Source organism: Mauremys reevesii, linkage group 11, assembly GCF_016161935.1.
Source record: "Mauremys reevesii isolate NIE-2019 linkage group 11, ASM1616193v1, whole genome shotgun sequence".
Lineage (NCBI taxonomy): Eukaryota > Metazoa > Chordata > Testudines > Geoemydidae > Mauremys > Mauremys reevesii.
In genome coordinates, this window is record NC_052633.1 from 74,942,563 (window position 1) to 75,009,851 (window position 67,289).

Consider the following 67,289-nt stretch of genomic DNA (forward strand, 5'->3'; position numbering starts at 1 on the left):
CCAACCCCTGAGTCCTCCAAGCTTTCCCTGTAGTGTCCAGACCCTCATCCCCTGAACACTCATGAATCTACCAGGCCTGCTCAATACACATCACAGCTTATTAGTCATGCCTTAGAACACAGCTCAGCATTTAGATATATTACAAGTGGAAACACACGTTTATTATCAAATAACAGAGATTCAAGTGCTAATGTGTAAGATTATTGGAAACAAACTGTCCCATATTAAACAAAATCTTAACACAACTAAATTTAAACGCCCAAGGTCTCCTGTGGGCCAAAGAAGCTTGTCTCACTCACAGAAGTTTCCTCCAGCATTTTCAGCCAAGCCTGGTTTCAATTTCTTTTTCATGAAGGACTCACTGGTCATTCATTTCCTAGGTCAGGGATGCCAAGGTGCCTTGAATATACCAGCACAGACCTTTGATGTGCACCTCAAGATTGCTCCCCATCCACCACCCCCGACCTGCTGTTCACCTCTTCCTCCTGGTACTTTCCTCTCTTTGAAGCTTTCACACCCCTCAATTAGCATTGGCTCAGACATCTTCCTTAGTGGAATCCCCTTCCTTAGAGGTGTTTAAGGTCAGGCTTGACAAAGCCCTGGCTGGGATGATTTAGTTGGGATTGGTCCTGCTTTGAGCAGGGGGTTGGACTAGATCCCTCCTGAGGTCCCTTCCAACCCAAGTGGCATTTTGCTCATTAAGATCCCCCCTTTCGACAGCTGGTGTCAGAAAGTAAAAGGGAGGCAGGTGTCCCCGTAGCACTGATAGAATCCAGGGACTGCGATAATCTGACCCTGATGTCGCCCACTGCCCTGGAGCCCACTAGCCTTCCCTTGGAGACCAGCTGGTGGACAGCTGTCCGTACAGCCCGAGGATGCGCTGCCAAGGCCACTGCCCGGCCTGCTGACCAGTCCTGTCTCCATTTCCTTGTGCACCCCTGTGAAGTGGGAATTCCTGGTAACGTTTTTCTGAAGCTGGTGTGTGCCTCAGTTTCCCTCTCTACTTTGCATGGCTACCCAGGATTCCATCGCTCTCAGGGCAGACTAAGTGACATGGCGGGTGGGGGTGGGGTGTCACCTCCTGGCCTGGGTGGACGGAATAAAGTCGATAAGGGACCGGTTGAGACCGACCCAGATCAACAACTGATCCAGCAAGACCATGCAAGCGCCAGGGACTCCTGAATTCACACTAGGCTGAGCACAGACTCCAGCTCGAGCCCAAAGAACAGAGACAGGGAATGACGGGGGGGTTCGGGTCTGAGGGAGGAAGTCCAAGGGAGACGGAGCCTGGAAGTGGAGTCACTGCAGCGTGGCTGGCGAATTACGCTGGGCTGAGCCGAACGGATCATGCTTTAACCTTCCTCTCTCGGGGTGACCTCAGCGCTTCCCAAGCTGCGTTCCAGCTGACTCATAAATCCTCTGTCTTCAAGCTGCTGCTCAGCTATTGCTGCTGGGCTGCATTAGTCGCTGAGGAGTGGACTGGTCTCTGAGTCTGGCTCTGCTGGTCTTGCAGGGCAGAGCTCACGGGGTGACTCAGGGGGGCTGGAGGCCAGGAGCTCAGGTAGCAGGCCGTGAGCCCTGGAGGAAGAGTGGGACCCCTTTGGGGTCTGGCCCACTGCAGGGTTCCTCCCAGAGAGCTGGGTCATAGCAGCCACCGCTGTCTTTATCCTTCGCCTCTTGTCTTACCCAGAGATTGGAATCTCTTTGTGCCGTGTTTGCACAATAAATAATTAGCCCCTCCCCCCAGCCGGGTCAGTGGGAAACTGAGGCACGGAGCAGGGCAGTGACTCACCGACAGATGCTTGGCACAGATGGGGAGGAGGTGCCAGGCAGGTGGGAGAACTGGCTGGAAGCAGAGAAGTGGGTTTGTTCCTGCCACTGGCCTGGCAGCTCTGGGCCCACCAGGTGGCACTGCGACACAGCGGCTGCGTCTGGCTGGAACGGACAGCGCTCAGAGGGTCGTGCGTGGAAGGGCCTGGGCCGCTTCCCGAGAGAGCCCACCTGAGCAGCCTCCTCCCTAGGTGGCATTGAGGGACCAAGCCGGCAGGGCCGGCCGAGGCAGGGGCAAAGTCTGGGGTCCCTCCTTGCACACGACACCCCTCATGTGAAGGTGGGAAAACGGTGCCCACTCACCCCTGGCTCCACGACTGTTCTCTCCCTGGCAGGACAGGCAGCACGTGGCCCTCAGCCCTGGGGCCCAGTGCAGACCCTGAGCCAGGCAGAAGGGGTCAGGCTGGGGAGGGACGCAGGTGGGGGCAGGAGGGGCTGCCCAGGTGCTGCTGCTCAGGATATGAGTGAGGTGGGTCTGAGGCTGGGCACCGCTTGTGATGGCAGGTGGGAGTCGCAGAATGAGCCCCAGGGCTGCAGATCATCACGTCAGGCCCGAATCCGAGTCCAGAAGTTATGCTCTGCACAGAGGTCAAAGCTGGGCCAAGGGCAGCCTCCCATTCAAAAGCTGGGGAAACTGAGGCACGGCACTTCACCCAAGGTCATACAGCCGAGCCACAAGTAGAGCCCACAACTCCTGACTCACTGCCCGCCCAAATCCAAGACAAGAACCCAGGAGTCCTGATCCCCAAGCCACTAAACCCCACTGTCCTCCCAGCACCAGGAAAAGAACCCAGGAGTCCTGATCCCCCAGCCCCTAGCTGGGAATAGAACCCAGGCGTTCTGGCTCCTAGTCCCCATGGCCGACCCTCCTGTCAGAGAGCAGAGGAGAGGAGAGGAGAGTCCTTCCTCCAACGCCTCTCTGCTCTAACCACTAGATGGAGCTGCCTCACTGAAGACAATAACATCAAGACAGGACAAAGGCCAGGGGAGAGGGAAGGGGACACATAGGAGCAGACGCCTGCTCCCTTCAGAGTCGAGCGCAACCCCCGCATGGATTCCAGTGAGCTCAGGATCGGGCCCTCAGGTGCAGCACGAGGAGGAGGGGGCCGATCGGCCGTAGCTTCCCCTTCTGCAGCCACCGCGGCTGAACGTTGCAGATGCAGGGCCCGATCCTGCAAGGTGTCTCCCTGCCTCCCTAAATGCCTTTGCCATACCGACCTCAGCCAGCCTGGGAACCGTTCCAAGGGGGCGGCAGATTCGGAGCAGCCCCTTGGCTTAATCAGTGAGACGTGCGTTACTGGACCAATATAACCCTCCGGCTCCCCCCGGGGGCTGCTCCCAGCAACGGAGGAGCCTGCTGTGTACCGCTGCTGGAGCTGGGCAGTGCGGGGCCGTGCTTAGAGCTGGGGGATTCTTGTGGGTCCACACTGCTGGCCTGGGGATCCGTGACCCCTTGGAGTCACACGGCCCTGGCCATTCGCAGGAGAGTTTTCGGGTCTGTGGGTATCACGTGTTCTTTGGGTGCGGGAGGCCCCGCTTTCTAGATCTCGGGGGTGGGGGTGGGGGCTGCGTTTCTGCCCCGAAAGGCCTGCTGGCGCTGACGGGCAGGGGCATGCGGCGCCACGCGGCACGGGCAGCGAGAGCAGAGAGGGCAGCTGCAGGATGAGTCACCGGGGCTGGAGCTGGGGCGGGGCCTGGGAACAAGGGAAGCGGCTGGGGCTGCGTGGGGGGTCTGTGCGGGGCTGGCCGCAGCCAGCCAGTGCTGATAACGAGCTGGGGGGGCTGGTGACTCAGCTGGCACCGCAGACAGCACTCGGGGGATGGGCTGGGGAGTTCCCAGAGGAAGTGGCTGACGTGCCTGGGCAATGACACATCTCCAGTGAGCGCAGAGACACCGGGCCTGGCCGCTGAGTGGCCTCGCTCCGGACGGCCCCTCTCTCTGGCCTGGCAGCAGGAGCACACTCACCGGCATGGTCCAGCCACTAGAGGGTGACAGCCAGCCCTGGGATCCATCACCCCAAGCGCTCGCCTCCTCCTTTGCCCGTCTCGCACACGTGCCCATCCCCACGGCGTCGGGCTCCGGAGGAGTCTCCTGGGAACCGGTTCCGGCTTCTGTACGGGGGCCAGGACAGCCGCGTTTGTACCACGCTGCAGCTGGTTTCCTGTCAGAGGCAAAGGTACCAGCGGCCGGGGCAGCTGAGCTGGACAGAGTGGGTGGTTCCAAGATGAAAGGAGGTGACGGAGCATCCTCCACAAGGAACCTGGGCTGAGGCGTCTGCTGGCCCGGGAGCTACGCAGCCTCCTGGGTACCGGAGCTCGCGGTGTCACAACAACCAAGGGCCCAGGAATGGGCCCTGGGTTCGGCAGCCTCCAGCACAGGGAGCTGGGAGTCCTGTGGCAACTCGGTGAGGTGTAACACCGCCCCCCTGTGCCGGGCATCGCCAGTGGGGATCGAACCTGCGACCTGCCAGCCCAAACTCACAAGCCTCTAAGGCCTGAGTTAGCGCAATGGCTGCAACAGACTCACAAGCCAAGAGTGGCTGGGCCACTAGAGGGGGACAGAGCGTCACCCTGAGCGCACAGGTGGCATGGGAAGGAAGGGGTTAACAAGGGAGGTGCCCCAACGGGGCCGGGTTATGGATCACACGGAGTTTATTCCACCCCAGTTTCCGTTTCACAGCGCCCCTGATTTTTGTGCTGGCAGCGCACAGCAGCCTTGTCGGGGCGGGTGGGGGAGAAGCCGGGCAGCTGGGTAGGGGGCAGTTGAGGCTTCGGAGCCTGGGGGTTGGGTCGGGTTGGATCTACCTGCCCCCAGGATCAGCAAAGGGACAGTTACCAATGGGGACACTGACAGGGTCACCTTTAGGCTGCGGCGCTATCGCCCCTTGCAGATGAATGGCTATCGTGCCAGCCCTGTGCAGACTCAGGCAGCGATCCCTGTGCCGGTTACACTCCGGTCTCGGTGATCGTCACAACAACAAGGGTGTATGGCTTCAGGTCTGGGAGCCAGCCTTCTGCCCAGGATTGTGTAGCAAACTGAATGGCCAGCATAGCTAGGGCCGTGCTCGGAAAGCACATGTTGGTGAGTTAACAAACCGAGGGAGTGAATTGTACTGAGCAGGAGAATTAAAAGCTACCGGGGGTGTGGGAGGGGAAGGCTGGGGATCCCCAAGGTGCTCTGACTACGGCATCACGGCCGGCAGCTTCTCTGGAGACAGAGAACAAGGAGTAAGGAGGGCCACCGGCTCCAGCCCAGGAGAGGCTGGAATCCGAGATTAAAACCCACCCGAGACTGGAAACAGAAAAGGGATGAGGCAGCAGCAGGGCTAGTCACAGCTCTCGGAGGCTGCAGGGGAAAGGAGGAGCAGGGGCCATGACAGGACACTGGGGACGGCGTGCTAGGGACAAGCAGCCCCCCGGCGAATTAGGAAGAGAATGGAATTAACGAGGACTTAAAAATGGGCCAGATCCTGTACTCAGGCCCCATACAGCCAGCCCCTGTGCCACGCCCTCTGCTTCCTCGCCCCTGGCACCTCCCAACTCTCCCAGCACCAAAGGCTTCAGAGGATGGTGCTCGACAACCACTTAACTGGCCAGCACAGTGCACCCTTATGCCACGGGGGCTGGGATTTCTTCCTGACCCCAGCTGCGGATCACTTCATACCCTGAAGCATGAAGGTTGGTAAACCTGATTCTCCTCTCGCCTACAGTAGGTCTACCCCGGTGGAATTCCCTTGGCTTCAGGTGTCCCTCCTGATTCATAGTGGTGTGAATCAGTGAGACAAGCTCACGTTTTCACTCGTGAATGTGATTGCAGCTGCTCCTTCTATTCCAGGCAGGGTCCAGATAATAGTATTTATAAAAACCATGTGAAAAGAAGATAATTAAGCTTGCAAAGTCGAGCACTTGTGAGCTAGGGAATGCCAGAATGAAGGTTGCCTGGGCCGTGTCGATCTGGCGCCCTCGGGTGTATGCATTAGGAGACAGCCTGTCATTACAGGTTCACATAGTGTTTTCTGCACAGGACCCCGGCCTCATTCAGTGCAGGGAGGGCCGTGCTCGCTAAATGAGCAGCGCCCCGTGCATGGCCCTGTGACCTAGTCACGGCACGCTAGTCAAACCCTGCTCTGAGGACAGAACGATTTTTTCTCTGGCGCGTTATCGCTGTTGTCTCAGAGAGCTTCACACACACTGATTAATTTACTTCCACAACACCCCTGGGAAAGGAGGGGGTGGCGTCACCTCCGGTTTACGTCGTGAGCCGAAACGCAGAGAGATGAAGGTGAAAAGCTCCCACTCATTTTCGGGGCCCAGCTGGAGACCCCCAGGCCCTGATTTTTCAGAGCCCTCAGCGTTCCCCAGCTCGCACTGGCTTCAGCTGTCACGGGGGATGCTCAGCGTTTCCGCTGGGCAGCCGGAAAACGAGGTGCACGCAGTGAAAAGCTGGTGTGAGAGACTTGCCCAGGAACTTTGTGGCAGAGGCAGGGCTGGAATCCAGTTCTCCTGGGCAGCAGCCAACTGCCTTAACCACGAGACCATCTTGTCTCCTCCTGCAGAGCCCTGCCTCATTCACCACACACCTGCCAGCTTCTGCAGCAAATGAGGCAGGGCCCCTACCAGGAGCCGCCACCTTCACTGCACGGCCCTGATTCATCCCAGAGCAGGTGCGTGAGGCAGGGTCCCCTGGAAAGAACAGAATGTGATTCTGTAATTAACAACTGTGTCATTATGTAAAACTGGAAACTCTAGTAGGTGGCATCGTACTGGCAACCAGGAGGTAGGAACCCTTCGATTCACCACACAGGCCTCTGCCACTTGAGCTAACGGAGTAACTGACAGCAGTAGTAGGTTGTTATCCTCTGTATGGACCAGCCTGAGACGGGGTGGAGACACACACTTTGGCAGCAGGTTTTTCAGGTGTCTGCTGACAGCAGAGGAATGGTGAGACTCACGAATCCTGGGGTCCAGGCCAGGCTCTGGAAGGGAATGTGCTCTATGGGGCACGGACCCTTCTGCCCATCCCTCCAAGCTTCACCCCTTCTGCCCCATCCCCTCCAGCCTGCCCTGGCCCACACCTGGCTCCTTGCCCTGCCTGCCCTAGTTCTTCCTTCTTGGCTGGCTACCCCAGACCCAGTTCCCCCCATCTCCTTGGCTCTCCCCCCACTCCCCACGCCCAGTCCTCGTTCTGCCCCCCAGCCCAGCTTCTCCAATGGGTCTGTCCTCTCCCCTGTGCCCCCCCCTGCACTGGTTCCTAGGCAGAACAGGAGCCACTCTAGTTCCAACTGGAATGAAGTCAGGGTGGCCCTGTGCCATGCAGGGGATCAGACCAGATGTTCACCATGGTCCCTTCTGGTCCTGGAATCTATGAATCGACTGGTCCAGGCTCCCCCGATACCCCCCGGTTCCTGATCTGATCTCCATGGTCCCCCATCCCTAGCCAACTGGCTCCCAGTCCCCCCATCTCCCTCCTCTCCCAGTCCCAGCCTCCCCCTGGTTCACAGTCCCAGAGTCCTTGCCCAGCCAGCCTCAGTTTCCCTTCCCTTTCCAGCCCCCGTCCCAGCAGACTCCTTGTCCCAGTCTACCCCTTTCTCTCCCCGGGGTGGCTCTGGGGAGCCTCCACATTAGAATCGGGTGCCCTCCTCCTCCCCGCCGCGTGGGCCCTGGCGGGACTGGCTCCCTGCTCTCCTGCCCGGGATGGCAAACGCTGCCGTTCTGCTCTGGTTCACTCTCACTTTGCAGGAGTGCAACGGGGCCCAGGGGGAAGCCAGGCCCCAGGGAATTCAGCCCGCCCGTCATCACAGGGTGGCGCAGGCAGAATCCCAGCCCAGAGCCATCTTCCTCTCGAGCGGCACTTCAAGGGGCTGCGGAGTTATTCTAAATCGAGTAGCAGAGACTGCCAGCTCCTAATCTTGGCGGCTCTGCTCCCAGCCAGGCCTCCTCCCTGACCCCCTGCCCCAGAGACGAGCCCTTCGCCAGGAAGACGCAAGTCAGCTCCCCAGAAGGCTACCCCCGAGCTGGGGGCAGGTGGGGGCCGGCGGCAGGGAAAGCTCCTGGGGCAGACCCCTGGGGTTCCTCTCTCGGTTCCGAACATCCAAGGGGGGAAAGAAGAGAGGGAGGGAGGCCTTAGCCTTAGCCAGCCCCATGGCGTCCCTGCCTCGGCTGCACATGGCTGTTTACCGTCAGCCCAAAGCAAACCAGATTTTATCTCCCCACTCCAGGCGGAGTTGGCTGCCGTCCTTTGCAGATGCCTCCTACGCAGACGGGGCGCGTGATGCACAGCCGCGGCCCCGGGGAGACAGAGCGAGCCGTTTGTACGCCCGCCTGCATGAGCTCATGTTCACGGCCCTTCCGGGGGCCGCGGCCGCCCCCCACCATGGCAAACGGCTCCTGGCTTTTCTGTGCGATAACAGCCCTGTCCCTGACATCCCGCCCTGCCTGCTGGGGACCAAGAACGCCCAGTACCTCTCTCCCGGTGCCCTCAAAGTGCTTCCCACGGGGTGTCATTAGCCCGGTGATACAGCTGGGGAAACTGAGGCATGAGACAGGACAGGGTTTGCCCCAGGGCACACAGGGAGCCAGGCACAGATCTGAGATCACCTGCCTCCCGGTGCTGCACGCTGGGCCATGCGGCTTCCCTTCACTCCTGCTGGCTTCTCCCTAGGAAGCTACTGAGATCCAGCATTTTGTGAGCAGCACAGACAAGGGCCGCAGGGGAAACTCATCTGAGCAGCCCTGGGACTTGGGAGACCTGGTTCAAGTCTGTGCCAGACTCCCTGTGTGACCACGGATTAGCCTGTCTGTGCCTCAGTTTCCCCTCTGTACAAAGGGGGTGACAGCCCTGTCCTGCCTCCCAGGGATACTGTGGGGATGGAGACATTGTGAGGTGCCCAGATACTTGGGTGAGGGGGGCCAGAGCCGCACTGTAGGTAGACCCCCCTGAGATGGCACAAAGGGGCGTGTTTTCAGGGGTCACTGAGATGTTTTGCATTTTGGGACAAAAGGACAATTTTCCAGCCCTGCTGTTTGTGAAGCTGAACCCAAACCTGGGATCCCAATCCAACCTGACCCCCATCTCTGTAATGGGTGGAACCAAAACCCCAGATTCAGATCCACCCCCCCATCTCTGTAATGGGCCGAACCAAAACCCCAGATCCAGATCCACCCCCCCATCTCTGTAATGGGCTGAACCAAAACCCCAGATCCAGATCCACCCCCCCATCTCTTTAATGGGCCGAACCAAAACCCCAGATCCAGATCCACCCCCCATCTCTGTAATGGGCCGAACCAAAACCCCAGATCCAGATCCACACCCCCCCATCTCTTTATTGGGCCGAACCAAAACCCCAGATCCATATCCACCCCCCCCCCAGCTCTGTAATGGGCCGAACCAAAACCCCAGATCCAGATCCACCCCCCCCCCGCTCGGTAATGGGCCGAACCAAAACCCCAGATCCAGACCTACTCCCCTCTCCCATCTCTGTAATGGACCAAACCAAAACCCTGGATCCAGATCAACCCCCTCACCCTCCGCTCCACAATCCTTTGACATCCTAGATTGGAACCCATTTGCTGTGGGGCTTTGAGGCCTGCACCTGAGCCCCACCTGCCCCAGCCCTCGGGTGTCTGGAGCTGGGCCCAACCTGTAACCGGTGGGACCCGAGGTCAGATCTGGAGCTAGGGATTTGCATCAGCCCCATCTCCGTTAGTTTGTCTTTATTCCAAACTAGTTCGATCTCCCCAGGGAGCCACATCGGCTTCGTGGGGGTCCGGTGGGATGCAAGGAGCCGAAGCCCCAGTCACTGCCCCTCCCTGGGGCCTCTGTCGGGCATGTGCCCCCCAGGAGATGACCTGGCTCGCTGCGTGGTGGGAACTAACTCCCAAGGTCAGCAAGCAGCAGGCCGGCTCCCCAGCTGGTATAAACCGCAGTTGATGGAGCTGCACCATTGATGCCTGCTGGGGATCTGGCCTGACAGAGCTGTCTAGGCCAGTGACACTCAGACCTAGGTGGTTTAGGAGCCAAATGAGCCATCAGCATTGCCCAAAGGGCCACAGCGGTGTGAATTCGTTGCTTCATTGACGACAGCACGAGTTGCTTTTACACAGCACGGCGGGAAACATTTCGTTTATTTCTCTCTAATTATTCTCACGGCAATTATAAGTTAATAACTTTGTGCAAAGTGATGACTTAATTGGTTAATTACACCCTAAAGCATCCGGATTGGTTAATAAGGTAGATTGGCTCGTCGTTTTACTGCAGGTGACACACCGAAGAGCCGGGGTGGCTGGTGAGCCGCAGTCGATCACCGCGCCAGGCAAAGGGGGGCCCGTGGGCTGTGGCTGGGGTAGAGGGAGCCGCCCCGGGGCGCTGGGGCTGGGAATGGCAGCAGGGTCCCCCCGGCAGCGGCTGGGTGAGGGGCAGGAGTTGGAGGGGGATGGGGCGGAGCAGGCTCGGGTCCCGCTGGGGAAAGGCAGGGGGCACACAGGTATTTAATGGGGGGTTAAATCACCCCTGCACTGTCCGTCTCTCAGCACAGCGCCCCCTGCAGCCGCTCACTCAGCCTCCGGCCTGGGGCATGGCTTGTGGGTGGAGGAGACACAAAGCCCTTTGCAAGCAGAGCTCAGCTGGAGCGCCCGGGGCCGGGGGTCCTATCCAGGGTCCCGTCTCCAGCCCTGGCAGCTGGCCACACGGCAGCTTCGTTCAGGTGCCAGCGGGAGAACGGCCGCGTGGCTCAATTCGGGAGGGGTGGGAGGGCTGAAGGCGGGTGGGCTGGGGGTTGTGCAGGGCTGTGTGAGCGGTGGGGAGAGTTTGATGGGGAATGTGTGGGGCTGGGTGATGGGCAGTGTGTGTGAGAGTGTAATGAGGGGGGTGTATGTCCAGAGAGCCAGGCCGGGTGTGCACAGGTGAACGGGTGGGTGTATAGAGCTGTGCATGGGGCGGCTGTGGCGTGTCTGTGTGCAGCAGTGGGGCTGTGTGGTTGTAGGGTGTCTGTGGGGGGCTGCGTGTGGTGGTTGTGGGGTGTCTGTGCCTGGCAGTGGGGCTGTGTGTGGTGGTTGTGGGGTGTCTGTGTGGGGCTGCGTGTGGGATCTCTGTGTGGGGCTGCATGTGGCGGTTGTGAGGTGTCTGTGTGGGGCTGCGTGTGGCGGTTGTGGGATCTCTGTGTGGGGCTGCATGTGGTGGTTGTGAGGTGTCTGTGTGGGGCTGCGTGTGGCGGTTGTGGGATCTCTGTGTGGGGCTGCGTGTGGCGGTTGTGGGGTGTCTGTGTGGGGCAGTGGGGCTGCGTGTGGGGGTTGTGGGGTGTCTGTGTGGGGCTGCATGTGCGGGGGTGTGTGGTGTCTGTCTGGGGCAGTGGGGCTGCATGTGGGGGTTGTGGGGTGTCTGTGTGGGGCTGCATGTGGCGGTTGTGGGATCTCTGTGTGGGGCTGCGTGTGGCGGTTGTGGGATCTCTGTGTGGGGCTGCGTGTGGGGGTTGTGGGATCTCTGTGTGGGGCTGCGTGTGGGGTGTGGTGTCTGTGTGGCAGTGGGGTTGCATGTGGTTGTGGGGTGTCTGTGTGGGGCTGCATGTGGGATCTCTGTGTGGGGCTGCGTGTGGGGTTGCATGTGGGATCTCTGTGTGGGGCTGCGTGTGGCGGTTGTGGGGTGTCTGTGTGCTGCAGTGGGGCTGCATGTGGGGGTTATGGGGTGTCTGTGTGGGGCTGCGTGTGGGGTTGTGGGGTGTCTGTGTGGGGCTGCATGTGGGATCTCTGTGTGGGGCTGCGTGTGGCGGTTGTGGGGTGTCTGTGTGCTGCAGTGGGGCTGTGTGTGGGGGTTGTGGGGTGTCTGTGTGGGGCTGCGTGTGGTGGATGTGAGGTGTCTGTGTGGGGCTGCATGTGGGACCTCTGTGTGGGGCTGCGTGTGGCGGTTGTGGGATCTCTGTGTGGGGCTGCGTGTGGTGGTTGTGGGATCTCTGTGTGGGGCTGCGTGTGGCGGTTGTGGGGTGTCTGTGTGGGGCTGCGTGTGGGGGTTGTGGGATCTCTGTGTGGGGCTGCGTGTGGCGGTTGTGGGGTGTCTGTGTGGGGCTGCGTGTGGGATCTCTGTGTGGGGCTGCGTGTGGGGGGGTGCGGTGTCTGTGTGGGGCTGCGTGTGGGGGTTGTGGGATCTCTGTGTGGGGCTGCGTGTGGGGGGTGTGCGGTGTCTGCGTGGGGCTGCGTGTGGGAACTCTGTGTGGGGCTGCGTGTGGGGGTTGTGGGGTGTCTGTGTGGGGCTGCGTGTGGGATCTCTGTGTGGGGCTGCGTGTGGGGGTTGTGGGGTGTCTGTGTGGGGCTGCGTGTGGGATCTCTGTGTGGGGCTGCGTGGGGGGGTTGTGGGGTGTGGGTGAGGGGCGCGGGAGGGGCCTGGACACACAGGCTAGGGACACGCCTGGTCTAATTCCGGAGGCCTCCCCGTCAGCGCTGGGCGGCCGCAGTGATCTGGAGCCAGGCCCTTGTCTCCTGGATTGAGTCGCCTCCCCCCAAGAGCCCCACGCACCTGGCCCCAAACGGGTGGGCTCTGGCCCCCGAGAAGCCCAGCTGCAGACACCCGCGGTGCCCTGGGGAGAGAGGAGACGCCGTCCGGCCCTCGCCGCTCTGTGCTGATCCCTGGGCTGGGGGGAGCCCTGCTGCCTGGCCCCATCCCCCTCCCCATGGAGCAAATGACCCAGCCAACGGTGCCAGCCCTGCCTTGTTCCTGAGCTCCGCCAGCGCCACCCTTAGAACCTGCCCCCAGCCCCCTGCCATCAGGGCCTGCCCCTCATGTGCCCCCGGCTTCTCCTGGATCCTGCTGCACTGGGGGATCCTGGCATCAGGGTTAGTAAGGAAAAGCCTCGTGCTGAGCCCCACCCTGCCCCGGACAATCTGGCAGCCAGACCCTGGCCCCTGGTTGGACGTGGCGTTGCCAACTCTCAGTTCCTCAGGGTCAGCATCCCCATGGCAGCGAGGGGGAAACCGAGGCAGAGAGGGGGCCGGAACTTGCTCAAGGCCACCCCTGGGAGAGCTGGGAATGGAACCCAGGAGTCCTGACTCTCCAGCTTGTACTTTCACCACCCCCGCCCCGCCTTCCTGCCTATCCCCTTCCCACGATGGTCACTGACCATCCCCTCCCTTAGGACCCAATCCTGCAGGCACCCGTCGGGCCCAGTTCCGCTCTGACACTGAATTTATTGATCCCATATTCCCCATATTCATGCCACTGGCCTTGCTGACTCTTGAGTTACGCAGGCGTCAGAGCAGGCCCGAGATCTGTCTTCCTTGTAGCCTGCCTGGAGAGGAGCCTTCCCAGCCCCACAGCTCCCCTCTAGGCTCTGCGACGTTGCTTTCACTAATGCAGCCCGCATGCCCGGCAATACCTGGTGCTGCACCTCCATGGGAGGGTGGAGATTTCCCCAGAAGCCTGGGGGAGCAGTGGGGGCAAAAGACAGATCTGGCTTCAAGACTAAGCTTGGTAAGTTTATGGAGGGGATGGTATGATGGGACAGCCTCATTTTGGCACTTAATTCATCTTTGATTATCAGCAGGTAAATATGCCCAGTGGTCTGTGATGGGATGTTAGATGGGTGGGATCTGAGCTACTACAGAGAATTCTCTCCTGGTGCTGGCTGGTGAGTCTTGCCCACATGCTCAGGGTTTAACTGATCACCGTATTTGGGGTCGGGAAGGAATTTTCCTCCAGGGCAGATTGGCAGAGGCCCTGGGGGGTTTTCACCTTCCTCTGCAGCGTGGGGCACGGGTCACTTGCAGGAGGATTCTCTGCACCTTGAGGTCTTCAAACCACGATTTGAGGACTTCAGTAGCTCAGACATAGGTTAGGGGTTTGTTCCAGGAGTGGGTGGGTGAGATTCTGTGGCCTGCGTTGTGCAGGAGGTCAGACTAGACGATCATAATGGTCCCTTCTGACCTTAAAGTCTGTGAGTCTATGACTGGGCCTGTGTTATTTAAAGCCACGTGAAAGCAAGAGCCATCAGTCCCTCTTAGGTGCAAATTCACCGGAATTCACTGCTTGAAAGGGCTGGATCAGCAGGAGGGGGGTGGGCTCTCCCTGTGGGAGGACGGGGGACAAATTGCTGGTGTGTGCAGCGCAAAATCCACCCAAGAGATCAAAAATCTCAAGCCAGCACCCGCCCCCCCTCCCCATTATGGAATTGGCTTTAAAACATCACAAGATTTTTTAGAAAATAAACATGGGGTCTTCTTTGCCCTCTGGTTTTTGAGCTCGTAGGGGGCTTATTTTCCAGCTTTGCTCTGCAGCCGCTGAGATTTATTTTAAACCGGGAGCAGAGCGCCTCCCTGCTGGGAAGTGGGGCTTTAAGAAACACCCCAGATCCGGCGACGGCCGGGCCCCAGACCTAGCATGCTGGTAGGTGACCTCCCCATAGGGAGGCTCTTCCCCAGAACAGTCCAGGTCCGTAAGCTAGCTCTGGAAGTGGCAGGAAGCAGAATCCGGACTCAGAACCACCGGCCCGACTGGCAGCCAGCAGTGGGGAGGAGAGATTCGTCCTGCTCCAGCGTCCAAGGCACGCCGGAGAGAGAGAAAGGTACAGCCCAAATGGCCGGGAGTGGCCCAGACTTTCCAGTGACAAGGGATGAGAAAAAACTGCCTCTTCCTAGGAGCGAGACAGCAGGGCCTGGCATCCCGTGGGCAGCCCCTGGGCGAACTGGGGCATGTGTCTGCCCCCCAGACTCTCCCTCGCAGGCTGAGGCAGCGTTTTGCCTTGGAATGCCCCGGCTGCTGCTTCTCTGCGCTGCCGGCATCGGGATCCTGTTGTTTTAATAAGATCATTCTCCTCCTGCCGGGAGGGCCGCAACCCCATGCTGATGACATCACAGCGCGCTGCCATGGAGACGGCGGGGATGTCACAAACACGGCTCCATGACCTCACTGCAGGGGCAGGCGGCGGGGCCACCCTGGGTTTAATCACCAGCGGCCGTGGTAATAAAGGAGAGATGAATGATGGGAAAGTATGTGCCTGCGGAGCGGCCGCTGTTTGGGTTGGATCTCGCCGCGCTTTCCCCCAGCTGGGATGGCCCGATTCCCTTCCTCCCTCTGGCTGCCGAGCCGTTGCAAGGCGGGCGATTCCCTGCAAACAGCCAGACCACCTTGGGCTACGGCCCTGGCGGCTCTCGCAAGCTAAGCTGGGTGGGGGTGGGAAAACGTGCATGGGCCACTGCTGGCCAACATGGGGCAGGGCACTGGGGATCCTTTAGGAGGCGCTGTCCCCTCGGGGTCCATGCAGACCCCAGAGCGGTGCTAGGGGGCTCTGTGCTGCTGGGAGCAGTGGGGGTGACCCCGGGCTAACTCCACAGGGGTGCTGGAGCTAGGGGTTGCTGGGGGTGCTGCCACGCCCCCTGGCTTGAAGTGGTTTCCATCATATCCAGCAGTGGTTTTCAAAGGTTTTTTCTGGCAACCCAGCTGAAGAAAATTGTGGATGCCTGCAACCCAACAGAGCTGGGGATGAGGGGTTTGGAGTGTGGGAGGGGGCAGAGGGTTGGAGTGTGGGGGTGAGGCCTGCGGGGTGGAGCCAGGGATGAGGGTTTGGAATGAAGGAGGGGGCTCTGGGTTTGGCGGGAGCTCAGGGCTGGGGCGCAGGAGGGGGTCAGGGCTCTGGGCTGGGGGTGCAGGCTCTGGGGCGCGGGCCAAGGATGCTGGGTTTGGGGTGCAGAAGGGGGCTCTGTGTTTGGGGTGGCTCAGGGCTGTGGCACGGGGTTGGGGTGCAGGAGGAGGTCAGGACTCTGGGCTGGGGGTGCAGGCTCTGGGCTGGGGTCAGGGATGAGGGGTTTGAAGAGCTCTGGGCTGGGGCAGGGGGTTGGGGTGTGGGCTTACCTTCGGCAGCTCCCGGTCAGTGGTGCAGCCGGGGTGCAGAGGCAGGCTTCCTGCCTGTCCTGGCACCGCGGACCACACTGCAGCCCAGAAGCAGCCAGCAGCAGGTCCAGCTCCTAGGCAGAGGCGTGCAAGTGGCTCTGTGTGGCTCTTGCCCACAGGCACCGCCCACCCCCCCAGCTCCCATTGGCCTGTTCCCTGCCAATGGAAGCGTGGAGCCAATGCTCGGGGCGGGGGCAGCGCTCAGAGTCCCATGGCCCCCCTGCCTAGGAGCCGGACCTGCTGCTGGCTGCTTCCGGGGCGCAGCGCCGTGTCAGGACAAGTAGGGACTGGCCTGCCTTAGCCGGGCAGCGCCGCCTACGGGACTTTTAACAGCTGGTCAGCGGTGCTGACCAGAGCCGCCGCGACCCAGTGCCCTCCATTCCGCGACCCAGTGCTGGGTCACAACCCGCAGTCTGAAAACTACCGATATCCAGGGGTTACAGTTTGGCTCAATGGCTCTCAGCACCCCACCATAATTGTTGTCTCCATAAAGTGTGCACTAAAACCAGTCCCAAGGCAGGGGGAGGAGCAGGGCTGTACTTCTGAGGGGATTTAAAGCCAAGGCCCCAACCTCTTGGGGTCTTGATTTGCAAGACGAGGATATTTACATTCCTAAATGCTCCCTGAATTTTCCACGGGGGATTCATCTTCACTTCCTGTCCCAAACTGTGTTAACCAGCTGCCACGTCCCACCCAAGAAGTGGCTGCATTTAGGGGTTGTGCTCCCTCCCAGCTTACTTCGCTCCTCAGCATGACAATGACTAATAACACCAGACACTTTTACAACACTTCACTGTGCTTGGTGCAAACCATAACTCAATTAATAGCTGATAACTCGGTAAGAGCCCGGCAGCTCCTCTGCCTCTGAGCTCTGTGGCCAAAGTATTATGCAGATTAAGCGCCTCCGTTGGGGAAACGCTTTACCAAGGCACAGACAAATCTGGAAGTCCCCTGCCCGAGGGGTCGTCAAGCCTTGTAGGTAATCGGGGCCTGCGAGCAGAAGAAAACTGCTCGGTCATTAATTTCCCTCAGCGGGCGTGGCCGGTCCTCGCTTTGCAGGGGCGACTTAGGAACAGGGCGCTCTCCCGATAGCAAAAATAAATACATTAAAATTCTTGCAGGAGGCAAAAGAATGTGGGACGGCAGGACAAAATTGTTTTATAATTTGCAATAACACAAAAGACGGGGGGAAGAGGCAGGAACCAGCCAGAGACAAAGGACTGGATCTGCTCGGTCGGTGCTGTGGGTGGATGGCAAATGACTGGTCTCTCGCCACACCTGTTTGCTCCCCCCAGTCTATGGCCAGGTCCTCCGCTGGCAGCAGTGAGTGGAGCTGCAGGGACGGAGGGGTGGCGACCGATGGCAGATAGGGATCTGGCCCTTTTGATATCGGTTTGTTCTGTTTCAGAAAGGCTGGCCTTAAATGCACGGGGCTGGGACCCAGGAGATCTGGGCTCTGTTCCAGACTGTGGGGGAGTCTCTGATTCTCCATGCCTCAGTTTCCCCATCTGCAGAATAGGGATAATGACCCCGCCCTGCCTCACAGGCTACATTCATTCATGTCCAGGAGGGGCTCAGGTCTGATGTGGAGGAGAGACACAGAAACACTCACAAATAAATAAATATAACCCCCTGGTTATCCCATTCACCCATCTCCACTGGGCTGATACCCCTCCCTGCCCCTCCTGCGACGTGCTGGTGACCCCCAGTGCATATCTGTCTTTCAGTAGCACTCCCGCTCCCCCCTTTAATCCCAGAGCGGAGGCTGATAGTTCCCTGCTGTTTCACACCAAACTGGAATCCCAAGATCCGCTCCAGTCACCTGATACCATTCCCCGGGGATATCTGGGGGGCTGCCCAGGCCCGGTGCTGCAGGGAGGGGGGCACGGGGGCCTGTGCTGACCCCCCCCATGCAGACATGATGGATTGCGCTTTTGCAATCGGACGCACCTGCTGCTCTGCAGAACAAGCTTTGGCTCTTTTCCCCTTTGAACTCCCCCCCGTGGAAGGAATCAAAGGGATTTTTCTGCCATTAGTACATCAGATAAACGGTTTTCACCTGCCCCGTGGTCCCTTTATGGCAGATTCTAAACTGGCTCAGAATGCCAAGCGCTGGGGGAGCTTTTCAGCATGAGATGTGGCTCAGATTTCAGCCCTCCTGGGCCACCCCCTCTGTCCGGAGAACCTGAGAGCAGAGCCCCCATGGGATGAGCGCTACCATGCCCCAGCCCTGCGAGCCCCCCTCCCCTGCCCCTGCCCCTTTCCGTCCCTGCCTTGGCCCGGAGCCTGAGCCCTGCAGAGGGCTAGATGCCTTCTGCTGGTGGTTCACTGAACCACTCTGGGGGAGGTTGCCGATCTAGCTCTGTCTCTTGCACACACACCCCCCCCAGCCCCCCGGTCATTCTTCTGCTGCTCTGAGTCTGGATACCGAGCCCCAGAAACGTGGCGACAGAGAAAACCGCCCAGACATCCCAGCAGAGACTCCAGGGCGTCTGGGGCCTTTGCGGTTTGGCTCTGAGGTGGGGGCACGTTTTCAAAGTGCAGCGACAGCCCCGTTCCCCTGGGGAAGAAGGTGCAGACAGAGCAGGTGAAGGCATGCGGGGAAGCCGGGAAAGGGGCGAGAGCCTCTGGCGAGGACAGGGAGTCCCAGGCGGAGAGGAGTCAGCAAAGCCCCACGCGGCAGAGGGACCAGTCGTCAGTCTCTGCAATGAGACCCCCGCTCTGAAAGGAGACGTGTCCCACTTTGCCACCCTGGCTTTCTGGGCGCCCTAGGCCACGCTCTGGGTCGGGGCGGCCGTGGGAGAAAAGCAGGGTCCTGTCCTGCTGCTGTGCAGGAAAGAGACCCCGGCAATGGCCTCTGTGGCCGTCGAACGTTTAACCCCGGTCAGACAACAGGGCAAGGATCAGGGGAGCAAACCTCCCACGAGCTGGTGGGGCCGGGCGGGCGTCGAGTCGCAGGCCCTGGCTTCAGGGCTGGGTTTAGTTCTCAAGTCAGGTCAGTCCAGCGAGCAGCAGATCTCTGGCCTCTCGCCCATCACCTGGCAGGCAGCTAACCAGCCCCAGGAGGTGAGGCTAAGCCCAACTCCTCTTAAAGGGCCAGCGCTCCCGTGACACGCTGTAGGCCGAGGGGCTCATCTGCCTGCCTTACGGACCTCCGGTGACCAGAGAGCAAGTGTGAAAAATCGGGATGGGGGTGGGGGGTAATAGGAGCCTATATAAGAAAAACCCAGAAATCAGGACTGTCCCTATAAAATTGGGACATTTGGTCACCCTATACGGACTCCCCCCCAGCATCCAGGCCCACCCAGCTCTGAGCAGGGGTGCAGTGTTGCCCCCAGCGGCCAGGAGCGTCACCGGGGACCCTGAAATCCAGGACCGAGCCCTGCGCGCCCTTCAGAGAGCTACGCGGCGCCATTGCTGGAGCCGCCCCACGCACGTGCCCTGTGTCTGGGGGCACCAGGCTCGGGAGAGGGGTGGCGTCGGGGGAGAAGCTGGGCTAGCCCCGTCCGTCATTGCCTGGCTCCTCGCACGTTGGGGCTCACCCAAATTTCCACTCTAGCCACACCGCTGCCCCACAGCCCCACCTTTCTAAACCCGGTGCGGGGTGCTGGGAAGAGTCAGGCTCCCCAGACCAACTCGCCGGCTTGGCGGGGGCAGGATCCCCAAAGGGAATCACTGATGGGACACGGCGGAGTTCAGGGTGACAGGCAGGATCCTGTTCTCCGGATGGATTCCGATCGGGCGGCTGGGCTCCGACACCTGGCCAAGAGACGGGGAGGAAAGGGTAGCAGCCAAGGAGGAGGCACTGGGACAAGAGAGGGGCCTGCCGGGGCCCTGCTAGGCCAGGGCTTCTCATGGACGGGGAACCAGAATGGTCCCCAGATGTGCAGAGGGCAGTAAATGGGGAGGAGAGAGCGGTACAGGGCCCCAGCGAGGTGAGAAACCGAGCTGGAAAGAACAGTGTGGGATTTGCCTGGGAAAACGCAGGGAAAGCCCTGCTCTTCACTGGCAGGGAGAGCGGAGAGCTAGGCAGGGGCTGGTACCAACGTGTCCTCACCCCACCCATCTGGGCACCTTCCAGTGGCACACTGCATGGCGTGACCGACATCTGTCAAGGTGTGGTTCATCCTGTCCCCGCGGGGAGAGTCGGGCGTGCAAGGGGCTGGTTTGTTCTGGCAGGATTTGGTTGTTTTAATGCTCATGTCGCGCGGCGTTTCTGGCCGAGGAGGCCGGGGGGAGAATGGACCCCACCTGGCATGTGGAGTGGGGCGGGGATGGTCCTTGGTTCCATGGGGAGCTCATTCCACAGTCTGGGACTGGCCCCCAAGGACCCTCGGTCTTCTGCCCAGATGGGAGAACGTCCCACGGGGCGAGGCGCAAAGCCGTTCTCCATGGTCCCCATCCGGTGCCAGGTGCCCAGCCCCACAAGGTATAATGCCCAACCTCTCCATGCCCCACATAGTGTGCACCCTGCCCCCGCCATGGTCCCCAGCCCCCGGGGTGCTCCATGGTGCTGGAAGAATGGGCTGGGTTTGATCCCGGGAGTCCTGGCCACCGAGTGCTTGAAGATAAGGACCAAGACCTTGACCTTGATCTGGCAGCAAGCGTCTACACCCCCTGGAGCAGAGATACAGCTCGGCTCTGCACCGCCCCGGCGGTTCCCAGGGTGAGCTCCGGCCAGGACTCGGACGAGCAGCTCACTTCACTTCACTTCAGCTCAGTGGGTTTGCAACCCCGGGGCCCTCCGACGACGGGGCCACGCCCCCATTCAAAAATGTTGAGGGATCCGCAAATGAAAAAAGGTGGAAACCCCTGGTTCAGTTTAAACCTGGTCTGAAACTAACCTGAAGTCAGAGCGTCCACACAGCCTGGTGCACTGTGCTGTATCCGTTTAAAATCATACCCGCTTTAAATGGGCCCAACTCTGTGAGGGAGATCTGGGGCATTATCCTGGACTGGGCTGTCTCCCGCTGGGTCCCCTCCACACCTGAGACGGGATCGGCTCATTCCTGGGAGCTCCCTGGGCTTTCCCGACAAGGATCCTGCCCCCTCCCCATTCACCCCTGCCCCATCCTCTGCTCCAGTCCCTTTCCCTTTCTTCCTCGCACTCTCGCTATTTCCCACCTCCCTCTCTTCTCCCTCCTTTCCCGTTCTACCCTTCCCGCCAAGGCGGGTGTGTGTGTGTGTGGGGGGGGGGCTCCAGGGATATCCCGCTGGGAGGGGGAGCCGGGACGCTGGGAGCCAGGAAAATCTCTGGAGGATGGGGGCACTTAGGGGACGGATCATCTCTGAAGCACCCTGGGGGCTGGCCAGCCGCTCAGGACACAAGGGCGGGTTCGGCCCTGAAGCCTTGGCCTGGCCCTGTTCTCAATGGTTAGGGGCAGACTTGGCTCAGTTGGGCTGCGAATGGCTGGCTGGCCAATCAGAGCTCAGGGCTGGGCGCTGCAGGGGGCATGGGGCCGGGCACTGCTCTGCCAGGCTGGGTCCCTGGGGCTGGGGGGCCGGGCACCGCTCTGCCAGGCTGGGTCCCTGGGGCCGGGCACCGCTCTGCCAGGCTGGGTCCAGGGGGCTGGGCACCGCTCTGCCGGGCTGGGTCCCTGGGGCTGGGGGGCCGGGCACCACTCTGCCAGGCTGGGTCCCTGGGGCCGGGCACTGCTCTGCCAGGCTGGGTCCCTGGGGCCGGGCACCGCTCTGCTGGGCTGGGTCTCTGGGGCCGGGCACCGCTCTGCCAGGCTGGGTCCCTGGGGCCGGGCACCGCTCTGCTGGGCTGGGGCTGGGCACCACTCTGCTGGGCTGGGTCCCTGGGGCTGGGCACCGCTCTGCCGGGCTGGGTTCCTGGGGCTGGGGGGCCGGGCACTGCTCTGCCAGGCTGGGTCCCTGGGGCTGGGGGGCCGGGCACCGCTCTGCCAGGCTGGGTCCCTGGGGCCGGGCACTGCTCTGCCGGGCTGGGTTCCTGGGTCTGGGGGGCCGGGCACCGCTCTGCCAGGCTGGGTCCAGGGGGCTGGGCACCACTCTGCCAGGCTGGGTCCCTGGGGCCGGACACCGCTCTGCCAGGCTGGGTCTGGGGGGCCGGGCACCGCTCTGCCAGGCTGGGTCCGGGGGGCTGGGCACTGCTCTGCTGGGCTGGGTCCCTGAGGCCAGGCACTGCTCTGCCATCTGGGTCCAGGGGGCTGGGCACTGGTCTTTTGGGCTGGGTCCCTGGGGCTGGGCATCGCTCTGCCAGGCTGGGTCCCTGGGGCTGGGCACCCTCTGCCGGGCTGGGTCCGGGAGCCAGGCACCCTCTGCCGGGCTGGGTCTGGTGGGCCGGGCACCCTCTGCCATGCTGGGTGTTTCCGGGGCCGGGCACTGCTCTGCCGGGCTGGGTCCCTGGGGCCGGGCATCCTCTGCCGGGCTGGGTCCAGGAGCCAGGCACCCTCTGCCGGGCTGGGACCACAGGGCCAGGCACTGCTCTGCCGGGCTGGGTCCACAGGGCCGGGCACTGCTCTGCCGGGCTGGGTCCCTGGGGCCGGGCACCCCTCTGCCGGGCTGGGTCCCTAGGGCTGGGCACCGCTCTGCCGGGCTGGGTCCCTGGGGCCGGGCACCGCTCTGCCGGGCTGGGTCCCTAGGGCTGGGCACTGCTCTGCTGGGCTGGGTCTGGGGGGCCGGGCACCCTCTGCCGGGCTGGGTCCGGGAGCCAGGCACCCTCTGCCGGGCTGGGTCCACAGGGCCGGGCACCCTCAGCCGGGCTGGGCGCTCCCGGGGCCGGGCACCCTCTGCCGGGCTGGGTCCACAGGGCCGGGCCCCCCTCTGCCGGGCTGGGTGCCTGGGGCCTGGCACCCCTCTGCCTGGCTGGGTCCCTGGGGCCGGGCACCGCTCTGCCGGGCTGGGTCCCTGGGGCCGGGCACCCCTCTGCCGGGCTGGGTCTGGGGCCGGGCATCGCTCTGCGAGGCTGGGTCCCTGGGGCCGGGCACCTCTGTCGGGCTGGGTCCCTGGGGCCGGGCACCGCTCTGCCGGGCTGGGTCCCTGGGGCTGGGCACCTCTGTCGGGCTGGGTCCCGGGGGCCGGGCACCGCTCTGCCCGGCTGGGTCCCTGGGGCCGGGCACCCCTCTGCCGGGCTGGGTCCCTGGGGCTGGGCACAGCTCTGCCAGGCTGGGTCCCTGGGGCTGGGGGGCTGGGCACTGCTCTGCCGGGCTGGGTCCCTGGGGCCGGGCACCGCTCTGCTGGGCTGGGGCTGGGCACCGCTCTGCCGGGCTGGGTCCCTAGGGCTGGGCACTGCTCTGCTGGGCTGGGTCTGGGGGGCCGGGCACCCTCTGCCGGGCTGGGTCCGGGAGCCAGGCACCCTCTGCCGGGCTGGGTCCACAGGGCCGGGCACCCTCTGCCGGGCTGGGCGCTCCCGGGGCCGGGCACCCTCTGCCGGGCTGGGTCCACAGGGCCGGGCACCCCTCTGCCAGGCTGGGTCCCTGGGGCCGGGCACCCCTCTGCCGGGCTGGGTCCCTGGGGCCGGGCACCGCTCTGCCGGGCTGGGTCCCTGGGGCTGGGCACCCCTCTGCCGGGCTGGGTCTGGGGGGCCGGGCATCGCTCTGCGAGGCTGGGTCCCTGGGGCCGGGCACCCTCTGTCGGGCTGGGTCCCTGGGGCCGGGCACCGCTCTGCCGGGCTGGGTCCCTGGGGCCGGGCACCCTCTGTCGGGCTGGGTCCCTGGGGCCGGGCACCGCTCTGCCGGGCTGGGTCCCTGGGGCCGGGCACCGCCTGCCGGGCTGGGTCCCTGGGGCTGGGCACTGCTCTGCCAGGCTGGGTCCCTGGGGCCGGGCACCCTCTGGCGGGCTGGGTCCCTGGGGCCGGGCACCGCTCTGCCGGGCTGGGTCCCTGGGGCCGGGCACCTCTGTCGGGCTGGGTCCCTGGGGCCGGGCACCGCTCTGCCGGGCTGGGTCCCTGGGGCTGGGCACCCTCTGCCGGGCTGGGTCCCTGGGGCTGGGCACTGCTCTGCCAGGCTGGGTCCCTGGGGCTGGGGCTGGGCACTGCTCTGCCGGGCTGGGTCCCTGGGGCCGGGCACCGCTCTGCTGGGCTGGGGCTGGGCACTGCTCTGCCGGGCTGGGTCCCTGGGGCCGGGCACCGCTCTGCTGGGCTGGGGCTGGGCACCGCTCTGCCGGGCTGGGCGCTCCCGGGGCTGGGCATCGCTCTGCCAGGCTGGGTCCCTGGGGCTGGGCACCCTCTGCCGGGCTGGGCGCTCCCGGGGCCGGGCTGCCCCTCCGCCCGGCGGGGCTCGGTGCCCCGGGGCTCTGGCGGCCGGCGGCCGATCCCAATCGCGGCGGTCCCGGTATTGGGGCTCGCCATTCCCCCCCCCCCCCCCCCGCCCCGTCCCCTCGGGCTCCGGTTTCCTTGGCGGAGGCAGATGCTTTCGCAGCCCGGTCCCTCCCCCTCCGGAGCCGCCCGCGAGCCTGCCCCAGCCCCTGGCTCCGCGCCGCCCGCCCCAGCCCCGGAGCAGGCAGCGGGGACCGCGGGTGGCAGCTCGCTGCGCTCTACCTGCGCCGCGCCGGCCCAGGATGCTGCCCCCGTCCCGCACCCAGCTGGGGCTGTTCTTCATCCTGCTCTGCCCCGCCAACATCATCGGGCTCTGGTGGTGAGTAGCCGGGCCCGGGGGTCCCCTCCGCCCCGGCCCCGCGGCCAAGGAGCGCTCACCTCCGGGGCGCGGGGAGAGACCGCGCCGGTGTCAATCCGGAGTCGGACCCGCGCGCCGGGACCCGGAGGTTACACACGGGGGCATCGGGTCAGGGACGTGCTCCGGGAGGGGAGGGGGAAAGTCGGGGCAGCACATCCAGCTTTACAGCGGATTAAATCGTATCCTGCAAAATCGGAAGGGGGGGAGTGGGGCACATAAACCTGCGAAAAGCCGGGCCGGGGCGGGGGGAATTGCCTCTCTTGCCCCATTACTAGGGGCATTACTAGGGCGCTGGGCGCTACAGACTATGGGCGGAGTTTGCCAGCGTTTATCCAGCGGCTGGGGGAATTATTCATGAGTGTCGGGGCAGGTACTCGGGTGTTGGCCGAGTTACTCAGGGTTCCTACAGCTGGTGGGGGAGTTACTCGGGCGTTGAGGGAGTTACTCAGGGTTCCTACAGCTGGTGGGGGAGTTACTCAGGTATTGAAGGAGTTACTCTGGTGTTGGGGCAGTTACTCGGGCGTTGAGGGAGTTACTCTGGTGTTGGGGCAGTTACTCGGGCGTTGAGGGAGTTACTCTGGTGTTGGGGCAGTTACTCAGGGTTCACACAGCTGGTGGGGGAGTTACTCGGGTATTGAGGGAGTTACTCTGGTGTTGGAGGAGTTACTCAGGCATTGAGGGAGTTACTCTGGTGTTGGGAGAGTTGCTCAGGGTTCACACAGCTGGTGGGGGAGTTACTCAGGCATTGAGGGAGTTACTCTGGTGTTGGGGCAGTTACTCGGGTGTTGAGGGAGTTACTCTGGTGTTGGGGGGGGGTTGCTCAGGGTTCACACAGCTGGTGGGGGAGTTACTCGGGTATTGAGGGAGTTACTCTGGTGTTGGAGGAGTTACTCAGGCATTGAGGGAGTTACTCTGGTGTTGGGAGAGTTGCTCAGGGTTCACACAGCTGGTGGGGGAGTTACTCAGGCATTGAGGGAGTTACTCTGGTGTTGGGGCAGTTACTCGGGTGTTGAGGGAGTTACTCTGGTGTTGCGAGAGTTACTCGGGCATTAGGGGAGTTACTTGGGTGTTGGGGGGATTGCTCAGAGTTCACTCAGCTGGTGGGGGAGTTACTCGGGCATTGAGGGAGTTATTCTGGTGTTGGGGCAGTTACTCGGGTGTTGCAGGAGTTACTCTGGTGTTGGGGCGGTTACTCGGGTGTTGCGAGAGTTACTCGGGCATTAGGGGAGTTACTCGGGTGTTGGGGGGGTTGCTCAGGGTTCACTCAACTGGTGGGAGAGTTACTCGGGTGTTGCAGGAGTTACTCGGGTGTTGGGAGGGTTGCTCAGGGTTCACTCAGCTGGTGGGGGAGTTACTCGGGCGTTGAGGGAGTTACTCTGGTGTTGCGGCAGTTACTCAGGTGTTGCGGGAGTTACTCTGGTGTTGGGGCGGTTACTCGGGTGTTGCGGGAGTTACTCGGGCATTAGGGGAGTTACGCGGGCATTGAGGAGGGTTGCTCAGGGGTCACTCAGCCGGTGGGGGAGTTACTCGGGTGTTGCGGGAGTTACTCGGGCATTAGGGGAGTTACGCGGGTGTTGGGGGGGTTGCTCAGGGTTCACTCAGCCGGTGGGGGAGTTACTCGGGCATTAGGGGAGTTACGCGGGCGTTGGGGGGGTTGCTCAGGGTTCACTCAGCTGGTGGGGGAGTTACTCGGGTGTTGCGGGAGTTACTCGGGCATTAGGGGAGTTACGCGGGCATTGGGGGGGGGTTGCTCAGGGTTCACTCAGCCGATGGGGGAGTTACTTGGGCATTAGGGGAGTTACGCAGGCGTTGGGGGGGTTGCTCAGGGTTCACTCAGCCGATGGGGGAGTTACTTGGGCATTAGGGGAGTTACGCGGGCATTGGGGGGGTTGCTCAGGGTTCACTCAGCCGATGGGGGAGTTACTCGGGCATTAGGGGAGTTACGCGGGCATTGGGGGGGTTGCTCAGGGTTCACTCAGCCGGTGGGGGAGTTACTCGGGCATTAGGGGAGTTACGCGGGCATTGAGGGGGGTTGCTCAGGGTTCACTCAGCCGGTGGGGGAGCTCCTCAGGGTTTATACCGGTGGAGCTGGGGTGAGTCCACAGGCAGCTGGAGGCAATGGGCCAAGCAGGGTGTGAGTAACAGCTGTGCAAGAATTTCAGGGTTTGCCCCCCTGGATCGGTGCCTTTGCAAGCCTGGGGCCGTCACGGAGTCCCCTCCCCTCCCTGCCTGCTCCTGTCTTCCCTCCAATAAGTCCACTTTAATTAAAAGCCGGGGACTAGCATGAGGTGACCCCCCCCCCCCGAGTCCGCCCTTGGGCCGGAGCAGCAGGGACACCCCCCCATTTGTAATGGTGCCTGCATCAAAGGCGCAGCCTGCAAGGCGGGATCCTGGCGGGGGTGGGGGATTCGTGACAGGAGCTGCAGCCGGGACCCAGCCTTGGAAAGCCCGGGGATCTGTCGGAACATGAACTATTTCAATCTAGGAAGAATTTTGCCGAGCCCGTCTTTATCCGCTTTTAAGTGCTTGGATTCCAGCCCCCGCCGTGCAGCCCGGGCCATAATTCATGCTCGGAGGCGATTCATCTCCACATTGTCACACTCTCCTGACCCCGAACATAAAGCTCGCCTCCCCCCTCCCTCCCCTTGCCCTCCCAGCCCACCGCTGGGTCCCCTTCGCCAGGAGAGGGCAGGTTGCAGCCCAGACGGTGGCAGGAAAGTTTGGGAGAAACAGATCCTGGTTTAAAGCAGCAGAGCAGCACTGAAGGATCTGGCCCTTTACTCTGTAGCATTTCAGTAGGACCTACTGTATTTGTCTACCGGGGAAGGAGGCGCTCAAGGGACACATTGGAATTTTGCTGCAGGGGATGGTGTACGGGGCACACAGGTATTGGTGAGTATTTGTAAGGGCAGGGTGCACACAGATCCCAGGTATGCAACGGCAAACATTCATTTTCCTGGAGGCAGCCTCTCATGGTGACTGACAGATTTACCTTTTTTCCTCCTGGCTATTTCGCAGTCTGTTGCTTAACGCATCGCTCTATCGCTTGATCTCGGCTTACCCTTATCATCCTAGGCCTAGCAATGCTAGACTTCAGCAGAGCCCCTTGCGCTAGCGATGGCAAACACAAAGCATGCTGGTGCAGCCAGCTCTGGGGAGGAGCGCAGCAGCGTGGAACAGTATTGTCAGGCAGAGTATTTCGGATGGCCAGTGATAAGAAATCCTGAATGCCATTGAAACGGCATGAGGGATAAAGTAGGCAGAGGGTGAACCAGTGGCCCCATTTAAATCAATGGGCATTTACCCAGAAGATGATGACTCCAGCTGGAATTTGGCCAGGACATCAGACTTAGCGCCCATGTTACAGGGGCTTGGACGGTAGCAGGCTGTGGATTTTGTGTCTCATCTAAAAGACGGCTCGTATCATTGCAAGGGGTCGCGGTGTGTGTGTTGGCAGTGCCGGCGTGGGGAGATTAGGGGAGATTGTAGATCAGGGCGAAGGGTCAGCCAATGTTGTTTTTTCGTTGATTTAAAAAAGAAAAAAGATTTTAATTTAAAAATTTAAAATAATTTTAAAAAGATTTAAAAATAATCCAACAGCAAACAACAAAACCCCTCAGCGTAGAGCCCCAAATCGAATGGACACTGATCCACAGCCCATCCCGGGTACTCACTCAGCACTGCAAGGGGAAATCCGTGTGCAGCGAACAGCAGTTGTGTGTGAGACCGGATGCTGGAATAAAACAATCCTCAGGGAGTGTACGTCAGTCTGGCCCTCCAGGGAAGAACCTGCCCCCCCATCGACACTCTGACCATGCTGAGATGAAGCTCAGGCTGAGGGGAGCTTTTCGTGCGACTTGTCCCACCACAATCACCCTCTCAGCCCCCGGGGCCCAGAGATCCAGACGCTGCTGCGGCGTCCCAGCTAAAACATCCTTACTCCCCCCGCCGACCAGGAGAGGGTCGCGGTTCCTGCTGTGGATCTCAGCCTGGACACTCAGAGGAACACCTGGGTTCTCCTCCTCGAATGGCTGTTGAGTTTCAAAGGGCCAGGTCTATACACAGGAGTGATCCTCCCCCACCCCCCACTCCGGACTCCAGCTTGAAGCCTGTGGCAGTCAGGTGATTAGTGCCCCGGAGGGCAGGTTCCGGCTTTGGCAGCGCATGTGCCGGGTGCGTGGCCACGGTGGGGTTCTCGGGGCTGAGTTTATCCTCTGGATGGGTTGATAGTGCTTTGTGGGAAGGCAGCGTGGTCCGGACTAGCCTGTGGCCTATTTCTGCCCCAGACCTGCGCGAGCCCCCGCCCCACTCGGTGTCTCTGTTTCTCCTTCCATCATTTCTCTGCCCGGGGTATTTACACTAGAATCCCTTCAGGGCGGTGACTGTCTGTCCAGCCCCTAGCACAGGGGCATTGATCTTGGCTGGCTACTGTGACCGTGGACAATGGTTTAGCCAGGCCAGAAAATGAAGGCCCCAGGGCTTTTCTCCCACTGCCAGGCGGCCTGCCCCACTCTCCCCTGGCTGATGAAACACAGGGGAAATGGGAGCATGTTTTAAAAAAAAGTGTGTCCCCCCCAAGACACAGTTTGCTTTCAAGACAGTGGGAGAGGCCACCCAATGAAATCAACATGGGCTGAGCCAGTCGTCAGACAGGAGCTGTCTGTCTCGCTGCCTCCTGCTGTCACAATCCCGAGGTGCAGCGCCCCCCGGCTTGAAGCGGTTTCCATCACAGACAGGGTTTGTGGTTTGGTTCGGCGGCTCTCAGAGCCCCCAGCAGCCCTGACTTGCAGTGGGATTTTACCAGGGCCAGCGAGCAGGCCCGGAACTGCACCGGAGCGACAGCAGAGACTGGTCCCTACCGTCTTTGAAAGGGGTGTTTTACCTTCAGTCCCATCCCGCGCCGGGTCTCGTTCGCGGGAGGCCGCAGGGCCGTCCCAGGGCCGTGCAGGAGGCGAGCGGTCGGGGCAGGTTTCTCCTGACAAAATGAAGCAAAGCACTCTGGGTAACTCCGACTAACTAGAACAGGTCCCCCGGCGAGGGGGCAGGCGGCGTGGGGAAAAGGTTCCCCTTGTTCTCCGGCTCACTTCCCCCCCTTCCCTTCAATGGCGATTTCTTCTGGGCCCGCCAGAGCGGCAGCTCCCTGAACTCTGCAGGTCACAGAGAGGTCAGTCATGATGGGGTTAATTATAGGTGCTCCCAGGTGCAGGAGAAAGGGAGCGCCGGGGCCGGACTCGGGCTGCGCCGAATGATCTCATGTACCAATGCTGGACAGTGAGCCCAGCAGGGAACCTTTCACCATCGGGAACATTTCAACCCCTCTGTCCCCCCGTCCTTGCTCACCCTGGCTGAATCCTCCCCTCCTGCAAACCAGCCCCTTCGTCTCTCGCTCTCCCCCCGGTTCTCTCTGGCCTGCTCCTTTACCTGCTGCAGCGCACACTGGACTGGATTCTGCGCCGTCCCCCCTGGTGTAAACCCAAAGGTGCGACTTCAATCAGCGCAGGCGCTGCAGATCGGTGACCCCGCTGGAACATCCCCACTCCATCGCTGGGTCACCTGGACCATCGCACGCGTGCGAGGCTGTACTGGGTTCTGGAGATCACTAGGAAGGGCAGGGCGGGGGCCATGGGGAAAGTCACAAGACACGTGAACTTGGTTTTTCAGTAGCTCAGAAAAGGTTCAATTTGGGCTTAGGGCAGGACTCGGATCAGTTCTTATTTTATCCAAGCCCCTTTCTTTGGCCCATAATGTACATGTCAAATACCTGTGTTCATGTACACGCCTTCTACACGCTACCACAGTCACCTGTCTCAGATAAGGATCGATCCATTTGTTTCCCCTGCACACGTTGCCCCAGCTCCCATATTTCTTCTCTCTCTCACACGCAGATTCTCCACTTCCGAGTCCTGCAGACAGACAAACACAGGTGTACACAGAAGAGCTGCAACCCCCTAGTTAAAGCTGCCCCAAGTGTGCTTGGTCCAAATTCGGCTCTCGTTTACATGAGGATAAATCAGGACCAGGTCCACTGGAGTGAATTCTGATCTGGATCCAGAGCAACGCAGCACCATCTGCACCCAGTTTAGAGTCACTCATAACTTTACAGCACTTTCAACCTCAGGCTGAGATTTCCCAGGCCTGCTCTTAGCCTGGGGGTGAAGTCCTGGGGAAATGTTGATTCTGAGAAAGAAACACACTTCCCATTGGATCCGAAAATCCTGGTGATCTGCTTTTAAACAGCTCTGCCCTTAGGAGTATTGTGTTCGGGCCTTCACTGTGCTGGGTGCTGCACAGCCCTGGAATAACAGCCGGGGCTCGCAGCAGGTTGGCTGGAGCTGAAATTAGTCTGGGGAAAAGCTTTGGAGCGTTGTGGTTCACTCGGGTTGTGATGTACAAGCGTGTGTTGAGAACTAGGCAAACAACGCTTTTGCTGCTCCAAAAGAGGGCAGAGTTAAGGTTATACTCAGCAAGGTCAGCATTTCTTAGCTTCCATGCTAAGTGATGTTGTCTTAGCAGAGCGCGGTGTGTGCCGCCTACCTGTGGCCATGACATAGCTATGAGACCCAACAGGGCCATGTGACAGGCTTTGCTACATCCTTTCCCAGTGGGTCATGCCCCTGGGACTCTCTAACACTGCCCACTAATCTGTCTCCACTGGGACGACTTTCAACGCACCCGGGCTCTGTGCAGCGGCGGATCTCGCCCTCACTACCTGGTGATCCTGCTGGGCTGGAAAGGGGGCTTCAGACCACTGGGAAAGGGACGTTCCTGGCTTCGCAGTGGGACGCAGTGGGCTTGCGTCTAGCCCTGCAAATCCCAAGCAAGATGGCCCAGCAGTCTAGAAAAGCGACTGTCGGCCCCTTCTGGAGGCACTGCGAAGCCCTGCACAGCTGGACTCAAGGCAGCTCAGGCGCCGTATTGATTCTCTGTATTCCAGTAGAGCCTGGAGCCCCCAGCCCAGGCCAAGCTGCCGTTGTGCTGGGTGCTGCACGGACCCGGGCCCAGAGAGCGGCCAGGCGAGACAGGCGAAGGGCGTGGGGAGAAAGGAAGGATTCTCCCCATTTCACAGGTCGGGAACCAAGGAGCAGAGTCCATGACATCTGCAGGGCCACGGGCAGACTGAGGCCTGGCGTGCCAGTCCGCTGCCTAAGCTGTGAGCTGAGCCGTCCTCTCTCCTGCAAGCGTCAGCGCCATTGTACACGGGCCTCCCTGTGAGTGGCATGGCCGGGCACCTCTCACACGGCACAGGAGGTCACAGCCAGAAGGGTCCGTGCGGAGCCACTCGCCTGACCTCCTGCACCCACTGGGGGTGTGCTAGTGTCGTGGGGGGCGGGGGGCTGGTAGATACAGACTCGCACTCACGCCAGCAGGTCCAGTTAAGAACGCCGCCATCGTCAAACCCACAGACCCGATACCACGGTGAGGGGCAACTTAATACAACCCCTCGATGGAGCCAGGCCAGCTGGGAGACCTCACTACACACCCTTTCCCGAGGCAGGGCACAGCGGAGGAGGCGATCCCAGGCCGGCAGCCCCAGTTGGTGAATTCCACCTTGGCCGCACTAGCTAAGGGTTGGGAGGGTTGTCGCCGGGTCCTGGTGTCCAGCCGTTCTCCACACACAGTCCCGCTGGCAGCACCTGGACCCTAGAGGCCCCGAGCGTCCATCCTGCTGCGGGCTGCTGAGCTCGCAGGTTAGCATGCCGGGCGGCAGAGCGGGCGAGGGCGGATCAGCGCCGGAAGGAGGGGGAACGGACGCAGCGTGATGCCCAGGGGGTAGGCGGGTGTGTTGTCCCTTTTCTTGGGTCCAGCCCATGACAAACCCCGTGCCCTGTGCCCCCTGGACTAACACCGCTCCCGGCTTATGCCAAGCTTCCGCACACGGAGCACGACCATCACCGTCGCCCTCTCCTCTGGACACGGCCCATCGGAGGCGCGAGGTGTGTGTTGCCCAACCTGAGTCACCGGGCGACTCCCGGCCTCCGCTTCCTCACCCTCTGCTCCTTATTAGTCTCTTACCCTCCGCCTGGCATCGTCTCCTGTTCCCACACACGCTCGTCAGGGCGGGGCTGCTGGCCTGGCACGTGGGCTGTAGCGTGCCCAGCGCACGGGCGGGTGCTGAATAAATACCCAATGGAATTGCTGAGAAAGGGACCAGCCCCCCGGCCATCGTGCAGCCGAGCTCCCTGGACTCAGCTCCTTTCACCTCTCCTCCGGAGGCAGCCGCTCCAAGCCCCGCTTGGCAGGAGCTCTGGGGTGACGGAGTGCCGAGTGGGGAGGATCGGGCGCCAGCCGGAGGCCCCGCAGAGCCCTGTACGGAGCGGCTCTGCACCCTCCTGTATCCATCTGAAAGGACAGGGGCAGATGGGAACCTGGCCAATCTGGGGCCAGCTAAGGACCCCAACTCTTGGGGAAAGTGGAGCCCCGCAACCCCGTTCATCTAGGAGGAGAGGAAGATTGTGATCATTGGCACATGGTTTGGGGACGAGCCGCGGGAGGATGGACTGTCACTGTCACCACGGGCTTCAGTATCCCCGTCGGCCAGCTGGGCACGAGGCAGGCGTCTCTCTGTCCTGTTACTCACTTGCACGTGTCCTCCTGCTTTGCACGAGCAGCCAGGGTCCACGTGCACCATGCTCTCCCGGGGGCGTTTTGTGAGCGGGGGTCGGCGGAGAGCAGGAAAACAGACGGGATCTGAGAAGGGTCCATCCAGCCCCGTGCCCAGCCCCAGCCTCTTCAGAGCAACAGGCCCTCACCTGCCCCTTTCTGGAACAAACTGCCTGGGTGGGGGGGGGCAGGTTCCTCCTAAGCCCATAAAATGGGAGACCCACGACTGACGCTGGAGGGACTGTCCCACTGGTCATCGGTTTTATCTCATCTGCGTTTGGATCTGCTCTTCAATCCCACTAAGCCCTTGGCTTCCCTGATAACCTGTGGAACTCACTGCCACTAGGTAAGCACCAGTGTGAAAATATCAACCCTTTTATCTACTTTGAATTTGGTGCCTCTCGCGTTCATTGCATGTTCCCTTGTTCTCTCAGGAGAGAGAGTGAATAGCACCCCCTGATCTGCCTTTTCTAGCATCTAGAAGATGCATGTTCTAGTGGGTTTGAGAGGGTGAGCCTGTGATCCAGGACTCTGAGTTCTAGTCCTTGCTTAGGGTGAAGGTATTCTTCCCAGAGTGCTTAATCCATAGGATTAGGAGCCCCTGACGTGCTGCGTGATTTTATTCAAATCACTAAAATTGCCCTGTGCCTCAGTTTCCCCCTCCACAGAATGGGGGCAATAATGCTCAAGCCACAGGGCTTAAGTGATGACTATTTGTGAAGAGCTTCAAGCGTCTCAGACGGAAGGCGCTATTGGCAGGAGCCGCTGGATTTTAGTCCAAGTGATGATTTGCCGTGGGATGAGTCACCGGCCACATGACTTTGCAGCCAGTTGTGTAAGTGCACGCACGTGACCTGCAGTGAGCCATATTCCCCACAACTGCCTTGCGTGTAGAGAAATGCAGCTGACAGCGCGGTCCCTACGTTGAAGAGCACATGGGAGCGAGCCACAGCAATTCCAGAGGGCTCCTTGCAGGCCGACGGGGCTTCTGAACCGCCGGACGCAGCCCAGGGGACGGTCAAACCAACCCAGCCTGCTGTGATGCCAGCTTGGGCTCCCCAGGCTCCTCCCCCATCTCAATGCAATTAGACCCGTTGGCCACGCCCCCCTCTCCCCTCGTCCGGCGCTATGACCAGAGGGGGCGAGGAGACCCAGCAGGGGTCTGTGACGCCGGGCGCTGGCTGCAGTCTCGGCGCTGCCGGGGTGGAGGGTTCTCCAGGGAGCTGGGGCGGCAGGAGCAGAGGAGCCACCTTCAAGGGAGGAGGGCAAAGCGGAAGCCATCAGAGCCCCCTATGTGATGGGAGGGGACCCGATTGTCCCGGGTGGGCCCAGCTCCACCAGCGTCCCCATCACTCTGGCCTGGAACTCCAGGGACTTGTCTGTGGCACATCCCGGCCTGGCCAGGCCTCGCTGCTGCTTCTCCACAAGATGAGCCTGTGCCGTCCGGCCCCAGACGTCTTTGGGTCCCCCCTTGGCTCCCTAGGAACTGCACCTGGTAGGGGCCCGGATCGCCTTCCTCCCGCAGCACTGCAGCCAACGGCCTTCCCCTTCAAACCCCTTCCCTGGCTCCCCCATCCCCCCAGCCTCGCTCAGATATTCATCCGCTTCTCCACCACCACCCCAGGCCTTGTCCCCGGTGGCCCCTCTCGCCAGACGCCTGCCTGAATGTGGCACCTCTCTCCTCGCCTAGACTCACGTCTGCCACGTGTCCACCAGCCGTTAGCCAGCTGCTCTTGCCACGGGTCGATTGTCCGCAGACCTGGCAGCAGCACCGACAGCGCCGGTTGCCTGCCACTTGCATTTTCAGACCCTGCCTCAGTTGCTTATCACTCTGCCAGATGTTACCGAGTCTGGCTGGAAGTTCTCCACGCTGGGCGTCTGCTTCCGGCTGAAATTTTGGGGAACGTTTTAGCAAGAAATGACTCAGCCGGTGCCAAGCACAAGATCAGAGGGTTAGACTAAGATTGCCCCATTTCACAGACAATTCTTGGAGCTGTTTGGTTGAGATGCGCTAACGCCTCCATGCTTTGGAGCAGGGGCTTGCAATTTGGTGGGGGTGGGGGGAGAGAATGTGCCTTGGTGTCAGAGATCTGCCTTTTGCCATCGTGGCGAAAATCCACCAAACTTTGGTCCAGACTTTGAAAAGAAACCTGTTTGCACATGCTCGGTAGAGACTTGTTAGCATTTGACAGCTAAATTCTCCGAAGAGTCCGTCTGCACTGAGCATGCTCCAGCCCCGTGGCTCCTACACCAGACCAGAGAGCCCAGACACCGGCCCCACAGTGCGCCTGAGCACGCTCCAGCCCGGGCTGCAGGGCTGAGCAAGACTTTCCCTGCAATTGCTCCTCTCGGCCGCTGTGGTGCTGGGGCTCAGAGACGGTGCCGGCCGTGCAGAGTGGCGAGGGGCGGAGACAGGCTGCAGCGGGGTATGGGGGAGGGATAGCTCAGTGGGTCGAGCATTGGCTTGCTAAACCCAGGGTTGTGAGTTCAGTTCCTGAGGGGCCATTTAGGGATCTGGGGCAAAAATCTGCCTGGGGATTGATCCTGCTTTGAGCAGGGGGTTGGACTAGATCCCTCCTGAGGTCCCCTCCAACCCTGCGAGTCTATGAGTCTGTGCTGGAGAAGGAGGCAGCCCCACTCAAACGCAGCAGGGACTGGGGCTGGGGCATAGGGTTGATTGGGCCAGGCAGCCCGGGCTAGGGAGAAACTGGGCATGATGGGGCTGGGGCATTGGCTGGGGCAGGCTCCTGGGGCCGGTCGTCTCGAGTTCCCAGCTCACGGCCTGTCTCGTCCCGCAGACGCACCAGCAGCCTGCGCTCTGGCCTGCCCTGGCTGTGGGCTTTGCGGCCTCGGCACCGTTCTTCTCCTGGCGGTTGTGTTGTGCGGTCGGGTGAGCCGGGCTAAGCAGATTGCAGGCCCCTCCCCTACTCTCTCTGTTCGTTCGTGAGCTGGCTGGGGCAGGGACCGTGTCTTCCCAGGCTGCCTATGGCGCTGCTGGGCAATGAATAAATATTTGTGTGTGTGCTTGTCAGGAGTGACACCCCCCCGCAAGAGATCTGGCTGGATTAGGGGGAATTTAGCATTCACGAGAGACGTACCGCTCCCCACACAGCTCTGCCAGTGCCCCTCACTCCCGACCCGCAGCCCCTGCTAGCCCAGCCCTCTCCCCACACACACACTTGACAATGTACCAACTTCCTGACCTGCTGTAGCAATAGCGTCCAACACTCGGGAGTCCCTGAGCAGATATGGGGAAATAGTGCCCAGCTGCCGGGGGGTGGGCGATTTCTGCTGGGGATGAGGCTGGGACCCTCTGGCGCCAATTGTGACCAAAGTTGCGGTGAGAAGCCTGCACCCGAGCTGCAGTGCTAGTTCCCGAGCCGCGGGGCTAGTTCCCGAGCCGCGGGGCCACTTCCCAAGCCGCGGGGCTAGTTCCCGAGCCGCAGGGCTAGTTCCCGAGTCATGGGGCTAGTTCCCGAGCTGCAGGGCTAGTTCCCGAGCCGCGGGGCTGGTTCCCGAGCCGCGGGGCTGGTTCCCGAGTCATGGGGCTAGTTCCCGAGCCGCGGGGCTAGTTCCCGAGCCGCGGGGCTGGTTCCCGAGCCGCAGGACTAGTCCCCTAACCTCCGTCAGCCCCTCGTCCCTTGATGGCCGAGATCCCCATGTGCTGAGCACAGCCGGGGCCTAGGAGCAGGGAGGATCAGTCTGTGCTTTGCAGCTCAGCCTGGAGTGTTGTCCCCGCAGAACTCCCCGAGTGCCCGAACTCGTCCCATTGGCTTCAGCGGGCCCCTCGCTGGGCTGCCTCAGCAGCGGGATAAGAACCAGGAGGCGGCTCGGGTTAGCAGCCAGCTGTGCCTCAGTTTCCCCCTCTGTGCCAGGCATGACGATGCTTTCAGCGCCTTGGGTCATTGGCACAAGTTACCAGGGGGCCTGGGGGATTCTCTGACCTTTATAACCCCAATGGGACGTGTGTCCAAGGGATCTGCTCCAGGAATGACTTTGGGGCAGTTCTGTGGCCGGTGTCGTACAGCCGGTCAGTCTAGATGATCACCAGGGTCCCTCTGGCCTGGGAATCTCGGGCTCGGTGCTGAACCAGTGACGGGGCCCAGGAACGGCAGGGAGTGGGGTCAGTCCTTCAAAGGGAAAAACGGGCCGATGACCATGTACGGCGCAACACCAACATCCCCAGCTGCTTCCTGGCAGAGCCAAAACCCCAGGCAAAAACCAGCCGAGTTGCCGGATTTTGTTCCCCTCAATGCCCCCTGCAGGGCACGAGATCCACTTTCACGCCCCAGCCTGTGTTTGCGTTGCTGTGAGCTGTGACGCAGCTGCCGCCTTCTGCCCCAGAGGTCGCTGCATCTCTCCGGTGGTGATCAGTGCTCGGTAAGCGCCCAGGACAGAGAGGTCGCTCGGCAGCTTGTGCACAGCGACAGGAGCTAACGCTGGCGGTTCTGGTGAGTGAAGCAGCCGGGCAGGGCCCAAGCCAAGAACAGGAGCTGCAGCGGGGGGGCTTGGCAGGGCCTGGCGGGGCCGTTCCCCTGCTCCCAGGGCATCATCCCAGCCCCGCTCATTCCTGAGCGGGTTCCCTCACCGGGGCAGGGGGAGGAGTGGCTGAGAGGCGGGGGCGGGACACGGTAATTACAGATCCCCCCGGGTTCGGAGGGGAACAAGCTCAGGCAGACCAGGCTGCGGCGGAGGAGCCCTCGCCAAAGCAGTAGCAGTTTGGCAGCATTTTTCTCGCCCTCCTGCAAGCGCCCCCCCACCCAAAAGGAAAACAACTCGCTGGAGCCCAGCGAGATCCCCTTGCGAGAGGCAGGAGCCCAGCGGAAATGAACACTGCAGCACGGCTTATGCCGGGGCCGTCTGGGCAGCGGGAGGGAAGGCACGGCCTGAGGAGGGGGGGAAGGCAGGCAGTGGGGCAGCTGAGCAGAAGGGGGGCAGTCCTGGGCTCTGCACTAAGGGCCGGGGGTAGGCAGGCCAGAGGCCCGAAGCCCCCAGCGCTTGCTGGGCCGTGCATTTCCCGGCCCCTCCGGCCCAGCAGGCCGGGGTGAGCTGCAGTTCGGCATTTGATCCAACGGCCCTCGGGCTTGTTCCTCATTTTTCGCTGAGTACAAAGAGTCCTCGCTTAATGAAAGTCCGGGCCCCCCGGCTCCGCCAGCCACGCCTCAGAGAGACCCTGCCAATCCCCAGAGTAGCTGACCCCCGCGCCCCCCGGCACTCTCTGGAGCGGTGCAGCTCTGGGGACGTGAAGCCCAGAGAGGCACTCTCTGGAGCGGTGCAGCTCTGGGGACGTGAAGCCCAGAGAGACCGCGGCCTGGAGAGGAATGGGAAGGTGCAGCTTGTGGGTCTAGTGCAGAGTCAGGGGATGGAGTCCTAGTCCGGGCTCAGAAGCCACAGGCCGAGGGTGGTACACGATAGGGCAGACCTGAGGGCCTCACTCGCCCTCTGTGTGCCTCAGTTTCCCCGTCTGGGAGCCCTGGGCTGTGATACCCTTGCCCCGTGTTGGGGAGCTGGGGTCACTGTGAGAGAGGCTGGGAGCGCGTTGTGATCCTTGGAGAGGGCAGGGTACCGCAAGCGGGTCTGTCCGCACACTGCTGCGCTCTGCTGGATGGAATCAGAACGGTGCCACCGTGGGTCATGGGCCCTGCGCACGGGGAGTCGCTAATGCAGGAGAGACGCTCATACAAGACACTAGTCCTCAACGGCAGCTGCCCGGGTTCTATAACCCAAGAACTAAGCTCTAGCCCTCGTCCTGCCCGGGCACCCCGTGGAGGAGTCAGGGTGAACCACGTCACCCTCCCACAGGCCTGTACAGCACTGGTGAGAGGCAGCGGCCACACTCCACCCCGGAGGTGGCTGCATTTTACTGAGCGCAGGAGTGACGGTTAGTTTGTGGAGCACATTGGGGGTCTTTGGATCCCTAGCGAGGGAAGAGCAGCCCTGCCTTTGGCAGTTAAAGGAGCTAGAGATGTATAGACATTGGCCAGACCCCACCCCGGGGGACTCAGCAGGTTCTTACCTCTCTGGCGCTGGGTGGGGCCATGCCTCAGTTTCCCTGCTGGGCCCCTGGTCTGCAAGTTTGTGCCTCAGTCCTCCAGCCAGAGGGCAGCTGCTCCCCTTCCAGGGCAAGGAGACACTCTTTGAGTGTCCCCACCCACAGCATTCACCCCACTGAGGCAGGCATCCCGCAGACATCCCCTCCCGGCCCCATCCCCAGCACTTGTCTAGGAGCCCGGGGCCTCCCTCTGCGCCAGCCCTCACCCACCATGTCATGGCCACAGCTGCCCCCCAGCCGGTGCTACCCACCAGTGCAGGTCTAACCCTGCCCCCTGCCCCAGGGGTGCCCCAGGGCTCCCTGACCCACCCCAGCTGGCCCTGGGCCAGGCCGTACTCCCAGTCTCGGCTTGTGCCTGCTCTTGCCTGGGCAGACCAAGGAGGTTGCATTAGGTAGCTCTGCAGTCACCTGCTCCCCTGGACCCTGCCACCCATCAGTCCCTGCGGACTACATCCCCCACAATGCCCTTGTTCTGGGCCCTGGCCTCTGGGCTCCCTTAAAGGGGCCCTGTAGACAGGGGCGGCTCCAGGCCCCAGCACGCCAAGCGCGTGCCTGGGGTGGCAAGCCGCGGGGGGCGCTCTGCCGGTCGCCGCGAGGGTGGCAGGCAGGCTGCCTTTGGTGGCTGCCTGCGAAGGGTCCGCTGGTCCCGCGGCTTCGGTGGACCTCCCTCAGGCTGCTGCCGAATCCGCGGGACCGGGGACCTCCGGCAGGCTGCTGCCGAAGGCAGCCTGCCTGCCGTGCTTGGGGCGGCAAAATCCCTAGAGCCGCCCCTCCCTGTAGACCCGGCTGGAGGGGTCGAACTGACAGTAGAGGGGTGGGGTGGGGGGAGCAGATGCAAGGACAAATGCAGCCTGAGAATGCGAGAGACCGAACCTGTGCCACTGTCTTCCCCAGGGATGGGGCAGGAGCTGTCAGCCCAGGCCTGGCCATAGCCCCGGGGAGGGCCAGCCCTGCCCTGGCTCTGGGGACCCCCACGGCCTTTTCTCTCTCCCAGGCTGAGGGATTGTTCCGTGCACCGGTCCCTGCCGGCGGGGCGGGGGCTGAGCCGGCTCAGGACTCCCAGTCCAGCCTGCTGAGGGAAGAGAAGGGGGAAACTGTGGGGGCTGTTGAAGCCAGAGCCCACAGGGCCACAGTGTGATGCTTATGGGGCATTGGCTTGGCCACAGGTGGGCACAGAGTCCTGGGGGGCAGAGAGATGGGAGGTGGAATCCTGGGTCGTCTATAGCCGGGCGTCCTCGTCTTCTCCACCCTGCGGCCTCCCGCCTGGGTGGGTCATGAGTGAGGATCGAACCTGGGACCTCTCCAGCTAAGAGCAGGAGTTTCTAGTGCCTGCGCTGAAAGGATAGTGAGAGCAGGAACACAGAGCAGCCATGGGGTGGGGGTATGAATGAGGGTCACCCCTCCCCTCCCCACTGACCCCCGGCCCCTCCTGGGATAGATACAGGCTGGGCAGAGCTTGGTTTGTATTTCTGTAATTTCAATGGGTGATATCGATATTTATTTTTAATTGATTCAAACTGGCACAGCTGCAGGACGTTACGGAGGGTCAGACACCGCCGGGGCTGGGGGAGGTAAGGAGGGGAGCCAGACCAGAATTAGTTAATGGCAGTAGATGGTGAAGCCTTGTTCTGGTGAATTTCAAGTGCTACTGGCGGGTTGTGTGAAATTGACGTTTATCGACATTCACCCCTAAAAAATCGAATCCTTCCCAACCCGGTTATACCGTTGGCAGAGTCTCCCGCTCTGCACTCTGGACACAGAGCAGGGAGGCCTGGACGGGTTTGTGGGGCCGTGCTCAGGGCCTGGGAAGGAGCGGAGAGCAGAGGGCTGGGGCAGGCAGTCGGGGGTCCCCCTGTGCCCGTCTCCATGTCGGACCCTGGGCTGCTGCTTGGTGTGAACGGGCACCATGATTCCAAGCTGCCACACCTGGCTTATTCCACCCACCCCCACCCCGAAGAGCCTCCTGTCCTGACCCTCAGAGGAGGCGAATCAATAATAAATGGTCCCTGAGTCCCCCGCCTCGGGCAGCCGTGGTACCAGGAGCCGGATCCCTCCCGCTCACACACACCCGGGCTGCAGCATCCCTTGACCTTGTCGCTGGAGGCGATGCTGGGGCATCGGGAGGCTAGCCTGGGAGTGGGGAGGAACTTGGAGAGCAGCCAGGGGGCTTCCCGGGGCTTTATCGGCAGGCAAGGTCGTTCAACTCTTCTCCCACAAGGTAAACAGAGAACAGCCCCGGCTGCAAAAGCGCCTCCCTCCCCCGGGGAGGAGACATTCCAGGAATGTGCGGCACGCTGCAGCCCGCCCCGGGCACTGCCACCCTGGGCCGGGGCTGAGACGCCGTGGAATCAAGGGCTGGGAGGTAGAAGTGCCCGCCCCTGGCACGTTGTATTAGCACCGTGGTGCCTGTGCACACCCGGTGAGACACAGCCCCTGCCCCGAAGAGCTCATGAGCTAAATAAAGCAGGCAGGCAGAGAGTGGGAGGGGAAACTGAGGCACAGAGTGGGGCCAGGACTTGCCACAGGCAGAGCGGGGACTTTTGCTGATACTCAGCCTGGTACAGTAGCCACTGAGCCAGGCTGCCATGTAGCATGCCCTGCTTGCTGCTTTGCCCTGGCAGGCAGCGTGTCTGAGCACGTGGCCCGGCACAGCTCTGCCAAGAGAGGCGGGGCCAGCTGCGGATCTCAGCAATGCTGGTGTAAATCCAGGGCACTGCTAGGAATGAGTCTTGATCCGTGATCCAGCCACAGTCGTGCCAGGTGCAGTCTGGAGCCAGAACAAGGAGAACTGCGCTGCAGTGACTCCGGAGTGTCACAGTGAGAACAGGGTCAGGCCCTCGCCGGCTGCTTTCCTCTTGGGATCGTGGGGGAAGCCGAGGCAGAGTCATTCCTGGTGTAACGCGGTGTGACCTGGGAGGATTGAATCATAGACTCATAGACTTTAAGGTCAGAAGGGACCATTATGATCATCTAGTCTGACCTCCTGCACAACGCAGGCCGCAGAATCTCACCCACCCACTCCTGTATCAAACCTGTGTCTGAGCCATTGAAGTCCTCAGATCGTGGTTTAAAGACCTCAAGGTGCAGAGAATCCTCCAGCAAGTGACCCGTGCCCCACGCTGCAGAGGAAGGCGAAAAACCTTCAGGGCCTCTGCCAATCTGCCCTGGGGGAAAATTCCTTCCCGACCCCAAATGTGGCCATCAGCTAAACCCTGAGCATGTGGTCAAGACTCACCAGCCAGAGGCTCACCAGCGGGCGGGCCAGCCGGGCCGGGCCGGCCGGGGGGGGCGGCGGGGAGGGGCGGATTTTGCTCCGCATGCTCCCGGCGGCATGCCTGCGCGGTCCACCGAGCCCGGACAAGCGGCGGCTGCCTGCGCGGGCGTGGCGCCCGCTTCCGCGGCTCCGGCTCCGGTTGAGCTCCGCGCGGCTGCGGCGCAGCCGTCCGCTCGTCTCCGCCCGGACCTGCCCGCGGGGGCGCGCGAGGCTCCCACCCGAGCCGCGCGCCCCCAGGATGATGGATGCGGGAAAGAGGGACCCGCCCGGACTGGGGGGGGAGGCGGCGGCGCAGCGCTCCGCGCTGCTTGGGGCAGCCTACTTTGTAGAGCCGCCCCTGTCACCAGCCAGCACCCAGGAAAGAATTCTCTGTAGTAGCTCAGATCCCATCCCACCTAACACCCCATCACAGACCACTGGGCATATTTACGTGCTGATAATCAAAGATCAATTGCCAAAATGAGGCTATTCCATCATACCATCCCCTCCATAAAGTTATCAAGCTTAGTCTTAAGCCAGATGTGTCTTTTGCCCCCACTGCTCCCCTTGGAAGGCTGTTCCAGAACTTCACTCCTCTGATGGTTAGAAACCTTCGTCTAATTTCAAGTCTAAACTTCCTGATGGCCAGTTTATATCCATTTGTTCTTGTGTCCACACTGGTACTGAGCTTAAATAATTCCTCTGCCTCCCTGGTATTTATTTATCCTTCTGATATATTTATAAAGAGCAATCATATCCCCCCCCTCAACCTTCTTTTGGTTAGGCTAAACAAGCCAAGCTCGTTGAGTCGCCTTTCATAAGGCAGGTTTTCCATTCCTCGGATCATCCTAGTTGCCCTTCTCTGAACCTGTTCCGGTTTGAATTCATCCTTCTTGAACATGGGAGACCAGAACTGCACACAGGATTCCAGATGAGGTCTCACCAGTGCCTTGTATAACGGTACTAACACCTCCTTATCTTTACTGGAAATACCTCGCCTGATGCATCCCAAGACCCCATTAGCTTTTTTCACGGCCATATCATATTGGCGGCTTATAGTCATCCTGTGATCAACCAATACTCCGAGGTCCTTCTCCTCCTCTGTTACTTCCAACTGATGCGTCCCCAGCTTATAACCAAAATTCTTGTTATTAATCCCTAAATGCACGACCTTGCCCTTTTCACTATTAAATTTCATCCTATTACTATTACTCCAGTTTACAAGGTCATCCAGATCTTCCTGTAGGATATCCTGGTCCTTCTCTGTATTGGCAATACCTCCCAGCTTTGTGTCATCCGCAGACTTTATTAGCACATTCCCACTTTGTGTGCCAAGGTCAGTAATAAAAAGATTAAATAAGACTGGTCCCAAAACCGATCCCTGAGGAACTCCACTAGTAACCTCCCTCCAGCCTGACAATTCACCTTTCAGTACGACCTGTTGTAGTCTCCCCTTTAACCAGTTCCTTAGCCACCTTTCAATTTTCATATTGATCCCCATCTTTTCCAATTTAACTAATAATTCCCCATGTGGAACCGTATCAAATGCCTTACTGAAATCGAGGTAAATTAGATCCACTGCGTTTCCTTTGTCTAAAAAATCTGTTACCTTCTCAAAGAAGGAGATCAGGTTGGGTTGGCACGATCTACCTTTTGTAAAACCATGTTGTGTTTTGTCCCAGTTACCACTGACCTCAATGTCCTTAACTACTTTCTCCTTCAAAATTTTTCCCAAGACCTTACATACTACAGATGTCAAACTGACAAGCCTATAGTTACTCGGATCACTTTTTTTCCCTTTCTTAAAGATAGGAACTATGTGAGCAATTCTCCAGTCGTACGGTACAGCCCCTGAGTTTATTGATTCATTAAAAATTCTTGCTAATGGGCTTGCAATTTCATGTGCCAGTTCCTTTAATATTCTTGGATGAAGATTATCTGGGCCCCCTGATTTCGTCCCATTAAGCTGTTCGAGTTTGGCTTCTACCTCGGATGTGGTAATATCCACCTCCAGATCCTCATTCCCATTTGTCATCCTACCATTATCCCTGAACTCCTCATTAAAGACTGAGGCAAAGTATTTATTTAGATATTGGGCCATGCCTAGATTATCCTTAACCTCCACTCCATCCTCAGTGTTTAGCGGTCCCACTTCTTCTTTCTTTGTTTTCTTCTTATTTATCTGGCTATAGAACCTTTTACTATTGGTTTTAATTCCTTTGCAAGGTCCAACTCTACATGGATTTTAGCCTTTCTCACTTTATCCCTACATGTTTTGACCTCAATAAGGTAGTTTTCCTTGCTAATCCCTCCCATCTCCCACTCCCTGTAGGCTTTCTGCTTTTTCTTAGTCACCTCTCTGAGACGCTTGCTAATCTAGCTTGGCCTACAACTCCTGCCTATGATTTCCCCCCCCTTTCTTGGGCTGCAGGCTTCTGATAGTTTCTGCAACTTTGACTTGAAGTAATTCCAGGCCTCCTCCATCTTTAGATCCACAAGTTCTTCAGTCCAATCCACTTCCCTAACTAAGAGCTCCCGGGGTTACAATGGCCATGCAATAGCCGCTGATATTTCTAGTGTATCTGTCACTCCTCCCCGCATCTACTCGACCCGCTAACAGGGAGAAACACCGCAGCATCTGCCTCCACTCACCTCACCCACCAAAGAAAGGCACCCACCTCTGGGGTGGAGTCCGGCAGCTGGTCAGCTGTGCAGAGACACTACACAGGAGCTTAGGGCAGGAGTGGCAGAGGGATTCAGCGGCCAGCTGACCCTGCAGGACAGGGGCAGATTACAAATCAGCGGGTGATTTTATCTCGCTTACCCCAGGGCTCTGCTCTCAGCCCGGTGCCCCCTAGCGCTATGCTGGGGCCCTGGCGTCAGCCTGAGCCAGAGAGGAGAGCGCCCCTTACTGCCTCCCGCCCTGCACTCTCTGGAGCTGCCTCCCGCCCCGAGTTCTGGCACTGGAGTGAGCTGCACAGAGGCAGGGCCCTCCTTCGCCCCCTGCGTCTCTCGGGGTCCGTTCCGGAGCTGAGCTGGGCTCGGGGGGCCAGGGGCTGGGCCACTCCTGCCTTTGGCACAGCAGGCTGGGCGGGGCCGCCGAGGGACCTGGCAGGGCTGGGCTCCCACCCCCTGTCCGGCAGCTCCCCTGGAGGCTCCATCCCATCCTGGGCACCTGGGTGCCAGGCTCCCTGGAGAGACCGGGCGGACCCTCAGCTCTGCCTCCCCCTCTCCCCAGTGAGCCCAGCGCCTGGAGGGGAGCAGCTGCTGTGACCAGCCCAGGCTGCCCCAAGGGAGAGACAGGAGCTGGCTGACGTGCCCTCCCTTGCCATCACCCCCCCCGCCTCAGTCGAGGGGGCTCAGGGTCCCGCTGGGACCCAAATGGCACCAGTAGCGCCCGCCATCGCTGGGGGAAGAGGTGGCTGTCCTCGCTGTCCCATGAGGCCCTAGCCGTGTGCTGTGGGAGAAGAGGGCTCAGGGGGTGGCTCGGGGAGGGGGCACCCAGCATAGGCAGCCCCATGGCAAGGGGCACAGAGATTATGCAGACGGGCGGCGGGGCCGGCGGGTGACATGGTACGAGCCAAGAGCGGGCCCCCTGGGCAGGGCCTCGGAGGGGAGGGCAGGCTGTGGGGGAGGGGGTGCCCCACACAAGGGCATCAGGCACAGGGCCTGCGCCAGCCAGCTGGGAGCCAGTCCCCGGTGCCCCCCCGTGGTCGGGGTCCCCGGTGCCCCAGCTGCTGCAGCGCTGGCTTCCTCCGCTCTCTCCTTTCTCCAGGGCAGTGGGCAGCCCCCTGCTCATGGACCCCAACAGCATCTGCCGGAAGAGCAAGCGCCTGGCGGGGAAGCAGGCGGAGCTGTGCCAGACGGAGCCCGACATCGTCCAGGAGGTGGCCAAGGGTGCTAAGCTGGGCGTGCGGGAGTGCCAGTACCAGTTCCGCTTCCGCCGCTGGAACTGCACCAGCCACAGCAAGTACTTCGGCAGGATCCTGCAGCAGGGTAAGGCCGGCGGGGCCAAGCGATCCCTGGGGCCAGGCTCCCCCCGGAACCCTGAGTACAGCTGGAAACTCCCTCCGCCCCGTGCTATTGGGGGAGGGGCTGCCCGGCTCCTAGAGATGGGGGGCTGGGGAATCGGGGCAGGGGGCAGGGCTGAGCCCCACGGCGGAGAGGGAAGTGGGGCCCCACCTGTCCGGAGGCTATCAGAGGGGGTTGTGTGCGTGGGGCACGGATCAGCCTGCACAGCGGTGTCAGGGAAGCCCACCAGGGTCCTGCCCTCAGGCCGGGGCCGATCCCGGATCCTCACCTGAGGAGGGCTCCCCGAAGCGGGGGAGGCTGGCTGGTTTGGAGCAATACGGACCCTAGCCTGGCCTCCTAGGCTGCTCCCGTCACCTCCTCTCCCGGGGTCAGGGCAGCCCCTGCTCAGCCAGGCAGAGTGTCTCTGCCCAGCTGATCAGCTGCCGGAATCCACCCCAGAGGTGGTTGCCTGTCCTTGGTGGGTGAGGTGAGTGCAAGCAGTTGCTGCCGTGTTTCTACCCCCTCCAGTGGGCAGGTGCTAAGGCTGCTGCCCCCCAGGAGGACAGCGAGGCCCCTGCCTTCTGCTCAAAGCCCTGCCAGAGCCGGGAAGAAGCTGCCGAAGCCCATCCCCGCAGCACTGCCCCCCTCAGCCGGCCGAGGGGGATTAACCGACCTCCCTGCGCCCGCTCCCCTGGGTGAGAGCCAGGCCGCGGCGCAGGCCCCCGGGGGCGCAGCAGGGCCGAAGGTTTACTGCCGGGACATGTCTTCCCGTGTTGTAATGAACCAATTACCCGTGCTCCCAGCCACCGTGGGCTTAATAAAGCTCAAGAATGCCTCCGCGTCTGGCAGTGATTTACTGCGCCCCGAGGAGACGTCCCCCCCCCGACGCCACTCCCTGCATGCGCCTGCGCCGAGGGCACCGGGGGTGGGGGAGGCTTGCAAATAGCTGGCACGCAGCCTACGGGAGAGGGGCACGGGGGCAGAGGGGGCTGGCAGGGGGCCGGGGGGATCTGCCCTGGGGAGGGGGCACTGGGATGGGCAGTGGGGGTTAGGGACGTAGTTTCACTCCTGCCATTGGCTGGTGCCTGGCCCAGCTGTAGCCAAGTCTGTCCCCCCAGCCCTTTGCCCCCATAGTCCAGGTGTCATGTAGGTCGCAGCACGGGCGGTGCTCCCCAGAAGGCACCGGATGGCGGGACCTGGGGGGCGCTCGCCCCCTGCCATGCTGTGCTGACCTGGCCCAGTAGGGCCTGGTTGTCCTTCTGGTGTGTGTCAAGCTTGTCCAAGCACATGTGGGACTCCCCCCAGGCCATCCTAGGTGACACCAGAACCCCCAACCTGTGCCCAGCTGGGGGGGGCCACAAGGGGATTTAGTGCCCCCTGGCTGCAGCTCAGCAGTCGCCCACACTGGCCATACTGCCAGGAACTAGCAGATGTGCAGGTGCATGTCCAGCCACTGCCCTCTACTGGTGGGACTCAGTGCTTCCATTGTGTGTCATAAGCCCTGTAGCGCTACAAGCTAATGGGGATTCTCCTTTAGCTGCAGTAGTTTGGGTCACCTGGGTTTTATGGACAGACTCTTGTGAACTCAACTGGGTGCTGGCCCAGGCAGGGTGGTGTTCCCTGCTGTCTCTGAGAATGCCCCAAGGGTCTTGGGGCACCACAGTGACACCCTGGGCCGCAATGGAGATGCCATGTCCCAGAACTCAGTGCAGCTGGTCTGCCTGGATCAACATGGAGCATTGCATGCTGGGAGCTGTCACCTTCATGGGCCACAGCAGCACGTCTGGGCTACCCCACCTAGCCAACAGCCAGCCCATCCCCACTGCCTGGTGCGCCCAATGAGACGCCCACCTTCCCTTTGGGCTCTGGCTGCTGCAAAGGGGCTGGGGCATCCTGCATGTGTTTGGAGCGGCTCCCTGCCCTGGAGACGCTTACCCCAGTGGGGCCAGCACCCAGGGTGCTCAGGCGATGCCCATTCCCACCCGCCCTGCGGCCAGTACGTTCTCCGAGGGAGGCGTGCGCTGTCCCAGGGTACAGGAAAGACCCGGCCCACGGGCATCAGGGTGCTAAACGGGCCAGTGACCCCACTTCGTAAGGCCAGGCCGGCTCTGGTTCTGACTTGACGTGATGAACGCTTGGCTCGGACAGCCGCTGTCTGCACCACACGGCCTCACCTGGCCACAGCCCCGAGCCAGCAGCCCTCCCCTCCCGTGGGCTCTTTTAGGAAGCAGTGAGGGGTAGCGGCTTGTGCTGTGACCCCCACGCCAGCCCTGCGGGGGCCGTGGATCTGCCTTAGGACAGGGAACAGAAGGAGGAACCCGCCCTGCTCTCCTGCCCTGCCAAGGGGAGAGGTGGGAGCCGAGTCCCACACACCTGGAATGGGGTTCTCCCGTTGGTAGGACCATGGATCTGGGGGGTGCGGTGATGCCAAGGAACTACCCCGGAGGACGGGGAACGTCCCAGCTCAGAAGGATGAGAAATGCCAGCTCGGGACTCCTGGATGGGGCCCCGTGGGACCAGCTTGGCTGAGCTCCCCCACGACTCCTGCATCCAGCCCCGGGCGGCCGGTGGAGCTAGTGCCGAGCATTAGAGACACAGCCAGTGTTGATGGAACGCCGTCAAGCCATGGAGAACCCAGCCCAGGCGGGGGCCAGGGGGTCCAATGGGAAACTCCTGTCCCCGTTAAACATCTACTCTGAGTCGCTCTAGCATCAGCTGCTGGGTCTCCTTAGCCCGTCATCTGCTAGATCAAAGCACCATCAGCTGCCAGAGATCGGGCAGGTCCTTCTGAACGCTGATCAGTCGCCGCTCAGCCTTCTCCTGGATACCTCGCCAGGTGGAGCCGGCGCAGCTCTCGCTCTCGGGCCTCCGGGGTGCCCTTTCCCGAGACCTTTCCCATGCGGCGCCGTCCTGGACGCGGGGCCTCAAGGTGGGTCCTGGGCTGGCTGGTGTCGCACATCGAGGTGACGCTGGCTCCGAGATGCCTTCCCTACGTGCACGGCTGGAGCTCACGCTCGCCCTTCTGGACACAGAGCGCGCCACGGGGAGCTCAGCAGGACGCCTGGGTCCTGTGCAGAGTCGCCCACCCCACGCCAGAGCTAGGTTCTGTGTTAGCAGGCGCACGACCGGCCCTTTGGCCATATGAGATGGCACAGCAGAGACGGAGCAGCTTGGTATCTGGAAACCAGTGAGGGGGGATCCCCTGCTTTGAGAACAGCAGAGTCTGGGGGGTCTGATCTTCTTGGGCGACTGCTGCTGGGTGCTCTGTGCCCAGATGCCACAGTGACAGGCCCACTGCAAATGCATCCGCTAGGCAGGTCAACTCCGTCGCCACATCCTCTCCCCTGGCTCCCACCACCCCACGCCGCCGGCCTGCGCCCGCCACAGCAGTGACCCTCCTTGCCCGCTCTCTTGTCTCTGAGCACGTCATCTTTAGCCCAGGGCTGGTCTCTTCCTGGGCATCTGGGCAGCGCCCAACCCGCCGGGGGCAGCTATCCTGAGCGGGGACCCAGACCCCCCTGCAGTGCCCCCTGCTGCCAGGCCCCACAGCCCCGCTGGGGCCAGGCATTGGGGTCCAACGTGGGCTGCAAGGGAGCCCCAGGGCGGGGGGAGGGCTGGGGGCCCTGCCGAGCACTGGATGGCCCCCAGACCCTGCGGTAAGTGCTGCAGCGCCGGAGCCGCGGCCGACGGGGTGACACTGCTCGAATCGTTCGCTGGGGCTGCCGGAGCAGGTCCGGGCAGGGGAAGGATGCTTGGAATTCGTGTCCCGGAGCAGAGACGGGGAGAACACGCTCATAAGAAAGAATCCTGCAGGGCGGAGGCTGGTGCTGGGAGAGTGTGTGGGGGGGTGTGAGTGCCCCAGCGTCACCCCACGGGGAGGCACCGGGCAGGGCAGCCTGTCACGTGCCCCAGGATGGGGAGATGGGCCCCAGTGGGGCCTCCCCAGCTCCGTCACCTCCCAGCCAGCCCCCACTTGGACTCTCAGACTTAGCAGCTCTGGGGCAGAGGAGGATCTCCTGGCGCCCTCTGAGGGCTCAGAGCCGCCATTGACATGGCGCTGACAGGGAGACAGGTTACCGTGGTGAGCGACTTGCCTCTGCCCTCTACTGGCTGCAGTCAGACCAGCTCAGCTGTGGGTCAAAGGCCCTTTACTGCTCGTAACTAATGGGGAGTCGCCTTTAGCTCCAGGTGGGGACCCATGCTTTTGGGGGCTCAGGGAGTTGGGGCAGGAGAGCAAGAGATGCATTGATTCCTGTGGTTGAGGTGCTGCGCAAGGGGACGGCCTCTGGCGACTCCGATCTCTGCCCCCCCCCTCGTTGGTTCCAGGAGGTGCCCCTGGGGTGGGGGATGGGGTGAACCCTCCTTGGAGGGACTGGGGGGGGCGGTGCTGGGAGAGTGAAGGGAACCTGGCCAGGCTGGACAAGCTGCAGTGTCCTCCCTGCTGCCAGCCTGTCTCAGAGCGTTAAGCGCAACCCGCTCCCCAGCCCCAAGCCCCTGTCCCTGCCTGCCCCACAGACCCCCTCCCCCCCCGAGGTCTGAGTGTGACCAGTGAGCCCCCGTGCAGAACATGGCGGGGGTGTTACATTCTCCAAGCCCCTTTCTCCCAGCAGAGCCAGGCTCAGGCACAGGGACCCGCCCCCGGTGACAGGAGACAAACAGCCACCTCTGGGGTGGGACAGGGTACCCGATGAACAGCCTGCGGAGCCTGGAGCAGGAAGGAGAGATGCCAGGGCAGGGGTGGGAGGGTTAGAGTGGCATTGCCTGAGCCGGGAGGTGTGGTCACGCCCCAGCCCCTGGGAAAATGCCCCCACAGGGGTCCCCCCCCAGCCAGTGCCCCCTGCAGCACAGCACCCCCTAGCGTTGCTGGCCGGCAGGTTGCCCCCACGGCCCTGGGGGCCACCGGCTGATGCTGCTTCCTCCCCCGCAGATATCCGGGAGACGGCCTTCGTCTACGCCATCACCGCGGCCGGCGTGAGCCACGCCGTCACCCAGGCCTGCAGCATGGGCGAGCTGCTGCAGTGCAGCTGCGAGGTGACGCGGAGCCGGGCGCCCCCGCTGCCCACGGCCGGCCCGGGCACCGAGGGCTCCGCCTGGGAATGGGGCGGCTGCGGGGACGACGTGGACTTCGGCTACGAGAAGTCCCGGCAGTTCATGGACGCCAAGCGGAAGAAGGGCAAGAGCGACATCCGCACCCTCATCGACCTGCACAACAACGAGGCCGGGCGCCTGGTAATGCACGGCCAGGCCCCCCTCCCCCGTCCTCCCCACCCGATGGGCAGGGCACCTGCCAGCCCCCCTCCCCCCTGCCCTGCCACCGCTGGGCCGGCCCGGCCCCCCTCCCCCATCCGCCCCACCCGATGGGCAGGGCACCTGCCAGCCCCCCTCCCCCCTGCCCTGCCACCGCTGGGCCATCCCCGTCCCCCTCCCCCGTCCTCCCCACCTGATGGGCAGGGCACCTGCCAGCCACACTCCCCCCCGCCCTGCCACCGCTGGGCCATCCCAGCCCCCTCCCCATCCTCCCCACCCGATGGGCAGGGCACCTGCCAGCCACACTCCCCCGCCCTGCCACCGCTGGGCCATCCCAGCCCCCTCCCCATCCTCCCCACCCGATGGGCAGGGCACCTGCCAGCCAAACTCCCCGCCCTGCCACCACTGGGCCATCCCAGCCCCCTCCCCGTCCTCCCCACCCGATGGGCAGGGCACCTGCCAACCACACTCCCCTGCCCTGCCACTGCTGGGCCATCCCAGCCCCTCTCCCCGTCCTCCCCACCCTGTCCTCCAGTGCTGCCCCCCAGGCACAGCCGCATGCTGCCTGCCAAGCCTGCACCATGAACCATGTCACGGAGTCCCCGGGCGCTGCTCTGGAACTGCTCCCCACCAAGCCAGGCAGGACTCTGGGGAGCCTCCTCTCCCTCGGAGCAGCCTGTCTGCAGGGCAAGAAGCTCCCACGGCTTCACCTCCTGGGTCTCTCCTTGGAGCATTCAGCATCCTCTGCCCCTCCGTGCGCTTCCCCCAGTGAGTCCACCCCAGCGGGGTCCTGGGGGGGCCACAGGGTCCTGCCCCCCCACTGCGCAGTCAGACGTGACTCTCAGCCAGCCAGTAACACAGAGGTTTATTCAATGACAGGAACAGGGTCTGAAACAGAGCTTGTAGGTACAGAGAACCGGACCCGTCAGCTGGGTCCATTCTGGGAGGCAGTGAGCCAGACCCCCACGTCTGCCCTCACTCCTCATCCCCAGCCAGCTCCAGACTGACACCCCCTCCAGCCCCTCCTCTGCTCAGCTCCTTTCCCGGGCCAGGAGGTCCCGATCTCTTTGTCTCCAGCACCTTCAGCTGGCACCTTGCTGGGGAGGGGCCCAGGCCATCAGTTGCTAGGAGACAGAGTGTTGGGCATTTAGGTGCACTGGCCCCTTCCTCTGCAGCAATCCCACCCCCTGATCCCCCCACCTGGATACTTAAGAACTGCCGAGGGGACACTGAGGCCCCCACACAGTGTTCAGAGCAAACCTTCAGACCAGTCCCAGCGCGTCACACACCACACCTAGGGGCGCCTTTGCTTGACACCCACCAGCACACACCCACCTTCCCCCACTTCCCTGACAAATCCCTCCCCCATCACCCCACCCCCGGCAGGGTGCTTGCCCCGCCCTGGAAAACCTGCCACCCGCCCCAGTTCTGACCTCCCCAGATCTGCTCCGGCCCTTGCTGCAGAGCCCAGCTCACCAAGCCCCACGCTCCTGCCCGGGCACGGCCCCCTCCCGAGCTCTCCCTGGCCTGCTTCCTATTCCCAGCCACACCCCGGGCCAGCTCTGGTGGGCACTGGTCCAGTCTCTGCTGGGCAGTGGCTGGTGAGGTCAAGTCCCCCCGCAGACACTCCTGAACCCCCTCACTGACAGCACCCGGTGTACCCCGTCTCCTTCCGGGGGGCTGGGATCCGGTGGGGTTTGAGGAGAGGCTCTGGGCAGGGTCCCCAGTGTGGGGCAGGGGGCTGTGGCCAGGCCCCGCTGAGCGGCCCTGTCTCCCCCAGGCGGTGCGAAGCTACATGCGGACGGAGTGCAAGTGCCACGGCCTGTCGGGCTCCTGCACCCTGCACACCTGCTGGAAGAAGATGCCCCACTTCCGCGAGGTGGGCGACCGCCTGCTGGAGCGGTTCAACGGGGCCTTCAAGGTGATGGGGGCCAACGACGGGAAGACGCTGCTCCCCGTGGGCCGCAGCATCAAGCCCCCCGACCGTCAGGATCTCGTCTACTCGGCCGACTCGCCCGACTTCTGCACGGCCAACCGCAAGACGGGCTCGCCGGGCACACGGGGCCGGGTGTGCAACAGCACCGCCCCGGACGTGAGCGGCTGCGACCTGCTGTGCTGCGGCCGCGGGCACCGGGCCGAGACCGTGGTGCTGGAGGAGAACTGCCTGTGCCGCTTCCACTGGTGCTGCGTGGTGCAGTGCCGCAAGTGCCGCGTGCACCAGGAGCTCAGCCTCTGCCTCTGAGCCGGCCGAGGAGCCCACCGGCCCCGGCCCCGGGCTGCCCGGCAGCTCCCTCTCTCCCGGACGCGGGCGCTGGGGGAGGGTCTCCGTCCAGCCCCTGGGGAGGGGCTTTGCTGTGCCCCGCCCTGCCGGCCAGGGGCACCGAGGCCTGGGGGCCAGGCTGGGCCGTGGGGCGACGCTCACAGACTCAGTGGGGATGAGGCCGGACTCCCTCACTAGTGAACCTGAATCAGGCCAGGATGGCACCCGGGCTGCCCCCGCCCCGCTGCCTCCTCAGGCCCCCGCGGCCACCGGGCCAGGGGCTCTGTGGGCATGGGGGTGACATTAATAAAGCTATTTAAACACAGTCCTGCCCCCTTTCCTGGAGCAGGGCTTTTGCCACACCCCAGAAGGGGATGCTGGCCGGGGGGCAGCCAGCCACGGCCGTGCCCACGTGGGGACCTTGTCCGGGGGCACCCAGACATCGCCACACCCCACAGGGGAGATTCGTTTGGGGCCCAGCCGGTTCATGAACTCCACATACGCTCTGTCCAGCCCACGTCTGCCCAGGCTCCTGGGCACGGCTGCCCCCCTGCGTCTCACTCGAGCTGATTAGTCCCAGGGGCTCTGTCCCCCCTGCGGCCGTGCTGAGCCCCAAGCCACAGGGGCCAAGCGGGGGTGCCATGCTGCAGGGAGTAGTGCTGAACATCAGTAGGGGGCGCTCTCTGCTCTGAGGCGGCATGGACCCGGCGCGCCGCTCGAGGTGCATCTGTCGCTCACAGCAAACAATTCAGGTCCTTCCCCTTTAACGAGCCCACGCCACAGCTCCCAGGTGCCAAGCTGCTCACTCCAGGGCCTGGCTAATTTCTGGGGGCTGGGGGGGCGTGATTGCCGGTACCGCTAGTGTCCCCTCCAACCAAGGAGCTCCCCCGATCTCCGCTGCACTGAGGTGGGCATCCAGGCAAAGCAGCCTGCTCGAAGGCAGCCCGGAGAGTTCGCGGCAGAGCCAGGAGAGGAGCCAGGCCTGGACCCGGGCGAGATTTCTCAGACCCATCGATCGTTTGAGGGGAAAATGCATTTTCTGGCCGCCCGAGACTGTCTGAAAACAGCCAGCGGAAGTGGCACGCCCCTCCCCCCCGCCCCCTTTATAACCGCCAGCCCCACCGCTAGGGCGCTCAGGGCACAGCTACGTTACAATGAGATGCCCGTGGCTGGATGGTGCCAGCTGACTCGGGCTGGCAGGGCTCGGCCGTGGAGCAGTAAAGGTGCAGCACAGATGTCCAGGCTCCGGGACCCTCCCCCCTCGCGGGGGATTTTCTGACCCTTCCGCAAATTCTGGCCAATTTCAGATTTGGTTTGACGTGAACCAATGCTGGTTTGTCACGATTTTTGCTGGCCCTGCCCCCACCTGCCCCACTCAGCCGTTCGCCCGGCTCTGCTCGGGCGTCGGGACCCAGCTGGCAGTGGCTGGTACTGTCCCATGTGCTCCGGGCTCGCGCGCAGGAGGGTCACACTCCTGCTCCACTTGACGGGGAGTGATCTGGGCTCGGGGAGCGGCAGGGACTGGGCTGTGGGGCAGAGAGGGGCCAGGTGGCTGAGGCGGGGGAGATGCCAGGGCGAGGAGCCTGGCCAGCCCCTCCTGGATGGCAGCAGGGCCGGTCAATGGCCTGTTGCAGCCGGTGGTGGGGACGCGCCTGCTTCAAGGGAAGGGAGAACACCCAGCACCTAGCCCTGCAGAGCTCACCCGGGGGCTGGCTGATCCCCATGGGGGCCCTGAACCAAGAGGAGCAGGGCCGGGTTTGAGGCAGGTGCTCACCCTGGCTGCCAGCTTCTGGGGGTGCCTCCCCATGGTCTGATTGGCAGCTGGTTTTGCTCAGCTGATTGGCTGGCTGTTTTGCTGGAGAAGCGGTTGGCTTGGCCGCTCCAGGGGGCCCCATGGAAAAGTTTTCTGCCCTGGGGGGTGCTCTTGAGGAGGAGGGATGGGGAGGGCCAGGGTTCCACCACAGAGGCTGCTCTTGGCCATAGAAACACCCAACCCTTCGCTGAATTCTTTGCTTCAACAGTGTATCCTGTAGCAGTGAGTTCCGCAGGCTAATTAAACCCCTGCAGAAAGGGGCTTCCTTCCAGTGGGGTGGCTAGTCAGGGTGTAGTCTCTTAGGGGGGCACTGCAGGGGCACCGGAGCTGCCCCCCACTGGCAATGCAGGGCTCTGCTAGGCTCTTCGTGTCACACCCGCCCCCTGCCAGCGAGGGGAGCGCCCAGGTGAATGGTTAACACTGCCCCGAGAGGGCTGGCGTGGGAGCCACGAGCTGTGCCAGCGCTGGCCCTACAGCTTGTCGGGGAGGAACGGACAGCGCCTGCCTCTATGTCTGCCCAGAGCCACTGCTTGGAACGAGGTGGGAAAGGAAGAGCCACGGACACCTGGAGTGAACACCTGGTATTGTGTGTGTGTGTGTGCACACGTGTGTATTCCTGCATGTGTGTGCAAGTGCTTCTGTATGTGTGTGCACACGTGTATTCCTGCATGTGTGTGCATGTGTGAGTGCCTCTGTGTGTGTGTACACACGTGTGTATTCCTGCATGTGTGCACACGTGTGTGTGTGTGAGTGCCTCTCTATGTGTGTGCACACGTGGGTATCCCTGCATGTGTGTGCATGTTTATGTGTGAGTGCCTCTGTATGGGTGTGTGTGCACACGTGTGTATTCCTGCATGTGTGCACACTTGTGTGTGTGAGTGCCTCTGTATGCGTGTGTGTGCACGCCTGTGTATTCCTGCATGTGCACACTTGTGTGTGTGTGTGCAATCGTGCGTGTGTGTATTACTGCGAGTGCCTGTGTGCGCTGCCCTGTCCCCTCGGGGAAGGGGAGCAGGCTGACTGCAGAGCACGGGCGGGTCTCCGGCTCCTGTTGCTAGTGGCTGTTTGACTGACTCACTAACCCACGAGTCCTTCAGCCAACGGGCCCGTCTGTGTTCAAGAGGAGCTCAGGGCTGGGCTAGCAAAAGGCCTGCGGGTCAGGACTGAGGGGCACCAGCGGGGGCTGATGGAGGGAGTGAGGGGGCTGGGCCCTGCTAAAATGCAGCCACCTCTGGGGGTGCGGCAGCTACACCTGGGGGCTCAGTCTCCGTGGCCCGTCCGCTCTCTGGCTGGCTAGCACCAGATAGTGGCTGCTTTGGGGAGGCCGACAGAGCCCAGCTTCGGGGTGGGGCGGGGGGAGCTGGAGCCCAGCGTGGCACCAGAGCAGAGCTGGGGTCCCCTCGACCTGCCAGAGAGTTCCCGGGGTGGCTGCACGTTCCTTGGTCCTCACTGCAGCATCCTGGGGGGTCTCCATAGTAACCCCCCCCCTCCCTCCCGGATCCCAGCTGTTCTGGGGTGGCGGGGGCGGGGGATGCTCAGCCAGCTGCCCATGCACGTCCCTTTCTGGCCAGCAGAGGGAGCCCTGGGCCGATGTAATAGGCCAGCAGGCGGGGGAGGGGGGCACCCTAGGGACTTTCCCTCCTTCTCCCCCAAATGGGGTGAATTCACCCCAGCGTGGTGTGTCCACCGGCTGCAGCCCCTGCCCGAGCCCCCTGTCCAGGGCTGGCCCCTCGACCCGCAGCCCCTCCCCGAACCCGCCTCTGAGCCGCCTGCACGGTGCCATGGTGCTGCCTGGCAGAGGCAGGGGTGCCCAGAGCAAACGCCCGGGGCCGGGGGCTCGCTCGTGCCACCAGCTGAGTCGCCTCCGGGCTGGAGCTTCCCTGGAGCTGCTGGCTAGTAGAGCTCCTCCTTTTACTCGTGGGGTATGGGCCAGTGCTTTGGCCCAGAGCGTCGGGCACGCGGCCCCTGCGGACGCTCTGTGGTGATCTCACGCTAGCCCAAAGCTGGCCTTACTCCAGCTTTACACCAGCGTAACTGAGATCAGAGTCTGGCCCCACGAATCTGACACAGCGGATGCTACGTGGGCAGGTGAGCAACGCTTCGAAACCCTCACTTCCGAATGAAGCCCATTTCCTGCCGTTAATTTGTACATGCCTCCTGCAGGCAGTGAAATAGCTCCCCCGGTCAGTGTGTGCGTGTGAGTGTGTGCACGTGCGTCCGTGCATCCATGTGTGTGTGTGTGTGCATCCGTGTGTACGTGCGTCCGCATCTGTGTGTGTGTGCATGTGTGAGTGTGCGAGCGCATCCGCATCTGTGTGTGTGTGTGCGTGAGTGTGCGTCCGTGTGTGTGCGTGTGTGCGTCCGCATCTGTGTGTGTGTGTCCGTGTGTGTGTGCATCCGTGTGTGTGTGTGCGCGTCCGCATCTGTGTGTGTGTGCGTGCGTCCGTGTGTGTGTGCTTGCGTCGTTGTTGCTCTTTAGTGGAACGCTCCGTGGCTCAGTTCACATTGTGAAACCTCCAGCATCAGCCCTGGGGACAACAGAGGAGCTGCTCGTATTATGATTTTGTTTTTAAATCTATAACGTGAGGATCTTCACTCGCCTTTCAATTGCCCAGCCTCCAAAACCACTGGACAGATTATTTTAATCAAACTTTCAGGGAAAAAATTCCCCTTTGGCCTGAGACCAGAGATGGGACATTTGAGAAGATGACAAAGGAGACGTTTTAAGAAAGTTTGGAGTAAATGAAAATGGGGGCCGATGCCGGGAAAGGCGTCTGAAAAATCGAGATCCTAATCTGTCCTCGGAGGAGACAGGAACTGAAACGGCTGGCAGAGCCCCCTCGGAAAGGGGACAATGGACGATTCGCTTAAAGGGGAATCGCTGCCTTTCCGGCTCAAACAAAGAAATGAACAAACTGGAGAGGGGGTCAGAGAAGAGCCTCGGAAATGATCAGGGGGCTGGAGATGGCATTAGGAGGGGAGGTTTACCCCTGACTCAGCAAAGGATTAGGCACGTGCTCAAGTACCTTGCCGAATCAGGCCCTAAAAGAGCAAAATCTGCCTGAGCCGGCTGAGCGCTGGCGTGGGGGGGAGCGGGCCCAGAGAGCAGATGTCTGGGGGGCGTTACCAGCAAGCCGGACGCTGTGCAGAGGCCTAGCTAGGAGCAACGCGTGGCAGGAGATTGGCAAAGGGAACCTGGAGGCCGAGCCTCAAGGCAAGGGCTGGAGAGTGAAATGCACGAGGCTGCACCCTGCATCCCATCCCCCGGCACACCTGATATTAGACTGGGCGAGGCGCTAGAAATGGGGGCTGATCCTACCCTGGGGGGGCAGGTTTTCAATGTGCTGAGTTCTTCTGACGGTCTGGCCTGGGGAGAGATGGGGGTGGTTTCCATCTCCAACCCCTGGGATTCTCTGCTTGGAATCCACGTCCAGTCCCTCTGCGGCCTGAGGGGTGAAAGGTCCCTGGGATAAACCTCAGCTGCTGCCGGCACTGGTGAGGTGGCTGGTTCCCGTGGCAAGGCAGCTCACTCTGCATGGCTTCGATTAACAGCAAGGCTATTTCCCGAGCACAGGGAGACGTCTCCCGGCAGCCCAGCCCCCAGCAGCGCTGCAGCTGGACACCAGGACCGCAGCTAAGCTCACAGAAGCCAAGCCTGGCCCAGATCCTCGTTGTCTTCCAGCTTGGCCGCAGGGGAGAGCTCCTGCTAGCTGGGAAAGTGTCTCCTTGGAATGCGTCAGACTGCGGGACGGGCCTGGCACCAGTCCCCACTTAGTCACTATGGCCAGGGTCAGAGCAGAGAGGCTGAGTCATTGCACTAGCCCCCCCAGTCCTCCCAATAAAATCTGGCTGCTCCCTCGAGGTTGGGAGTTTGCCGGAGAAGCCCCCAGGCGAAGCTTTCAGGCCCTGTATGGGAATAATCATGTGCTGGGTCTACGGCGTCTTTCCTAAGGACCTCAGAGGGTGTTCGAGCCGGACGGCCGACATGCCCACAGCGCTGAGATGCAGCCGTCTCTGGGGGAGGGCAGCAGCTGTTTGACAGCCACACGGCAACGCTTCTAACCGTTCGGGGCAGGAACAGAAACCTCAAGGGCAAAGTTCAGCCGAGATTTGGCCAGGACCCCAGGGTTAAACCCCCCTGTGCAAATGGCCCAGCTGGGGCCACGGGGCAGCCCCTCAGGGCGGTTCATGGCTGCCTAGGAGACCACCTGACGCAGCATCCCGAGTTTTCTGAGCGCTCCCCACTGACCAGGCTGTGTCGCTCCCAGCTCAGCCCCACAAGCCTGTAGGACGGAACGAGAAGAGCCCTGGTGCGTAGTAACCGGGCCATGCACTAACTGTGTGGCTGTCAATCAGCTGCTGTGTCCCGCCCCAGAGGGGGCTGCATTTCCATGCGAGGTGGCACGAGCCGCAGTTTGTAGCGCTTGGGGTGCAAGGCGCTATGGAAACGGAGGTTCGTGTTGGCCAATCAGGACTCCTGGCCTGGCCTCCTGACATCCTCAGCCAGAGGAAGGCGTCCGAGCCCAGAGAACCAGGCACGGTGATTGGCTGGTGGCAAGGTCACGTGATTGATTATCGGTACAAAAGCCGGGCGGCTGGGTTACTTCTGCTGCAGGCAGGGGCGGCTCCAGGCCTCAGCATGCCAAGCACGTGCTTGGGGCGGCATGCGGCGGGGGGTGCTCTGCCGGTCGCCGGGAGGGCGGCAGGCGGCTCCGGTGGACCTCCCGCAGACGTGCCTGTGGAGGGTCCGCTGATCCCGCGGCTTCAGTGGAGCATCCGTAGGCGTGCCAGCATCCGGGACCAGCGACCGGCAGAGCGCCCCCCACAGCGTGCCGCCGTGCTTGGGGCAGCAAAATCGCTAGAGCCGCCCCTGGCTGCAGGCCCGCGGAAAGAGGCTCCGTCCCTGCCCTGCGCAGCCCACAAACAGCTGGATGTTGGAGTCTAGGGCCTGGCAGGGTCAGCCTGGTGAGACACCCCCAGCCCTTCACTGAATTAACACAGCAATGTGCCCTGCTTGGCACCCGCGTGCCATCTGCAGCCCAGGGCCTGCCTGCCGTCTGCCTCGTCCCCTGGATTCAGCTCCTCGGCTGCTTTTCTCGGTCTCTCCTGGTCCCCCATCGTTCGAGCGGGCCAGCTGGGCCCTGTGCCCCCACGCTGGCCCTCGGGCTGGGCTGAGTAACGCCTGGGAGGAGCCACCTTAGTCCCTTTTTAAAACGCCAGGTTATTTTTCCTTCTTGGAGAAGCATGTGCTAGAGGGGGTGGGGTTCCCCGGGGAAGCTCCAGACACTTCCTCAGCCAGCCAGCAGGGCTCGCTCCAGACACGGTTCTCCTCCCAGCCAGGCCAGATCTGGAACTGGGAACTGATGCCAGGTGCCTGGCCTGGCCTGGCCTCGCCGGCTATGACCGCAGGGCTGCTGAGCCTTTCCCCTTGCGAATGACTTAGGGAGGCTGCATGGGCTGGTCAGGGGCGGCTCTGGCCATTTCGCCACCCCAAGCACGGCGGCACGCAGCGAGGGCGCTCTGCTGGTCGCCAGTCCCACGGCTCCGGTGGACCTCCCGCCGACGTGCCTGTGGAGGGTCCGCTGGTCCCGCGGCTCCGGTGGACCTCCCGCCGACGTGCCTGCGGAGGGTCCGCTGGTCCCGCGGCTCCGGTGGACCTCCCACAGACACGCCTGCGGGAGGTCCACCGGAGCCGCCTGCCGCCCTCCCGGCGACCGGCAGAGCGCCCCCCGCGGCATGCCGCCCTAAGCATGCGCTTGGCGTGCTGGGGCCTGGAGCTGCCCCTGGGGCTGGTGGCCAGCGCAGAGGGCCAGGGAGCCAGGCTAAAGCCCCCGGGGGTCTGATCACCACAGCCCAAAGCAGGAGCGCCCCAAAACACAGGTGCTGGGGCTTAACTGAGCGTCCCTGGGGAAAGAGGCGACGTAAGGTGGCAGATGCTGATTTTGGCTCCCCAGGCATTAATCCAGAGCAGCTGCCTTGGAGTCTCTGGGATTGCTCCGGATTTACCTGGGGTACCTGAGATCAGACCCTGAGATCAGCAGGGGCCTGAACGGGGGTGGAGGGGCAGGGGTGGTTGAGTACCTTGCACCAATCTGGCACTGAACAGGGGGCGCAAAGTGAATGTAACTCTCACACCTGGAGAAGGGGGGACAGCAGGAAAACCAGGGGTAAGGGGAATCAGCCCCCCATTCTATCCCAGACCCTCTGTTAGTTCCTAGTCTGTGACCCCTTTATCCCCTCGGCATCTCTGTTACACTGCGTTGGAACGTCCGCTGTTCGCACGGCTTTGTCCATCACACCAGCTTTCCAACCCCAGGTGTGGGTCTCACCCCACTGTTCAGGTCGCCAGTGAGTGCGACCCAGAGATTTCCCTGAGAACTGGCCCTTCTGCCCCAGGTTCTGAATACGACCCACGTCAGAACATGAGTCAGGTCTCCTGGGCTTTACTCCCAGCTCTGGGAGGGGAGTGGGGTCTAGTGGTTAAAGCACTCGGGGGCTGGGAGCCCAGCCTCCTGGTTCTATCCCCAGCTCTAGGAAGGAGTGGGGTCTAGCGGTTAGAGCAGGGGGACTGGGCGCCAGGATTCCTGGGTTCTCTCCCCTGGCTCTGGGAGGACAGTGGGGTCCAGTGGTTAGAGCAGGGGGCGCTGGGAGCCACCACCCCTGGGCTCTATCCAGGAGTTATGGGCATGCTTTCTAAACCCATTAAAGTACAAATCAGTCACCTGCAAGACCCCTACTTTCGCATTACTGAAATGGTCAGACCCAAAGAATAACTTGTTGGGATCTGATTTCTTGTGCAGGCAGGGATGTGTTATTGATATGGCGAAGCACTTGGTGTGGTTTACTGCAGGACAGGAACTGGATTCCCCGCTGCTGATCATGCCTGACTGCGGGATGGTCTCCGCACCGGAGGGGCCAGAACCAGATGAATACAAGCTGGACAAATTGCTAGCAGAACATCCACATTGTTCCGAGTTACAAGTCCCAAGCCGCAAACATGCCAAACCGAAAGCTGACTGTGGGTGTACGGTGGTGACTGGTGTTGTGGAAGGAGGAGATGTGCCAGCCCAGAACCAGGGCTCTTATCCCGATCAGCCTCACCCCACACAGCCAAGACTATTGAGTCTCTCCTGGCACAGGGAGTCTGACACTGATGTACTTCCCCAGCCAATTCCCCGCTTTGGCCTGTTAAAAAGCCAGCTGGCTCTTGGTGTCTCACAATTGATTACAGACGCCTCCATCAGGTCACACCTACTTGTGCCCCTACGGTGGCCAGGACACCAGACCTCGAAGTCTGCATGGTTCACAGTTCTAGACATCAGTAACGGCGCTTGGACCCTGCCCGTGGCCTGGGATTCACAATAGGGATTTGCATTTCGGTTCCACGGGGCCCAACACTCCTGGACTCAATTGTCCCAGAGCTACAAAACCAGTCCCGCATTGGTCCACGCCCAGCTGTGGCGGGTACTGGCACGATTTTCTGAACCCTCTGTTTTGTTCCAGGACGTAGGTGACCTTTGTCTAGCAACTTGCCCCAAGGAAGAGCATTTGGAGAAGCTGGACGAGCTCCTGCAAATTCTGAAAGCAGCAGGTTTAAAGTGTAATCCTGTCAAGGTGCGGTTCGTGCGCCCCCGGGTCTCTTTCTTGGGTCTCACCTTGACAAAATTGGGTCGAACCCCATCCCAGCAAAGGTGGAGACAGTCCCAAAGTTGCCGTTACCGGAGGACCCAGCTGCGTGAAGATCCTTTTTGGGTTTGACTGGGTTCCACTGGGATTTCATTCCCCATTTTGCTTCCACGGCAGGTCCTTTGTACCGACTGCTCAAGAAGAGTGTTCAATGGGAATGGACTGAGCAGCACGCAGACCCAGTGGCCCAGCTGAAACAGGCCACTGTCAAGGCTCCGGTGTTGATCAGTCCAAATCCTGAGATCACCTGGAGGTGGCGGTGAGTGTCAACGCGTTAGCGGCTGTCGCCTCCCAAGAGAGGCATGGGAAGATCGGACCCGTGGCCTATGCCTCACAGTGAATGTCTCCAGGGGAGCTCAAATACCACAACCGTGAGTTCTGATTGGCCACTAGCTGGGCCGTACAACATTTTGCTTTTGCTTTGTTTCTACAAGGGAAGGATATTGCAGTGACACCTGTCAGGACCCCGTCTCTGCCACCAACTCCCTAGTGTAACAAGGGGACCCCCATGTTTGTCCAGACATGGACGAACAGAGTCCAAGGGGGGTGGTAGAGAGAACGTTTTTCCTACCTTTGTTCCAGGAGAAAGATTCCTTCAAAGGATACCACTTCCGTGTGGATGGGTCGAGTTATTATGATCAAGGGAAACCACGCACAGGATTCAGAATCGATGTCATTCCTCCCGAAGGAAGGAGGAAAACCTTGCGTGATAGACCCAGGCCAGGGAACAGCAGAGTAGTACAAGGGAGATATACTGGCCACTGGATTAACAGTTTTCTGTTCCCTGAGTGACCAGAGCAGGGGCTGCTCCAGGGAGAACACCTGACTCCAATGAACCTGCTAAGAGTCAGGTGAGGCAGTTAAGCACCTGACTCTAATTAAGGCCCCTCTGATGCTGTACAAGGGCTCACTCCAGTCAGGCCAGGAGGAGCCAGTGAGCCAGAGGAGAGGAAGTGCGTGCGAGGAACTGGGAGCAAGAGATGTGCAAGAAGCTGGGAGTGAGCAGGCACTGCTGGAGGACTGAGAAGTACAAGCGTTATCAGACACCAGGAGGAAGGTCCTGTGGTGAGGATAAAGAAGGTGTTTGGAGGAGGCCATGGGGAAGTAGCCCAGGGAGGTGTAGCTGTCATGCAGCTGTCCCAGGAGGCACTCTAGACAGCTGCAGTCCACAGGGCCCTGGGCTGGAGCCCGGAGTAGAGGGTGGGCCCGGGTTCCTCCCAAACCTCCCAACTCCTGATCAAACACAGGAGGAATTGACCTGGACTGTAGCTTCTACCAGAGAGGAAGGTCTCTGGGCTGCTTCCCGACCCACAGGGTGACTCTCTGAGGTGAGCAAATCTGCCAATAAGCTCAGGACCCACCAAGGTAGAGGAGGAACTTTGTCACACGTGGGAGAAGGCATATTCATGCACCCCACATTCGGCCCAATATGCTGAATTAGCAGCAGTGGCTTGTGTATTGGAGCACTGTGTCCAGGCCTCCATCAAGACCTCGTACCAAACCACTGGTCTGTTTTCAGACTCAGCATGGGTGTGCACAGAGTTCCTACCCTGTTGGGAAACCAATGGGTTTATGTCCTCTGATGGGTCACTGATCACCTGTGCGTCACTGTTGAGATACATCCGTGACCTGGTTTTAAAAATCACTCTCCCAGGATGGCCAGTTACAGTGATAAAGGTCAAGGCCCACTCGAAATCAGACCCCAGTGCTGTTGAGAATGGAAAGGCTGATAGATTAGCCCGAGAGGGAGTCCGATCGGGGCAGTTCTGGAGGGAGAAGGTACTAGAGCATGTCATCCTAACCCTTGGTCCTAAGTGCCCCGTTTCTGCTACCAGAGTGGTGGGAACTGACATTCCTGACGTAAAGGAGATGCAAACATGAGACAAGGACAGAGTGGAAATAACCCAAGAACTTTCTAAAGCCGAAGGAGAATGGCCACCCGTGTTAAACCGTTTATAGGGGAGCTATAGGCCGTCTCTACAGGTGGCGGGTGGAATCCTCATGAACACAGGAGGGTCCTTCTCCTGAGTGTGGGGTCCCAGCTCTCTGGAGAAGGGAAATGATAACCACGGGCCAGGACACTCCAACAGGGGGACATTATGGGGTGGTCCAACGTCCCTTAACTGTGGGATGGTGGCTGCTCCTTAGACTGGATGTACAGCAGCACTGTCACGCTTGTGTGGCTTGTGCCCAAGCCAACCCCATGTAAGGATCAGGCCTTCGTCTGCAGCTGGCTTAGAAGAGCAGCCGAGCAGCAGGAAGTCACAGCCTCACGTGCCATCTACATGACACTCAAACACTGTCTCATCAGGCTGTTAAGTAGGACACCCCGTCCTAATGGCCCCCACTAGATCACCTGATAAAGACACAGATCTTAAGCTGGTTGAAGAAAACTCTGGCAAGAAACCACTTAGCAGTAGCTGTGGGTGTGAAATCCTCATTTCTTCCTCGTTTTGTCATTATGGTCCCCACTTCCCTATTGTTTCATCTGTCTGGTTCTTTGAGTGTTTCTGTCTGTTACATAATTAATTTTGCTGGGTGTCAATTAACTAAGGGGGTGGGGTAGGATTGGTTAGGGAATTGTTAGGATTGGTTAGTAAAATTTTCCTAAAAGGATTGGTTACGGTCGAGCTAAGCAGGACTCAAATTTCACTATATAAATGGGGGCCAAGAAGACGACCAGCAGCGAAGGAACAGAAGAAGGAGGAAAGACCTGGAAGAAGAAGAAGAACTCACCCCCAAGACTCAGCCTAAGATCAGAGCCATTAAGAATCCTCTGCAGCAACCAGAATCCAGCCAAGATGGACCTTGCCTGGCCGCCAGGATTGCTGAGCACGGCTTGTATGCTTAGCGTGTGTGTTCTGCTTGGTGATTGTTAATAAAGAGAGGATCAGGATATTACTGCGTAAGGCTCTTTCACTGGTAAAGGTCCTGCAGAAAATTACACCCTGAGCCCTAGGAATGGGGCATGGAGGGTGGTATTTAAATTGACAGGGTGTGACAAACTGAGGGATTTTATTGTTTTTCCAATGGTTGCATGCACAGTGGGTGGGACTCAGTGTCCCTGGATGTTACTGGTTTAACGAGGTGAGGGGAGAGGGAGTTTGTTGGTACAGAGGACTGGAGAGGGAACTTGGGACCCCACCCAATGGCCTGGAGAATGGAGACCCCAGTGACTGGTGACCTGGCGACTCGGAGGCCCAGCTCAGGAGTCGCAGCGGGTTCTGGCCAGTGGGAGGACAATGGGCTGCGGGGAAGAGGACCCCGGTGACCTGACCAGCCGGTTCCAGCCAGGACAAGAGAGGGGAGAGGAGGCCCAGGTGACCCAGTTTACGACCCTGTGTCCCTGGAGAGAAGACAATGGACAGAGGGGGCTTGGGGCCAGGGATCTCAGATGCCCAGCTGGGAAGCAGGGGGGCTCGGGGTTGGAGAGGGGGAGCAGGCAGAGCTGTGCTGAGGGAGGCCAGGCCCAAGGCCCTGAGAGTTTCCTGTGCTGGGTCAAAGCTGTTCTGTTTTACGCTGGCTGAGAGTCACTCTGGGCTAGAGAACAGGGGGCATCATCCCCTTTGGGAAGGTGGAGGCCCCAGAGCGAGGGGACCCCCTGGGGGGGCCCATGGCACAGACAGACGTGCTAAGGCTCAGAAAGGTGCAGCTCCAGGAGGTGGAGGGGCCTGACCCTGGGAGTGGACCCCCGAGAAGGGCTGTCACACTGAAAGGGGCACCCCCCCCCCCACATGGACTGCACGGGGCCACGAGTGGGCATGATCTGTGAGTCCATGACAACGAGTTACGTCTGAGCCCTAGGAACAGGGTAAAGGTGGGTGCCCCTAGAGTGTGTGAATGGTAGAGAATTTTGTGCCGGTAACACCAACTCCATGCAAAAGGAAGGCACCATTGCAATCTCAGGTGTATGAAGGACCATGCATGGTTTTGCAGATTGATTTCATAGGCCTTCTACCAAAGACCCAGAGAGGCAACCAGTACCTCTTGATGCTTGTCATGGAGGCCTTTCCCTGGAAAGCCAGTACTT

General features: G+C 61.4%; 1 protein-coding gene across 1 annotated transcript; it reads left to right on the top strand.

Annotated features, from left to right (window-relative positions):
* Positions 1-24,119: 24,119 nt before the first annotated feature.
* WNT6 (Wnt family member 6) lies at positions 24,120-54,059 on the top strand. Its single transcript, XM_039494847.1, has 4 exons — positions 24,120-24,297; positions 46,018-46,238; positions 51,181-51,482; positions 53,281-54,059. The coding sequence occupies exons 1-4, from the start codon at positions 24,221-24,223 to the stop codon at positions 53,740-53,742; spliced, it is 1,062 nt and encodes a 353-aa protein (XP_039350781.1). The 5' UTR covers positions 24,120-24,220; the 3' UTR covers positions 53,743-54,059.
* The last annotated feature ends 13,230 nt before the right edge of the window (positions 54,060-67,289 follow it).

Coding starts and splice junctions, on each gene's coding strand:
- WNT6 (XM_039494847.1), top strand. CDS start 24,221: ATGCTGCCCCCGTCCCGCACCCAGCTGGGGCTGTTCTTCATCCTGCTC. Junction 24,298..46,017: donor AACATCATCGGGCTCTGGTG/GTGAGTAGCCGG, acceptor TCCTTTCTCCAG/GGCAGTGGGCAGCCCCCTGC. Junction 46,239..51,180: donor CGGCAGGATCCTGCAGCAGG/GTAAGGCCGGCG, acceptor CCTCCCCCGCAG/ATATCCGGGAGACGGCCTTC.